Source organism: Drosophila guanche, unplaced genomic scaffold (genome assembly GCF_900245975.1).
Source record: "Drosophila guanche unplaced genomic scaffold, DGUA_6, whole genome shotgun sequence".
NCBI lineage: Eukaryota > Metazoa > Arthropoda > Insecta > Diptera > Drosophilidae > Drosophila > Drosophila guanche.
In genome coordinates this window covers 1462703-1523650 of record NW_022995744.1, presented here as the reverse complement: position 1 = coordinate 1523650, position 60948 = coordinate 1462703, and the positions used below count along the sequence as shown (strand labels likewise).

At 40.9% G+C, this 60948-nt stretch overlaps 6 protein-coding genes across 14 annotated transcripts; 5 read left to right on the top strand and 1 right to left on the bottom strand.

Annotated features, from left to right (window-relative positions):
- Positions 1–1097: 1097 nt before the first annotated feature.
- On the top strand, positions 1098–44780 carry LOC117579036 (rab11 family-interacting protein 4B). 9 transcript variants are annotated; one of them, XM_034264722.1, is made up of 12 exons: positions 1099–1658; positions 13929–14077; positions 14144–14450; positions 14674–14742; positions 15553–15597; positions 25498–25536; positions 26889–27003; positions 43070–43204; positions 43277–43733; positions 43793–43941; positions 44246–44284; positions 44544–44780. In XM_034264722.1, the coding sequence occupies exons 2-12, from the start codon at positions 13945–13947 to the stop codon at positions 44670–44672; spliced, it is 1617 nt and encodes a 538-aa protein (XP_034120613.1). In that variant the 5' UTR covers positions 1099–1658; positions 13929–13944; the 3' UTR covers positions 44673–44780. The 9 variants fall into 9 exon arrangements, with proteins under 9 accessions (XP_034120615.1, XP_034120613.1, XP_034120616.1 ...); XM_034264724.1 differs by lacking the exon at positions 44246–44284 and having other exon boundaries at positions 1098–1658; XM_034264725.1 differs by lacking the exon at positions 15553–15597 and having other exon boundaries at positions 1100–1658.
- On the top strand, positions 18693–19514 carry LOC117579038. The gene is made up of 2 exons (XM_034264732.1): positions 18693–19032; positions 19090–19514. The coding sequence occupies exons 1-2, from the start codon at positions 18792–18794 to the stop codon at positions 19443–19445; spliced, it is 597 nt and encodes a 198-aa protein (XP_034120623.1). The 5' UTR covers positions 18693–18791; the 3' UTR covers positions 19446–19514.
- LOC117579039 (peptidyl-prolyl cis-trans isomerase) lies at positions 31922–32856 on the top strand. Its single transcript, XM_034264733.1, has 2 exons — positions 31922–32056; positions 32118–32856. The coding sequence occupies exon 2, from the start codon at positions 32157–32159 to the stop codon at positions 32649–32651; it is 495 nt and encodes a 164-aa protein (XP_034120624.1). The 5' UTR covers positions 31922–32056; positions 32118–32156; the 3' UTR covers positions 32652–32856.
- A 1768-nt stretch (positions 44781–46548) lies between the features above and the next one.
- LOC117579845 lies at positions 46549–47746 on the top strand. The gene is made up of 2 exons (XM_034265943.1): positions 46549–46643; positions 46706–47746. Exons 1-2 carry the CDS (start codon positions 46610–46612, stop codon positions 47656–47658), a joined length of 987 nt encoding a protein of 328 aa, XP_034121834.1. The 5' UTR covers positions 46549–46609; the 3' UTR covers positions 47659–47746.
- Positions 47747–48276: 530 nt separating this feature from the next.
- Positions 48277–48858, bottom strand: LOC117579469. The gene is made up of 2 exons (XM_034265358.1): positions 48714–48858; positions 48277–48653 (listed from the first exon to the last, which is right to left on the bottom strand). Exons 1-2 carry the CDS (start codon positions 48739–48741, stop codon positions 48343–48345), a joined length of 339 nt encoding a protein of 112 aa, XP_034121249.1. The 5' UTR covers positions 48742–48858; the 3' UTR covers positions 48277–48342.
- Positions 48859–49815: 957 nt separating this feature from the next.
- LOC117579225 (serine/threonine-protein kinase pakD) lies at positions 49816–51203 on the top strand. Its single transcript, XM_034264999.1, has 3 exons — positions 49816–49915; positions 49976–50968; positions 51040–51203. The coding sequence occupies exons 1-3, from the start codon at positions 49876–49878 to the stop codon at positions 51105–51107; spliced, it is 1101 nt and encodes a 366-aa protein (XP_034120890.1). The 5' UTR covers positions 49816–49875; the 3' UTR covers positions 51108–51203.
- The last annotated feature ends 9745 nt before the right edge of the window (positions 51204–60948 follow it).

Here is a 60948-nt window from a genome sequence, read left to right as displayed (position 1 = left end):
TTACACACATTTAAATTAGAGGTGGACAACTATCGATAAAGGGCACCATCGAAAGTGGGCGATAGTCAATTTTAAATCATCGATAATGATCGATAGTATCGTCGATAGTCGCATAGAAATATTGTTTTTTAAAGGCGGGTATTGCGGAAAATTTTCTGGCCAAACTTCATATATAAAGAACTGAACAAAAAACACGAGTTTTCAGCAACGTTTACAAAATCCACACAATCTCTTATCGATATATCGGTTCGAAATACTCATATTGAGCCGCAAAAATGAGGAGAAAGAGGAGAGAGAGGAGAGAGTCTCTTGCTCTCTTTGCTGACCTAATCCTCTCTTTGGCATGTGATTCGCAAGGTATGGCAATAAGGTAACAAAGGACGAAAAAAGGGGTGGTTTTTGCATACCTGGAAGAAATTGTTTGTGGCCTATTTACCTGTTGTCGACACCTTATGTTTTGATACAAATTTCGCACAATGAAAGCTCTTTTGCTTCGTTAAGGCAATTTGAAAGCTTTTTTCCTTTGCAAAAGGGAACTTGAACAGCTAATGAGACAACTAATACAAACTAAATATCAAACAAATAAAATATATTAATACACCTTATTTTTTGGTATAAGTAAGGGAGTTTTGAAAGCTCTCTTCCTCTGCGAAGGGAGTATGAAAAACTAATGAGAATCACTAAACATAAAATAAAATTAAAAAAACTATAGACAATATAAGGGTTTTTAGTAATTATTTATATATTTAATTATATAAGTTAATTTTTATTTAATTATTTAATTAATTCCACAATATTTGCACATTAATTTGTTTAATTTAAGACAAAATTAAGGAAAGAAAACAATTTGAAAATTGATCAAGGGTATTTCTGTTTGTAAGGTTGCACGTTCACAATAAGGCAATATTCCCCATTCACGATATGACAACAAAACCAAGCCAGTATGTTACTACCGCCACAAATTTCGTCGTGTTATCGTATGAAATCCATCAAAATATTTTTTGGTACAAAATTCAGTTAAAAATAAATCAATTTAAAGACAACGGTCGCAGCAAATAAAATAAATAATATAATTTGATAATTTGAAATAATTACATTTTGATACGTCGAGCAGTGTCATTCGTCGTCACAAGGAAAATTAGAAGAAAAAAAGTCTACAACTGCAGTCGGACTTTAGACAAAAAACTTTTGTCGTTCGGAGCGAGCCAGATTAGCGGAAAAATCGCGGCACAGCCAACAGTAGTGGTTGCCAGCGTTACGCACGCGTACAATACCTTTACAAGACCGAAAAACACACCTATGCAAAGCGAAGAGTGAAGAAGTGCCTGTGCGTTGAGTGAAAGTGCAAGAAAAGAGCCTCAGCTAACGTTTTTAAGCCCATTTCGTATTGTTTGCGCAACACCTACAACAGCAAGAACAACAACAACAGCGTCTACCTGTAGCAGCCGTATCATCCACAACCCTACACCAAAAATCCATCTGTTGAGCGTTGGTACGGCTCTCGCGTGTGTGAGTGTGGTGTCTCTGTGTATGTGTGTGTGTCTACATTAGTGCAAAAATTGGTTTAATTGTTGTTAAATAAATGAATGCGATATTAACGGGTCTGCTGCTGACACAGCCACTGCTGCTCTAATTGGGATACCTACATATTTAAACAGGTGCGTTAGCTTAAGCTAAGCTCTCTAATCTTTTCAGTGTTTGCAAAATTCGATTGTATTTAAAAACTGTAGAGCTCTCAATGCATGCCAAGTAGCAAATGAGAATAACAGAGGAATGAAATAATTTAAAAAAATAGCAGCATAGTGAAGATAGGTCATGTTCCCTTTTTGATCAGGAATATATTTACATATCCAAATACCATCTTAATCACCCTCTCCCGCCACCTTGGCACGTTTTGGGCACGCAACGTGAACGCTTATTGATTCTCAAAGTGAGTGCCGCCGTATTCCCCATCATTTATTTGAACATTGTTTTTTTGGTGCTACTAAATAAATGACTAGCGCTCTGTTCGCGTTTTATGTGTGGTGTGGTGGGACAATTGTAACATTTTCCCGAATGCGAAAAATCGCAATAGTTTTTTGTTTTCCTCTCTCTATTTGTTTGACTCTGTTTTGTCGCACTCTTCTTATAGTTGTTGATTTGAGCCATGTTCGTGCCAGCTGGTGCCGCCGTTGACTTTTTCCAGCTGTGGAGTTTTTTCCTCTTTCTTTATCTATTTCCCCGCACACCTCATTCCATTTTTAGTTTGTGGCTTTAAGTTGAGCAAGTGTTGCGTCCAGAAAGAGAGCGGAACAAGTGTTTCCGGATTTCCTTGAGAAAGCAGCTGTCACAGGACAAAATCTTGGGCACAAGTGCATCTTCCACTCAACGAAGCATCATCCTCTCATCCTTTTCCGCCTGTAATCGGAAACCCACTTTGGAGTAGATGGAAATATGTAGTAGCAGCTGCTTCCTCCTACCCATTCTGTACCCTTACCCAATCCCCTGCATTGCATCACGCTGCACATGGTGCTTCCCTATGTAATTTGATATATTTCGTGTCCATTTCCATTTCCCCCGTATAATCCATCTTGGCCTCTGTTTAACATTGTGTAGAGCTCCCTCTAAAAGCTATGTGCTGTGTTCAGCTATCTCCCTCACGCTCTAACGGTTCGCGTTTCACGTTTGCACTTTGCATATTTTGGCCAAAAACAACAAAACGGCTCTAGAAATTAATTTTGCCTCGTTTTTTCGTCGCTTGGAATGGGTCGCCTTGGCACAGTTATGCGGCTTTGCTCATGCTTTTTCATCATATTTCTTTCTTTTTGTCTTGACTAATTGCTTTCTGACAAGACTTGGACTATAGCTATGTACATTTGGTTAGATCTTTTAACTCTTGGCGAGACACCCAAGGATCAAGTTAAAGAGCCCCTTGATCACTCGCAACACCTTCGGAAAATACTAAGTCTATGTTCCGAGAGTGTTTTTTCGTAAATCGGCAATTAATAAATTACACAGACTGAGAAGGCAAAACAAAATTCATGATGTGCGAGTCTCCCACATATGTAAGGGTTGTTAACTGTAATTTCTGGACTGAACCTTGTACCTATTGCGCTTTTCCATGCAAAAAGCAGTCCACCAAGCAGGCTTAATGTAAAACTACAACGCATGCCAGCTTTTGACTCGTATTGATTTGCAGTGATACACGTTGTGTGCCAGAAATCCCCTTTCCAATAAAATTACCAAATACACTCGTGCATACTAAATTAAATTAAAACGAGAAGGGACGTGTGAGACGCTTCTTTTCTCTTTTCTCTTCTCACAACTTTTATACCCGGCACTCAGTACTACATCTGCACCTTAGCGGTGTTTTGTCAAATTTTACATTTTTTCTTCATCTGTCATCTACATCTACAACACTTTTCACACCAACACGCTCCTTAAGCTCGCCTCCCTTACCTGGACCAACACTCTGCAGACTCGCGGCAGAGGCAGTGGCCGCACACAGCAAAAGCAGAGTCTGATTGAGAGAATGTGAAAAAAACAAATAAAAGCTGCGGGGTGGGTGGGTTTAGCCACTGCATATTAATTTCTTCATTCTGGCTATAATAATGGTCCAATCAGATCCCAATTCGGTGATCTGATAGATATGGTCATTCCTTATGGAATGGCGTTTTCTTTTATCTTCAAAATTATAGGTTTGGGAGGTTTTCGCCATTTTGCGAGAGCGGGGCTCATTTTAAATACACTTGTAACAGTGTGAGCATACAGAAGTCTGGATGCAAAATTTGGTGGCTCTAGCTTTTATGGTCTCTGAGATCCAGGCGTTCAAAAAGACGGACAGACGGACGGACAGACAGACATGGCTCAATCGACTCGGCTATTGATGCTGATCAAGAATATATATACTTTATGGGGTCGGAAACGTTTCCTTCTGTGCGTTACATACATTCACTTTGTGCACAAATACAATATACCATATTTACTCGTCGAGTACCGGGTATAAAAACAATTTAACATTAAAATCTGGTTACAAAAGCGCATTAAATACAAAAATAATGGCAATAAAACTGAAATTAATGATTTGAACTTCAAATCAATGCGATTCAAGGTAAACAAGTCGAAAAAAAGATTTGTATTTTTTATGCTTTTGTTTATACACGACGAGAACGAACTCGTGCCAAAGCCAAAGAGAATCAACGAGGAAAGAAGCAGACAGATAGCCAGAATAGCCAGAAATGCCAGAGTCAAGGAATGGTAATCGTGTCAGCAGATTTGTATTTAGAAGAAGAAGCTTCTAAGAGCTGTGCCAACTGGCGGGGGCGCCGACTAAAAGAGAGATGCAGCCATAGAAAGTGCAAGAGCAATGGTTGAAGCTGATTGAAGAGAAGAGAAAGATGACGTCTTCTATCCAATACACAGTAATTGGTTTGGACAACCTGAAAGCTCGTTGATTGACTAACTGACTGACTGACTTAGAGACTGACATGGAAATAAAAATGAATTCAAATGCGATTTCATCAATGTGGGTCAGCAGCAGCTCAGGTTCCCCTCTGGATCCACATGAGGCAGTTCAATGCACCGAGAGGAAGCCCTCAAACACCAACTAGAGAATACCCTATCAAAAATAAATTAGACAGCGATAGTCAGCATTTTGGATCGATATAAATAAGTTGTGTCAGAATTTTATATTTGGTGGAGTTGAAATAACTTCATTTGTTATCTGAAAAGCATCTTCGATTCAGGAGGATCGACTTGTGCCCTTGCATACAGGGTATTATTTTGTGTATTCATTCGTTTATTCCTTCAATCTAGTCTTTTCTTGCTTTATAATTTTGTACAATTTTGAGTGCGGGCCATATTTGGGAGTGAGCGCCCAACGCGCGCGGTACTGCCGCAAGGCATTGCGGCATTCTATACAGGGTATAGAAAGGTGTGTGCGTGTGTTTGGTTCTATCTCGTGTAGTTAGGGGGGAAATGCTCTTGGGGAATTAATCTATTGCCGTGTTCTGTTTGGTTGGGCTCTACCTTAGTGAAAAGACCGCATACGAAAGATGGCCTAAGTAAATAATTGCGGTAAATGTAGCACGAAAAGAACTCACAAAAGTGATGAAAAGGGAGTGGTAGGAGGGACTGCCACAACTTTAAACAGGTGTCGTCGCTTTTTGTGACAGTCGCCCGCCGTCTGGAGAAAAGTGTGTTCATGTGTTGCTTGGGCATGCATGTGTTTTCATCTCTTGTTGCTACCCTGCAATACGGGTCATCGATGTGTAAGTGGCAGCACATCTAAACCGGTTAATTTTGTTGCAAAAATGCTTTCTGAAGATCAATCGTGCTTCAAATTTGCTTCAAAAACGAAGACAAAACGAGGAGGGACGTGTGAGACGCTCAGTAGTACATCTATCTGTACCAAATATTTTTTTTCAAATCTTACATTTTACATTTTTTCCAATAAGAGAATGTGCAAACAATTTTTGAAATTGGCAGGCAAAGTTTGTTGGCTCTAGGTTTTATAGTCTCTGAGAACTAGCCGACAAACAAGACGGACGGACAGACGGACGGACAGACGGATGGACAGACGGACATACATATGATCAAGAATACATATACATACTTTATGGGGTCGGAATATTTTACCCAAAATAGCAGCGACTCATTCTTCAGTGCACAATTGTAATTACGCCGCCGGCGCCGACGCCAAACCCGAATTGTGTTACGCACCGTGAGGAAACTGAAAAAAAGTAAGAAAAACGAGTAGGAACCACTTTTATACCAGGTATTCATTCAATATATATTTACATTCATATGTATGTATGTACATTTTGGAACAAACTTGATTCAGTGTGAAATCACATGAGTCTTCACACATAATTTGGTGACTCTAGCTCTTAAAATCTCTGAGAACGAGGCGTCAAACAAGACCGACAGACGGACAGAAATACAGACCGATATAGACTCGGCTATTGATGCTAATCAAGAATATATATTCTTTGATATGCACATCCTCTTTCGCACACAAAATCGAGATGGATCTTATACCCATAACTAACTAAAATCATCAATGATTCCAATATCTTGAATTAAATCACTTCCTCTTACCCCACAGACTATGTCTTGCCAGGTCCGTGCGTCTTTCCTCCTTGACCTGCCTTGCAGTTGATGGCGGATGGCCCAGACATGTCTGTCTGTCTAGTATTCTACCAATTGGTGTTCCTCTCTGCATTTCCCCACTCTCGACAGTTTCTGGAGGAGCAACAGCACGCCCGCCTCATTATTCATTGACGCATTCCCAAAAACCTGACATGGAACTTTCTGATCACAGCCAGTTGTCCGTCCTTGGAGAATGTTAAGCCTGCAGGGTAGAGCACAAATTAGCGGGAACTGAAACTGAAAATGAAACATTTCCCAGATCAGAAAATACGGAGAAGGCGAAGGGGCTTCTCCCTCCTTGGGAGGTGCAGACAGTTCCGGGAGTAAAAATATAAATATAAAACAAAAATATATGTCAACAGAGGCGTAAACGAGATTTGTATTTTTGTTTCGAGTAACTAATTGAATTTAAAGTACTAGTATTCACATGCCGTTCCCCCTCTCCACCCTATTTTTGCGATTTAAGTCTTGTAACAGAATATTCTCTTTCTCTTCTTGTTGTATCTTTTCTCCAGTCTTTTATTTGTATAATTAATCAATATTGTCCAACATATTTAGTATTTTTTCTGATTGTTTGTCTTTTTAGTGGGTGTATTGTTTGCTTTTAGAGGGCGTTTACCGTGGGGATCCAAGGGGCAGGCTATCATACATTTTTGGCTGTAATAATGTATATTTACATTTTATTAATGGTTGATTGTGATGGTGATGGGAAACGGAGTTTTACGGGTCAACACATGCAATTTGCAAATCACATACATATGTATGTATGTACAATGTGCATTCCAAACAGCTTGTGCTTGCTCTTCACCCGTCGAATTTTGCAGTTTCAGCTTCGACCATACAGAGCTGGTAAACGCTTAACAATCCAATGAATACTGACAATGAATCTGGCGTTTTTATACCCGGTACTCGAAGAGTAAATAGGGTATATTGTATTTGTGTGAATATCGGTTGTATGTAACACTTAGAAGGAAGCGTTTCCGACCCCATAAAGTATATATATTCTTGATCAGCATCAATAGACGAGTCGATTGAGCCATGTCTGTCTGTCCGTCTGTCCGTCTTGTTTGTCGTATGCTCACACTGAAACCAGTGTATTTCAAAAATGAGCCACGCCCCCTTCCGCCTCCGCAAAAGAGCGAAAACCTCCCAAATCTACAATTTTGAAGATAAAAAAAAAATAACGAGAAGGGACGTTTGAGACGCTTTTTACGCGTAACAACTTTTATACCCGGCACTCAGGACTATATCTAGATGTAGAAGACATCGCCAACCACTAGATATCGTTCACATTACAGAACACGTAGTAAAAAGCCTACTTAATAAAATACATCAAAAAATTGGATGAGTTAATCGTATTTTCCAATTTATGAGATATTTAAAACAGCAATAAAATTGGTACTTTTTCCCTGCACATTCTGTGCAATAATGACCGCTAGATTTCACAGCAGATTTTTCGAAAGTGGCGCCATCTATGAAAATTTATGGTACGCAACTTTGATGGTCACCCTTTTTCTAATACAGAGCGCCAAAAACCACGTCCTGGTTTTAACTTTTAAAAATTAGCTTTTGGCCACTGTTTCCGCAACTCGCAACTCCTCGCAACCAGTTCAGAATCAAAATCTCGAAATAAAAAGCCAAGTGCAATTTAATCTCTTCTTCTTTTCAATTTCGATATTCACCTATTAAATGCATGTTCTTCCTCTTTCTCTATCGTATTCACATATTACATGTATGTTCTATAGCAACAAACTTCTGTGAGTATGTCGTAAATGCAACAATTCAATATCTTATTGCTACAAATTTATTTTACTTATACAAAATACTAATTGCCCCCGGCCATAAGCCCTTTGCGCTAATTTGGCGTAAACAGCCACTGGTCATTGGGACAATAGTGCATCTGCACCTCAGCGGTGTTTTGTCAAATTTTAAATTTTTTCTTCATCTACATCTACAACACTTGGCAATATCTATCAGATCACCAAATCCGATTGGATCATTATTATAGCCAGAATGAAGAAATTAATTTTCAGTGGCTAAACCCACCCTCTCCCACGCCGCTTTTGGTGTTCTTTTCACATTCTCTCGTTCACACTCTGCGTCTGCTTCTGCCGACTTTTAACCCACCCCGTCCCACAGCTTATATATTTTTTTTTGTGTGCGGGACCTGCCTCTGCCGCGAGTCTGTAGTGTGTGGGTCTAGGGAAGGGCGGCGAGCTAAAGGAGCGTGTTGGTGTGAGTAGTGTTGTTGATGTAGATGACAGATGAAAAAAAAATGTTAAATTTGACAAATAACCGCTAAGGTGCAGATGTAGTACTGAGTGCCGGGTATAAAAGTTGAGACGCATAAGAAGCCTCTCACACGTCCCTTCTCGTTATTATTGAAATCAATTGATTCTTTGTCGGGTTTCTCCGTTGAAACGCCTTATTTGAGAGCGGTTTGCCTTATCGGCTAGGTTGTTGTCCACTCTACCAAAGCAGCCTGGCCTCCCGTTTTTTCTTTGACACCGCAGAAACTCATTATCTTCTTGTATTTTTATTATTTGCATTGCTTCCGAATGCGCAATGTCAAACAAATTGTCAAAATGTTGAACAAAATGTTCTCTACGGCATGTTCTATGCTTTCAGATAACTTTTTTTTTTGTCTCTCTCTTTTTATTTACAATCCGTCTGTTTAAACAATAAGTAAATTGTATAATTATAATAAGTAATAAGTATAAGTATAATTAATATGAAATTAACAGAAATAGCAGTTTTCCAATGAGCCCAATTATATATAACATCTTTTCAGTTTGTTGGATTTATCTATCGGGGAGATCGAGAATGTGGTATATTTTCAGTCTTCTTACTGATAAGCTATTGTCTAATAGACTTAAGGCTAAATTATTTTCATGGTTGTGGAGTCTGTCGATGTTGTTCTTACTAGTATTATTTATTTCTTCTTTAATGGTTGGAATATTAGGATCTTTGTCTATATTTTTGCATTAGATACGTAAAAAGGAGTATTGATAATGTGTCACAAAGTTTTTGATTGGCAACTCTGAACTGGCAAAGTACTCTGAACTCTCAATGTTTGAGTTGCAAGAAGTCCCCCAGAGCTGTATAGCGTATTTAAATGTAAGCATAGTAGTTTCTTTACACAGTTGGGCAAGGATTTTGATCCAATCTGATCCCAATGTGGTGATCTGAAAGATATGGTCGTTTCCTACTGAAGAGCATTTTTACTTTTCTCCTATCTTTACAATTGTGGATGCTGCAGATTTTCGACCTTTGTGGGGCGGAAGAGGGTGGGGCGAAATTTTGAAATACACTTGAAACAGTGTGAGCATACAGCCAGCTGGATGAACCATTTTGTGGCTTTAGCTCTTTTAGTTTTTGAGATCAAAGCTCTCAATAAGACTGCTATATTGACTCGCTATTGATGCTGATCAAGAATATACATATGCATATACCTTTTGCGGTCGGTTTCATTCTCTGCGTTACATACATCAACTTGTTCCCACAAATACAATATACCCTTTTTACTCTTCGAGTACAGGGGTTAAAAACCAAGTTTTAATGTGGTGCACAATCAATCACTATTCTGAATATATGAATAGTTACTCGAAAGCACGTTCAACAAAGTAAGAATTTCTTAGCGTTAAACACGTTTTCCAGCTTAAAATTTGCTCGCTTGGATCTTCCTCACAAAAGACTCAAGCGAAACTAATGAGAAATGCGGGAAACAGCTGTGCATTTCTGTGGTTTACTATCGATGCGATCGCCCAAGCAGGTAGCTTGCGAAGAAATTTTCGAGATGCTGGCTGTCCGGTGCATTTGTTTGCCACTTGAGAAAAGGATCTTTCGAAATCTCTGGCTGTCTCTCATTTGAATTAAGGGTTTTCATTGGAATTTCGGCACTGTTCTGTTGAAATGTACAATCCCGTTCTACCATTTACTGCCACATGGCCCCGGTCATTTATTGAGCATGTTTTTTTATACCCGGTACTCGAAGAGTAAATAGGGTATATTGTATTTGTGGGGAATAACGGTTGTATGTAACGCACAGAAGGAAACGTTTCCGACCCCATAAAGTATATATATTCTTGATCAGCATCAATAGACGAGTCGATAGAGCCATGTCTGTCTGTCCGTCTGTCCGTCCGTCCGTCTGTCCGTCTGCCCGTCTTGTTTGTCGGCTAGTTCTCAGAGACTATAAGAGCTAGAGCCACCAAATTTGCATCCAGACTGCTATATGCTCACACTGAAACCAGTGTATTTAAAAAATGAGCCACGCTCCCTTCCGCCCCCGCAAAAGGGCGAAAACCTCACAAATCTACAGTTTTGAAGATAAAGGAAACGCCATTCCGTAGGGAATGGCCATATCTATCAGATCATTAAATTGGGATCGGATCGGATCATTATTATAGCCAGAATGAAGAAATTAATTTTCAGTGGCTAAACCCACCCTGTCCCCCAGCTTTTGTTGTTCTTTTCACATTCTCTCATTCACACATTCACAGTTTTGACAAAACACCGCTAAGGTGCAGATGTAGTCCTGAGTGCCGGGTATAAAAATTGTGACGCGTAAGAAGCGTCTCACACGTCCCTTCTCGTTTTTTTTTGTGGTACTTGCTGTTACCCATCCCCAAGCATTATTACCACATCACAATATCTAAATTATTGGATAGACAGATAGATGGATTGATGGGTTACATGTGTGTGACAAAACAACCGAAAATACAATTGAAGGGGCATGTAACCCCACTTATTGTATTGCTCAGCTGTGGGAGGCTCTCATCGGATCAATTTTTCAATTGTTTTCTCGCTCACAAGTTCAAGTTTATTAGTCACACAAGCCAGGGGTCAAGTCTCGGATAACATCTAATAAAAGTAAAACTGAAACTCTGTTGCACGCCGCGGCGTCTGTTCGGTGCCTGTGCCTGTGCCCTCACTCAATCCCCCATCCGCTTCGGAACAACATGTTCTATAATTAAACAATTCCATATTCAGATGTACGAAAAATGAATGTAGGTACCCATTCGTTTGTCCAAGGCAGATTTTGCATCTTTAGCATATGGCTAATGCATTATTCAATGGCTTATGAACTGCAGTGCACTAAACCATAGGATGGATGTACTCACGTAAATACATTTCGACACACATTCGCCATTTATATTAGCTTATAATTCTAGCTTTTCAATACCCGGTACTCGAAGAGCAATTATTATATTGTATATTATATTTGTGTTCGAAATATGTAACACACAGAAGGAAGCGTTTCCGACCCTCTAAAGTATATACCACCAGAAAGAGCGAAAATCTCCCACAGCCACAATTTTAAAGATAAGAGAAAAGTAGAAGAACAGCTTCGTAGAGAATGTCCATATCTATCAGATTACCGAATAAGGATCAGATTGGATTATTATAATATCCAGAATAATGAGATTCGTTCTCAGTGACAAGCCTCCACCCCTTCTAAAAGCTTTTTTTATTTCTTGCACATTCCAACACTGCTTCGAGCAGTGTGTGTCTCTAGGGGGCAAGCTAAAACAGCGTGTTGATGGGACAAGTGATGTATAAGTATGTAGAAGTAAAAAATGGTAAATGAAGAATACATACATTTCAATGTATAACACTAAGGTAAAAAAGAACAAATATACATATGTACATACATAAATACTAACTGAGTACCGGGTACAAAAGTTGTGGCCAGTAAAAAGCGTCTCACAACGTTCCTCCTTGTTTTTCTTTAATTTCCCACAATTCTTTATTCATTTATTAGCACATACATACATACATATGTACATATTTCATATTTTACTGTATGCGCTTGCGTATCAGGTAACGATAATTGCAATTAGAAGAAGCTGCAAACAAAGGAAAACGATTCATGGGAAATAAAATATACGGATTACGTATGAACATATGTACGTATGTACACAAATCTTATAATCATGGACCGAATCTGTAGAGAGAGTTGAGAGAGATGGAGTTTTTCAGCAACGGAGCACAAAGCGGATTGTCTTTTTTTATTTAGCTGTTGCAGCTACTTCGCCTTTTGGATGCTGCTCCAACTGCACTTCGTGGCTGCTTCTTTGTTGTTGGCACTTATCCATGCTTAGTTGTGAATAGACATACGTATGTACATACGTATGTACTTATACATGTACATACAAATGAATAGCCTATCAGAGGGTGAACATATTTCCTATAACTATTAAAAATAAGCAGAAATGTATGCTCACATTCTAATTTTAATTTAATGAAAGGTATCAACGTGGTCATTTGGACAGTTTTTTTTGTTTTGATTAGAGCAATTTGCAATTCGATCTAATTTGAGTGTGCAACGATTTGTCTGGGTCTAAGGGTATCTAGATCTTCGATTTCCATAGTCTTATGCAAAACATTAAACCTAACAAAAATATGATTGCATAAGTGAGAAAAGTCTGTACATCTCTTCTTTGTTTTCTTTTTTAGTAACTTTCATCGATTTTTTCAGTGCAATTTGTCGGAGTTTTTGTTGGTTGTTGGGTTCGCCCAGAGTTTATTGCTCTCCTGCTTTGGATTGACTCATCCGCTTTTCACCTTCGCTGATTTGCTGTGATACAGAGTACTCGAGTATCATTATTTTTTCTTTGCTTTCTTTTGAACCCCACCCTCCTCGCATGTAATCATATATTTCTGCCCATTATGGCATATTATTCCAGCTGGAAACGCTTTGAATTGAATTAAGCAGACAATCGACATTTAATCACAACTTTATATTTAGTTTATTATGAAATTGGAAGCTCGGCGGAAAACGAGGTTCCTCCAATGCAATGTCAAAGCATTTCATTTGGAGTACTTGAAGAGAAACTATAGATGACATATTGAAGGTTCATTTAATCCACAAGACAGACACGTAAGGTAAATGGCATAGATGTGGGTATATTCATTTGGTAAAGTTTTAAAGAGTCATTCAAATGTATTAGTAGCTTAATCCCGTACTACATGTGTATGTGTTCTTACCTTCTGTAATCTAGTTATTTAGATAAGTTGTTTATCTAATCCATTCTAACCATACCAAATGCTTAAGTATTCCGATAAGTGTTACACATTCCCGTAATCCCTGCAAAGTACGTTGACCTACTTACTCTTTAACAACTAACGGCCCTGACATATCAATCAAGCACTCAACAACATTACATTCGTCCAATTGTACCAAGAATATTTATAGATTTCTATACTCCCCGCTTTTGCACCCATCCTTCTGTGACAATTCAAAAAAGAAACGAAAGCGTGAAGCACGTAAAAGAAAACAGAAAATGATGTGTAGGCAGAGCTTCAACAATTAAAGAAGAAATATAGGTAATTACTCAGACTTAAATCGGGAACCTCTCCTTCCATCCACAAAGTGCTCTGAGGCCCAGCCAGTCATGGCCTGAAGTAAGAGGTAATTGCTGTTCAGGAACGGAAGTGTCCACAAAAGACCTCGACCCAATTTGGTTTCTGATAGACAGTAACTAATGTTGATAAAAAACCTTTTTCCCTTGGTCGAAGTTTGATTAAAGTCTACGGAAGTAGAAAGTGCACCTGTTGCACGTTGAGCCCTCGAGAGTTACCATAGAATTGGTTGAATCGATAATGTGCTTAGGACTAATTACATTCAAGTTTTCATGAAACTGAAGGAAACATAGTTTAACAAGCATTGAGTAGGCCCTGCGACCATATCAAATGCAGTGGATAACCGGTTTGCGACCTATTGACCTGCACGTTATACAAAAATTTCTCTAGATCCAATTTCATTACAAATGTTTTATTTTTGATATTTTTTTCAGATCTTCCCAACTTAAGATGGCGCCCATGCCGCGCATTCAGTTGCCCAACAGCAACGCGTCCATCAAAGCTGACACAAACAGTTTTCTCTATGCGGAAACTATGTCCGGCAACAGCAGCCCCACCCCCAGCAGTCCGCCCTCCAGCACAGGTACAGTACTCACCTAGATGTACATGACCTTTGATTGCCAATAATAAAATGTTTGTGTGACCTTAGCGGGCGTTGCCAAGTCTCAGTGTTCGTCTTTATCCGATGGCGAGTCCTTCGAGGGCTATGGCGAGAACGAGTTTCCCGCCCAACTGAGAGAAGGGCGGAGCGGCTCCAGTCCCAACAACAACAGCATCAGCAACAACAATAACAGCAACATCATCGGAAACAAAGGCAACAACAATCTCAGCGTGGGAAGCTCCAATTCCCACCACAATCACAGTGGAAACTCGAATGATGGGAACAACAATCTGAACGCTAGCGTTGGTATCGAGCTCGATCTGGTACCGCATGTGGGATCATCCACGCCGCAAGAGTGAGTCGCATCAGTTCATATGTATAGAATGTGCAGGGCGTTATGGCATAAGTCAGTGACAGATGTACGATATAAAGAAGAGTGGTCACTCCTTATATAAAATTCAATCGCATGTCACACAATTATACCTGATACGCACTGTATATACGGCTATGTGTATTTTCAAATACTTATGTACATATATTGTATGGAGTGTTTCGACTAATTGTAATATTATTTACAGCGAAGATGAACTGAACATAATGCCCCGAGATAATTGGACCAGACGCAGTCTAAGACGAACACCGACAAGGTAAACCAACACTCCCATTGTATCAGCAACTAGGTTCGCTCTCAAAATGGAAATCGAGTCATATGCGAATCTTTACAATTACAGGAAATTTATAAGGCTGCTCATATAATAAGTCTACTGAATACATTATGGCTATAAGCTACCCCAACCAGTCACCAGTCCAGTCCAGAGACTTCATCAATTCAAAACTCTAAATTTGTCCGTAGCAAAAACAAAAGCCACACAATTTGAATAGTTAACCTTTTCTGTATGCGCTCCAGAGTCGAATGTGTGCGTTGAGTTGAGTGTGTGTTGTACGAGTTTATGTGATTAAAATGCATACACAAAACCAGTTTTTTCTATGCTCGTCTTGGGTATATGATATGGCCACCATAAGCCGTGATTCATGCGTGCCTCTGTCTTCAAGTCGAAAATTCAATTACAGTCGGTGCTCGTGGTGCATGATCTTTGTGCACATGCGCATGTTCGATTACATTTCAGACTTTTTGTAAACTGTTTTGTTTCGGCTTCGAACATAACATATTAACAGTCTCAAATAAATTATATTTATAAATATAAAATTTGCGGGATTAATGCTAATGTACATAAGTAGCTAACATTCATACGTAAACAAACATTTGGATACCTAAGATAACAGAGCTGTGTTCATTGAATTCCAGCATTTCGATTAACCGAAATCTGTAAGCCCAGTCGAGATGCAAGGTATATGGAATACGAAAGGTGCACGTTTTAAATTCAACTAGGATACATGTGAAATTGCAGTGATTTGATACAATTTAAAACGACAATTTATAAATATTTTTCTTGCAGCAATCCCGATACTTTATCTCAGCGTCGTTGGGGCTCTATGAGACAGTAAGCCAAAAATCATTAAATCTTTTGGTTTCATGTAGAATCCCCTCACACAAAAAACCCATATAACTCTCATTTTTGACCCATTTGGTTTTGGCTTAATCCTTTCTATGCATACCACTCGTATATAAACCATTTTAATATTTTTAGCATTAACGAATTCAAAAATTGTATCATATCAGGGTTTTCATCAATAATTTTATTTTTATCTTTTTGATTAAAAATTGCTTTTCCCAATTGAAATTATTTTCGTTACCTCATTGCCGGTTTTTCTCCATCCCATCTGCATTTGTTATCAGGGTTTCCCATATTTTGCGTCCACTTCAATTGTTATACAACCGAAAGATTGAGATTGTACAATTGAGTCTCATTTTCAAAAGATTTCTTTCTGCCAAACCCCAAAATACAAACAAAATACAAAGAAGGGACGTGTGGGACGCTTCTTACACGTCACAACTTTTTTACCCGGCACTCAGTACTACATTCATCTGCACCTTAGCGTTTATCTGTCAAATTTTACATTTGTTCTTCATCTGTCATCTGCATCAACAACAATACTCACTCCAACACGCTCCTTTAGCTCGCCACCCTCCCCTAGAGCCAGACACTGCAGAGTGAGGATAGAGACGCGGCAGAGGCAGAGACGTGTCAGAGGCAGCGACGCGGCACTGCGCGAAGCAGAGTGTGAATGAGAGAATGTGCAAAAAACAAATATAAACTTCGGGACGGGGTGTGTTTAGCCACTGCAAATTAATTTCTTCATTGTGGCCATAATAATGATCCAATCAGATCCCAATTCGGTGATCTGATAGATATAGTCCTTTCTTTTCGTTTAATACTTGCACCCAGCTCTACTACTTTATTTAACAGCAGATTTCATGTTTGTTCTACTAAAGAAACGAGATACAAGAAGATGGAATGCAAATGTTCCAGGATTCCTTTCCAAAAAGGTATCACTTGTTTAATTCGAAAATCTGAAAGGGTCTCAAAAATAGTTGTCAGAGTGATGAGGTGCGGCACTACTATTTCATTGAACACAACTGTACATGTGTATTTAATAATACGTTTTTTCGAGTTTTACATTTTACATTTGTTCTACATCTGTCATTTACATCTACCCACATCTCCCGCCAACACGCTGTTTGTGCGAGTGAGAAAGAATGACAAAAATAGGCAAGCACAAGCAAAGCTGCTGGACGGGGTGGGGGTAGCCACTGGAAATTAATTTCTTCTCTCTGGCTATATAACTATGATCCAATCGAATCCCAATTCGGTGATCTGCTAGGTATGGTCATTCCCTACGGAATTGCATCTTATGCATGGACACAGCAGATTTTCGCCCTTTGTGGTGACGGAAGGGGTCGGGGCTAATTTTGGAAATACATTTGTAACAGTGTGAGCATACAGCAGCCTGGAGGAAAGATTTGTTGCTGATCAGGAATATATATACTTTATGGGGTCAGAAACGTATCCTTCTGTGCGTTACATACACCCACTTTCGAGCACAAATACAACATACCCTATTTATGTATAAAATACCAAACAATTGCGGGGCGGCCCTGTTGGGCATCATAAAAGTTTTTATGTAACATTGGCACATTTCTCTGGGCTTTAATTGCGACTGAGCCCATAATAAATATATCAGATTAATGGAGAGAGATTTTGCTGGAACGGAGGGAAATTAATGAGAACTTTGAGATGAGATCTGATTGTTATTTATACAACTTCCTCGATAGTTCTGCTTGGAGTTCCCAAGAACACGAGACCTTGTTTCCTGTTTGCACTCTCCCCTCCCATAGTAGTTTGGCTGCTTTTGTGAGCGCTCTTCTCTCGTTTGCGGAAAGATTGAAGGTACACAATTGTCCATACATACATATGATGCGGGTCTGGCCCTCACCAATCTCCTTTTCCCCTTGGTTCGGCTTGACTTGGCTTACAAGTTTCGCTGCCTCTCTGGGGTAGTCATGCCATTGGAATTTACTCAGAGAGCTCTTGCCTGGCCCGACTCTGGCTGTGGCTCTGACTCTGGCTCTGAGAAAGTGAGGAGATTGAGGCACTGGAAACAAGTTTGACTTGAGGCAAGGCATTTATTAACTCTTCAGAATTTAGGCCGACACTTTTGTCAAGTCGCGAAAAAAAATTGACCAAAAATAAAATTCACTCAAAGATACACGCTAGAGTTGTCCACTGGTTTGTCCACTGCCGGGTTTTCAATCTTGAATCCGTTTGGAACGGTCTGAGACTGTGCTCGAAGAGTAAGTAGGGTATATTATATTTGTGGGGAAAAATGGAACACACAGAACACAAACACACGTTTGCGACCCCACAAAGTAAGTATATTCTTGATCAGCATCAATAGCCGTGTCTGTCTGTCCGTCCGTCTATACGTCCTTATGAGCGCCTAATACTCAGAGACCGTAAGAGATAGGGCAACCAAGTTTTGCATCAAGATAAGAGAACAAAGAGAAGAAGAAATTAATTTGCAGTGGCCACCCCCACCCCATCCAGCATTTTTATTTTATTTTTACACATTCTCTCATTCTACAATTTGTTTCGAGCAGTGTGTGGCTTTAGGGAGGGGGGCGAGCTAAAGGAGCGTGTTAGCATAAGAAGTGCTGTAGATGTAGATGTAGTTAACATATGTAGAAAAAATTTAAAATTCGAATCTGACGGAGTACCGGGTATAGAAGTTGTGACACGTAAGAACCGTCTCCCACGTTCCTATTCGTTTTGGTTTGCACTTCACATTCAACAAAATACATATGTATATGGCCACGGATGACTTTGAGAATTGAAGAAAATTCAAATTGAAAATATCTAGATTGAAAGATCTTGCAAGAAATTATGGCAGATGTGTGTGATGCTTATTCGACTAGAAATTTCTCAATGATGGTTTATTTTATAACAATAATGTTATCAAACAAATTTTTAACTATTAAATTGTTGGGTTTCTTTTAAAAGATTAAAGATAAGCTATAGCAATGAGTGAAGTGGCCAGAAAATCGATCTATTTTCTACCCCAATTTGCAACAATAAGAACGAGGATAAAATTCCACCAAGTATCCCTTTCAGTTCATTACAGAGCAAAACACTCATCTTATTTTTGGTTAGACTTCTCGTACAAGTAAACAGCTCTGCTTTATAATTCTTCTACATTTTCAAATAACTGTCTAAACGCTCCTAAATTTTTTGCAAAAATGTGGGAATATCGCCAGGTCATGGACTCCCAGACGCGGCTGAAAATTAATCCTTTCTGCAACGATTGGAAATCGGCTTGCTGGTTCATGCTGAAGGGTTTTGAGCTCTATAACTCTTTGATGCTGAAATTTCTCTCCGTTGTATTGGTGGCGATGGCTATCGTCATATTAGTGGTGCTGAAGCAATGGCTCAATCATGTGAATAGAGAGCAGCAAACCGGCCCAGAGCCTTCTGCGTCAGGTAGAGAAGATCTACTAGAGGAAAATCGAGAAATGAAATTGATATCACCTTTCATAGACGACGAGGAGACTCAAATCCAGGTGCTAAAGGAACCAGTCTTGGCCCACCAAATATCAAAATATGAAATTCGTCAAGTCTTCCAAGAGTCATATCCCGCACATCATGTGGAAACTCAAGCTAATCCGTTTCCTTCTATTTATCGAGATTTGTCAAACGTTTTGCCAGAGGTCCCGATTGCCAGTGTGGCTGGATACTTAATGGAAAACTGTACAAATTCGAACAGTTCTCGCCAAGTATCAACGACTCCTAAGACGCAGCCAAAGATAGAAAATAAACCCCAATTGCTTGCAGCGAAGACAACAAAGGTTAATTCTGGTCCTAAACTCAAGCCGAAGCCAATGTGGAGACTCTAACTCTACCATTTGATCACAGCTCATTCAAATTTAAAGTTATTATTCGATAAACATTTGGCCGTAGTATCTTTTAATTGCAATATGATATTTATTTACTTAAACTTTCAAAAAGAATAAAAGGTACTTCCGATCCAAGGCTAACGCTTTTCAAACCTTAATGTAAGCTTGGAAAGGCGTTTAAACGCTTTGAAAGCTTGTCCAAGTGTTTTTTCTATTGACTTGGCTTGCATTTCTTGCGTTTGTGTCCCATGCGGGGAGACAATGGCAATATTTTTTTAATCGTAGGATGCATCGTCAAAGATTACCAAATGTCTACGAAAATCTTACCGCTTGATTTTCTCTTAAAGTTAAAAATTTGGAAGAAAACTATTATTTTGTTTGAAAAATGTTATAGAAAAACGTTAAAAGAGTTACCAGATCCGATGGTTAACTATAGCACCTTGCCTGCTGTTAACGGTATGTGGCAGTCAACAGACTTTCCGTAATAGTCTGGCAATGCTGCTCCACCAGCAACCCTTTCGCCGCAGAGCAATCGTTGGCGCTGTTGGCCTGGCTCTCATCTCTCTATTTCTCTCTCTCGCTCCACACACTTGTTCGCTGCCGTTGCGTTGCCTCTTTCTGTTATGTTATGTTTATTTTGCTTTGGCCTGTTGTTGCCGCTTCGAGCCATGTTGGGGAATGCGGTTAGTTCGAGTTGGAACTTGGCTGGAAACGCGTGCGTCGGCGTCTCTTTCCCGATTTAATTATTTATTATGTCCCGCACAGAGAGTCTGTGACGAACAGTGTTCCGGTGGTGTCTACGTATAAGAAACAAATAGACAAAAAGTATGTGAAAGTGTGGGTTTTGGGACCAGACATCGCGGCGAATGCGAAGTATTTTCGCAAACTTAATTGTGATTTTTGTTTTGTTTTTCGGGTTTGTCCATAAATTTCGCTTTCCATGAAATAGAAAACGTTTTTAATTTGAGCAACGCGGTTTTATGTGATTTTTTTACACAGTTTTCTGGGCTGTTGTAGCTTACACTTTGGTAATTTATGGCGTCACGCCTTAATGACTAACGCTAAACACACAACAACAAGGCAAATAATAGTGTTAAGAAGTAAAACTGCTACAGTGCACATTCCCAGGCAAAGCTATCAGACATTATCTCGCTTGTTCTTCCCCATCCAACGCTTAGCCATCGCCTCTCCTCCTTTATCTTCGACATGTCGGCCTCGTTCCTTACACGTGACTGTTGCTCGTTCTCAGGAGGCCCACGCCCTTTTGTGCTGCACTTTTCGCAACTCCATTCTTAAAATTCAAAAGATCTCCCTTTATGCTATAAATGAACAAGGAGGGGCGAGTGAGGCGCTTCGTACGCGTCACAACATTTATCAAGAAGAGTTATACTTTATGGGGTCGGAAATGTTGCCTTCTGTGCGTTACATATGTACATATGTACATACACTTTCTAGCACAAATACCCTCTTAAAAATCGCATAGTTCTAATTGAGTTTCAATTTTAATTTTTGTCTGCCTCAAGCGAGCTAAAGGGCGTGTTGGCCGTAGAATTGATGTAGATGATGTAGATGTGTAGAAAAAATGTAAAATGATTTTTATTTTTAATTCATCGCTACATCGAAGTTGGTTGGTCGCAGACGTGAGTCCGCCTTGACTTTATGTTGAATATTATTATTTTTTTTTTTTTATTGTGTTGAATATTTGAAAAAAAAATTTTACTGAAAACTTTGAACTTAAAAAAGAGTTGGCCGAACGAACACCAGAAATAGAAAGCGAAATGTAAAATTCGAAAAAAAACACTACGGTACAGAAACATTTATAATGACAGTGTAAAAGTTGTGACACATACGAAGCGTCCCACACGTCCACGTCCTCGGTGTATAATCTTACTTAGACACTCATTTATGTTTCAACACCCTTTTGAGACCACAAATCGAGCATTTTCCTTTGCAATTGGAGCTGAAAAGGCAATTATGTACTTCAATATAGATATTGGGCGCAATCAAATCGAACCCATTTCAACACCGTGAGAGACCCACACTCTCCGATTTGGACATTTTTTCTCGCCTTGTCGCGATCCATCAATCAAAATCGAATCATCTTTATAGCCTTAATTACCCGTGGAGCAGCCGTATAAATGTTGCCCGTCAGTTGTTGTACACTTTCATTGTTAGTTGGTCAGCGAAGCCGTCTTCCGACTGCAGTTTTCCTTTTGATTTCGCTTTCGGAGAGCTTTTAATGACGTTATCAGAGCGATGTTTGGCCACAAGAGACGCGTGTTCGTCAAATATTTACCACAAGACGGCAAATTGGTGTTCGACTTGAGGAGATTCGTAATGAAAAGTGAAGTGTGGCCCGGTACCCCGACAATCCAATCCAATCCGATTCGAAGCGAGGAGGAGTTTCCAATGCACAAGTGTGTATATTTTGTCGGTGATGATGGGTTCGACCCCGAGTCGGTTTCAACTCCTTTTTCGTGTCACAAATTGGATGAGAAGCTGAGAAAAAGTGAGGTATATACTGTAGCTCAAATCAACAACTGATGCAAAGCTTGCGGTGATTCATTGAAAATGATTGAAAGTGAATGAGACTGCAATGCAGACTAGAATAAAATATTAAACAAATTAAAACAAATCTAAATCATATTTCAAAGTCTTCAAATAAATCATCTAAAAGTCTAAAACTCACGTAATGAATGTTTTTTGAGGACTTCAATGGCCAACAGGGCCTAAAGAGTGCTGTACTTAAAGCTGATCCATAAGCCAATATACATACATATGTATGTGCATATGTACATACCTTACCGGTTAAAGGCATCAAAAGCGACTCAATGACGTCCACAGTGCGGATTATAACAGCAGAAACTGATAACCAAATCAGCTAACCGAAATATAAAAGTTTAGCGTAGTTCTAAAGAGATCTCACCTAAATGGATGATGAGTATTTTGACTACTTTCCTTATGACCGTCGTCGCAGTCATATAAGAAAAAAGTGCGTATTAAATTCTCACTAAATCATTTCACCATGTTATTGTTGTTGCACTTAGCTGTATTCATTGTGGTTATAAATATATATAGTATTATTAATAAAGCCGTCAACAGTCAAGACACGGCCAGGCACCGCAGTAGACGAACCATCTAAATGTATTTGTCTATCTATTTTTAATAGATCCATTAACTTAATTGTTGGTATCTAAGTATCGTATGAGCCCTAGATATTGCAGAGAATTATAATTAATTGAAATTTAAATATAAGAGATCTATACGTTTTTTTCACATCAAGATCATGTTTAACAAACTTTCTCTCTATCTTTTCATCTACCCTTTCTCCAATCCGTGCTTTTAGCTAAACTCTTCAGACATTATTCCCTAATTAGCTTATCAAACGAAAAACTAATATATAATTTCCAAGACACAAAGTATTCTTGTAATAAGACCTGTAATAACCTGTCCAGAGCCCCCAAAACTTAGTGCTGAAAAATGTAGGTTTTTTTATAGTTTCAATTAGTTGAACCAGGCAACTAATGATGGGTTTCGGGAGCGGAGAGGAGAAGCTAGGTGAGTGAGTGAGAGAGGTGTGTCTGTGCCTTTGGCAACTATTTTCGTTGCTACTGAAACAGAAACATTACCCGTAACCCTAACAGTAAGTCACGGTGCATTGAGGCGTTTCGCTGGGAATAGTCTTTTCTGCAATAGAAAACTTGATTTGGGCAGTCCAAAAAGTTTACAGCACTCAGATGGAGAGAGGAGCTGATAGTATCTGGGTCAGTCTCGACTGGCTGCGACAGGTGCTTGTCCAAATTATTTTAGTTAGCATTATGTGTGCCTTTGTTTCTGCATAATCCGATGGTGATTGATTGACTCTCTCGGGGATTGGCGTGGTCAATATGGGACTTAGACAATCGAAAGAAAGAGATACAGAGAGAAGGTGGAAAAGAAAACAAACAAGCAGAGGGGACAGAGAGAAGTATACAAACAATAAAGAAACAAACATACAGGCATATAAACTTGACTCGATTCATTGTCTGTAGGCTGCTTTAAACGGCAAAGTTCAAGAAACTTGGCACCTCTAGACGATTATTTAATGTTGCTTACTTTTTGTTTTGGAAGGCCCTGCGACTGGGCCTGGACATGAGGATCATTAAAGTTTTCTGGCTTTGCCTCTTTGACTTTTACTTCACTATGAGGTATAGAGCCTAACCTCGCAACAATTGCGGCAACCAGACTGCAATTTCTTTTCTAAACCCTTACTGGTTATGAGATGGTACCTTTTGTCTGGTTATCTAGGTAAAAGAGTGAGGGCCTCTCCATTCCCCCCATTCAATTAACAGATGGTTGCTAAAATGGGCAAGTGATGATGGGAGCTAAATAAAGTTGATCAGAGATCAGGGATGTCCGATTGTACTGTAGTATATCAACTGAAAAACAGGAGACGATTATTTTACCATAGCTTTTCCAAGTAATCAAAAAACTCTCCTCTAGAACTGCAGTTTTGTTGCTTTTTCATATTTTCCACCTTTAATTATAAGAATTTCATAAACATTTTATAAAAAATACAAAAAAATACTCCTACTACTATACAATTCATTCTAAACAACAATTGAAATTCCACTCCATGCATCCACCACTCCCTCCGATTCCCACCCGCTTCAGCTGACCCCTCTCTCTAAGGCTAACGAAGCGGAACGCAATGCGGAGGGACGGGCTGACTGCAGAGGGAGAGCAAATGAACGGTAATTGTGGCTGCAGAGTGCGAGAGAAGGATGAGTGTGGGACAGGGAAGCCGATTTTGTTGTTCAACAGGTGCTTGGGCAAATGCTTTGACAGTTTTTTCAACCTCTACCTCCACTTGTTTCTTTTCCTGTTTTATCACCCCCTATAGCTTGTATGGAGAATCAGAATCTCTCCAGACCGAGTTCCGAGTACATTATAGTTATGTTGTGACCTAAACTCTGCTATAAAGAAAAACAACCTCAGACCATAACTTCCGGCCCACGTTTGTAATTTAATATTGACATTGGGTGGATGAAAACATTCCCTCGAATCTGATTCTCCCTCTCCCCATAGTCGTCGATATTCAAGGTTGCCCGAATGTTGGAACTGATTTAGTCAATCAGCCTCCACTGCACTCTTCTCCATTCCACTCCCTCCACCATGTGCTGCCGACGACCTTAATCATATTTAAACAACTTTTTTGGCTGTTATAATGATTACAAAAAAACGATCGTTTTTTTGTTTTGTTCATAATTAACTGTCTTTATACCCGGTACTCGACGAGTAAATAGGGTATATTGTATTTGTGCGGAAAAGTGGATGTATGTAACGCAGAGAAGGAAACGTTTCAGACCCCTCAAAGTATATATATTCTAGATCAGCATCAATAGCCGAGTCGATAGAGCCATGTCTGTCTGCCTGGATCTCAGAGACTATAAAAGCTAGAGTCATACAATTTTGCATCCAGATGGCTGTATGCTCACACTGTTACAGGTGTATTTTAAAATTTCGCCCCGAACCCCTTCCGCCCACGCAAATCGCAAAAATATTTGCAATGAGATCATCTTTAACTGGAAATCGCGAAACAGAACTAAAAATCTTACAAATGAACGGCAAAGTTTTACGGGAGTGTTACGATTTGGGGGACACTGCTTTTATGTACCCTTACAACGTTTTGCTTTTCTCGACCAATATCCCGTCGATTTGTTCCCCTTCATTCGGCTTTGACGATTTGAAATCGCAAAATGTCTCCCACCTTTGACCTATATTTCCAATTTACACGTTCTGTGCAACAAAGATCATTATGGCTCCGAATTTATACTATTACTCAAAATGAAGCTGTCTGTTTTAATTTTCGAAATTTATAGTAATCTTTTAATGAATTCATATAAATCCAAAGAATTTTATCAAAATCTGAACGCGTACAACCCATCTCATGTATATAATTATTTAGTAATTTTGTATCCATCTTAGCGGGTTGGGTGGCGGCATTCTTATTGACTTGTATGCGCTATTCTATACATAAAATATTAATATTTTTCTTGTTATTATTTTACAGTTCTGGCCGTAGACAGATTAGCACCAATGCCTTAGCCAGGTAAGTCTCATTACTGGATGTTTACTGTACTCGTATAATGTAAAATTATAACTAATCTGACTAAGATCTGACTAAGAATCTAAGATCAGTTTAGTTAGAAAGACCTCCGTAAAAACAGTAGTAAGAAGCAGCTACAGCTTCGAGTATTTTGTGTTTCTGGTTTGGATCTCTACTAAACAAAATGTAAAATTACATGTACTAGTAGATGTCTCACTTCCATTTCATTGCAGTAGCGCCACCTAGTGTTTAAAATAAGTCTTTATTCCCTCGGCAGGTGTCGCTACGGAGCCATGTAGTTTGGCTTAAATTTTCATTACAATTATGATTTTTGGTGGCCTATTCGCTTCACTTCGCTACCCGTTCTCTGCACTCTGCAGTCCGTAATCCCAGCCCCATATTGACTGCAGCCTGTAATTGCTTCTGAGCTAAGCTTACAGTTCACTGTCATCGACGGAGAGCGGCTACAAAGTGTTTCCCTGGGCAAATTTGAGGACCTTCACGGCCATTTTAGGAACTTTGGCGACGCTGAGTCTGAATATCGTAGAACTTTCTTGTATGTGAGTTCACACGTTGAATCATTTGGCTTGAATCGTGGATCATAGCTGAGGGCAGAACGAGAGAGACATAGCCGAAAAACTCTGAGAGAATGACTTTACGCAAATATCTAAATCGATTTGATATTCTGTGAATCCTTGAGATTGTATGCGTGAAATGATATTGTGAACATCACAGCTACATATGAATGTGCGATTCAGAGTCATCGTCTCAACGCAACTTTAGCGAATAGGGGCAGGGCCAAATCAAAGAGGCGCCTTCTAACACACATCTGGTTTCGCCGATGGACTGCCGAGCAGCCGATCCTAGACCTAGCTTCATTATTTATAAAAAAAAATTTTTATTGGAACCTCTCCTATCTGCACCAGTTCGATCAGTCTGCTTAGAAAGTGCGCGGGGGTATAAGAAGATAGACTTAAAAAATGTATTAACTAAAATTGGTTAGAATGATAAGAGAATCCCCTCACAAGTCGTCGAACATATAATCAGTATCGGTATTGATTTAGTCAGGTGATGCTGGTTTAGGGGGGTATACGCTGGTGATGTTATATTCTTCTCGAAAATTTAGTTTCTATCTTTTAGGGATTGCAATTTCCAACAATACCTTTAAACACATGTCTTACAGTTTTAGATCCACAAAGTACAGTTTTTCAATGTGAGTGAGACTAATGCTTGCCAAGATAGGTGACTACAATGTACAAATTATTAATAGAAAATACCCTGTTCTTAAATAGCAGTTTGATTTTTGTATTTTATTTATTAGCATCTAACTTCTTCTTTTCCTCTCGTTTTTTTAGTCAGCTCTATAGATCATCGAGCTTTAACTCCTCGGGCCGTAGCTCCAACTGTGATACAGCCGAAGACATGTACAGCGATATAAGCTTGGAGAATCGGCATGACTACGATTATAGGGTAAGCATAAGAACTATTCTTCATAACGGAAAGGAAGGAGTTATAAAAATTTCGAAATCAAATGCGCTAATTTGGAAAATTATAATTCCTATTGGATCCTATTTATTCGAACCATTAACGTTTTATACCCGGTGATCGAAGAGTAAATAGGGTATATTGTATTTGTGAACTAAAGTGGATGGATGTAACGCACAGACGGAAACGTTTCCGACCCCATAAAGTATATATACTCTTAAACAGCCGTCCGTCCGTGTTGTTGAGCGTCTGGATCTCTGAGACTATAAAAGCTTGAGGCACAGAATTTTGCCTCCATTCTGCTGTGATATCACACTAACTTAAGCGTGCCAGAAGAGCGTGTTGGCTTGAAAGGTAATGTAGATGACATATGTAGAAAAAATGTAAAACATGATAAAGCCACTGAGTTACAGATGCACCGGGTATAATAGTTGTGACGCGTAAGAAGCGTCTCACACGTCCCTCCTTGTTACACTTGTTTTCTTGCACAATTTGCCATGAAAAAGTGTGCATTGAATAGCGAAATATAAGTAAATCACAGAGGCAATGATTTGACAATGTTAATGTCTGTCGACATTTCATCAAAGAAATGATCAATGAACAGGCAAAAGATGCACTTGATCGGACTGTAGTTCGCCAAGCCGATGTTATTTCCCAAGTCTCGCGAATGTGGCAATCAGTTTCATTGATACGAAATTTCAAAAATGTTTTCCTTTGAAAAAAAGTTCCCTGCGAAACTGACTTTGTGACTTTTCACTATGAGATAAAACGTGTTTTCTCTCCCTACATCGCCTTCCCCCATCACCATGTCGTTGGCCTCTTAGAGATTGGAGTTCGTGGCTACCTGCAGGTGAAACTTTAGTTTTGGTCTTGTGTGGGTTGCTTTTGTCTGCCACGATCCAATCCGATCCGATTATTATATAAAAAAATTGAAATAGATGGCATTTCACTAAGCTCTCTATATCCACGGACCGACTGAGTACATTACCGCCTCAAGGTCATTGAAATGTACTCCATCGGCCATTCATATTATTGCCAATTTAATTTTCCACCCGGCGGGGTCAGTGGTGCCTTTGAAGAGCTTTTTGATAAAGTGCCAAAGAGGTCGGACAACTGGAGGGAGGTTGCAGACATTTTCATTTTTATTAATGAACCATGGGAAAAGGGTGTAGGGAGATCTCGGACAATATTAATGTCGGAGAACAGGTTTCTAGAATCTACTCTTTCTGTTTTTCTTTGGATTTTATACGATAAAAAAGAGTTAAGAAATTCTGCAATTTTCGGTACAATTAATAACCTCAGCTTTTCCTTAAATGTTAACCATTAACCAATAAACCTGAACATTTATTTATTGCATAAATCAAACTGAAATATAGACAACAACTTTCTATTTGTGGACCTCTTTAGTGAATGACTTCAGCAGAGGAACTCTCATTACTCCTGAAGGAAAATACACGAGAAAATTGCTAAGGTGTAGAATGTGAGTGTGACAAATTCGTAATTACAAAAAATAAACATATACAGGGAGAATCAACAAAACACACTTGAAAGAGGGAAAAGAGAAAGCCAAAATAAGAGCGGAAAAAATAAAGCTTTGGAGATTTTTTCAAAAATGCTCACGTACATATCAATTTGTGAAAGGCTGAAAGGCCGCAACTTTTCTTGTATGCAACATGCCAACGGGAAACGGAAGTCGATTAGTAGGAGTGAAGAAGAGAACAGGCAGATGGAGGGTAGAGGGTAGAGTAAGGTTCAGAAGATCTTTACAAGTCATGGAAAACCCTTGCATTTCGTTTGATTGTTGTGTGAAACTTGGGGTGAATACGAAATGAGTTGACAGACAAAGAATCGGGAGACAAAACAGAGGACTCTTGCTGCGTGCTAAAAATGTCACTGCTGCCACAATTGTAAAGTTATTTCAAGCTTGCTTTAGACCTAAAAGTGGGATCCCGAACTAGTGAAACTGACTGATACAAGTTTTTTTTGGCATTCGTTTCTGAACATTTTTTACTGCATCTCACCTTGGCTTAGTGCCCGGGAAAGTGTTAAGCGTATCCAACAAAATTTTCCCTGAACCAAATACGATTTTCTTTTAAATTGTCTTCCACTGCTTTTGGCCCAATTCCAGCCGTCACCCTTTTTTTAATGCTCTGTTGGAGGCTTAATTAAGCTGAGGTCAGTTTTGGTTGAAATATTTGAGGCGGAAGAAAAAGAATTTCCATCTGATTGGCTTATATAAGGCTTGAGGACAGTGATTTTCCGTATTCACATTGCTGACGGAAGATGATCGCAATCTTCTTTCTCTCTAGCAGTGTGTGGTTTTGCCTCGTCGCACTTATGCAATTATAACTGTAGGCACACAAAAACAATGCCACAATTGCAATTTGTTCAATTGTCAGAGACTCGCAGAGATACCCCTACAGATGGAACGGGAAAGATCTATTTGGGTTAATAAAAGCACAAGTGGAGTGCCTCCGATGACGACATCACTTGAAGAGTTGCCCAAGCAAACTGTTTAAGATTTGGTAATCGTTCAAATTGAATATCTCCCCATCTCTGAGGCAATCTGAGGCGGCTCTTTGCTCTGTGGTGAAGCCGTTGACTGGAAGCAGCCACATAAGCATCGCATAAACAAAAAGCCCAGGACCAGCCAGGTGTCTGCTTGTCGACTTCATAAATATAATAAAGAAATACTCAATGAAATGCGAACATAAAGACGGGCAGGAACTGCAGTTCTGCTGTTTAAATCATTTTCTAGAACCAGTTTTCCATCAATAAAAAAACGGTATTTGGGGTAATACCCGTAATACTCGTAACCTCCTCCTCCATAACCAATGCGAAGCACAGCAAAATAAAAATATCCGAAAGAAGATGGTCCCCACAAGAACTAATACCGTGCCACCCGACGTACCAATTTTCATCGATCCATCAGCTAAAAGCGGCAAAGAAAAACGGTTCCGTACCCACACCCTCCCTATAAAGAGGCAACTACTAATGGGTTCCCCACCTGCGATGGCCGTCTTATCGATTAAACAATTCTGGTGGCACCTTCTGCTACCACTTATTGAGCGACACCCACCTTAGAACCACATACCCCGAACCCCGAAGCTCAGACCCGACACAACATAAAAAGCATAAGGCAAAACCGAAAGAGATACTAGGAGAATTTCGTGGCGTAAACACCATAAACGAAAATCGATTTTAACCCAAATGTTACGTTGACCCAGAAATAGCAAAAAATACACAACTTAAAGACAAGAGACCCGAAGAGACTTGGAATGAGACAGGGATCTTGGAGACAGACCCTCACACACACAACGAAATTAAGCATAAACGTTGCAATTATTATAATTAATGCAAAAATGCCTTAAAGTAGACCGAAAGAGAATTAAAAGCTCGGAGATTTTTACGAAAACGTTTAGCCCAATTATGAAAAATTGCTAGAAAGGTTTCTTCTCTGGGTTGCATTTAATATCACTTCATTTCCTAGCCCTAATCTTGCTGTTTTCCCATCAAATCCTTTTAAATTTTGTATTTTAGTAAGAACACAACAGGCATTCCCTGAGGCATTAGCTTATCTTACCAATTCTAGTGGGTGAGTGTAAAAAACAACTCCGAAAATTGTTTCTAGGCCTCGCTCTATGCCTCTTCATTGTGTGCTCTATCTAAACTGAGAAATCTCCCAAAGAATTGGCCATAATGTGGATTTATGTATGTACATATGCTCCCACACGCACACACCTCGCTTTAAAGAGAGGCGCCTGGCCTGGGAGTGAGGGTGCGGCTCTTGCTCTGGGAGCAGTTGCCAAGCACAAATCCTACGCCTTCTGTTAGTAACCCATTACGTCATGTATAGAGTGTTGTATTTGTTTTTGTTTTAGTAGCTTTTTTTCATTTTGTATGCAGACGGTTGTACAAGGCAAACCGGGCGTTACATTAATGGGTAACTAGTCTCGTCGAATCCAATTGGGATCGGGCTGAGTCGACGCTGAGGCTGCACTTGCCACAGCCCGGCGACAACTTTGGGTTGACTCTTTCGCTATTTGGCCGAACAACAATTTATGATAAATAATGAGACAGTTACTGCTGCCAGCCTGCTGGAGATTTAACAATTACGGCCTACGTGCGGATCACTTGTTTTTATGACACAGCAACTTGAACTCTTGGTGGTTTTTGAGGAAGAAGAAGGGAAGTAGTTTAAAGAGCTTGCTGATTTCCAATATTTTAGCGTTTTCCTAAGATATATTTCACTCGAAATAAATATTGTATAAAAATAAAGCATTATCAAACATCCGACGAGTCAAAGTTTATCTTTACAATCTCCTTTGTTGCCAGCCAATCTTATCGTTTACCAACCTTCCTTGGCGGCCCCATATTTAAGTATCGCCCCGAAAACTAACAAAACACTGAAAATACGAGTATTGTGTACACAGACACAGCCTAACAAAAGCAAATATGTGTCTACATGTTAGGCTAGGCTATATGTTGGTAGGGGTGTTATATTGAAAACAAACAAATATCTGCATTGAAATTGGTTTTGCGGCTTCTTGAAAACTTTGATAGTTCTGAAAGCTACGAGCAACTCTTTTATTTGCCATGGTACACATGCAAATAGTCGACAACATTTTGCTTAGTTATAAGAACACATAATTAACGGGTGTATGGAAAGACATGGTTGTTAAAAAAGTGAGAATGAAATGCAAATATGGCTAAGTTTTGTTCATTCACCGGCTCGGATGGGGACTTGAGTTAATTATATGAAAGAAGCTTTAAAGATATGAAAAACCATATCTACATATTATAACAGTCTACTGTTGGAAATTAACTTGATCTAGTTGGCTTTTCTTGAATTTATGTATTTTATTCCTAGAAATTAAAAATATTTTTGTATTTAGAAGGCTGTGATATCGAATTTGTGTAGTCTCAGTCCAGATACTTGACCTCTCCTAAATAAAAACGTATTCCAATTTCAACTTTTCGGGTGGAAGCATCTAAATCTTAAATTTTCCTGGAACAATAATTTAAATAAATTTTTTCGGTAAATATCCCCAACAAGTATTGAAGTAATTTTAGGTTTTGAAAAAAAAAAAAAATCCTAGATCCTGGCGTTTTTGCGTTCTTTCAAGAATTCGGCAAAAATGTCTCTGCCTCGAGTTTATTTCGATATTTGTGCCGGAAAGGAGAAATTGGGACGCATCGTCATGGAGCTGCGCTCGGATGTGGTCCCAAAGACGGCGGAGAATTTCCGTGCCCTATGTACCGGCGAGAAGGGTTATGGGTACAAGGGCTCCCCATTCCATCGCGTCATACCAAACTTCATGTGCCAGGGCGGAGACTTTACCAATCAGAATGGGACCGGTGGGCGTTCCATTTACGGTAACAAGTTCGCCGACGAGAACTTCGAGCTGAAGCACACTGGACCGGGCGTCCTCTCCATGGCCAATGCTGGAGCCAACACCAATGGATCACAGTTCTTCATTTGCACTGGCAAGACCAACTGGCTGGACAAGAAACATGTAGTCTTTGGAAAAGTCGTCGAGGGTATGGAGATTGTACATAAGGTCGAATCGTTCGGTTCCACCACTGGAAAGACCTCCCAGCCAATCCTCATTGAAGATTGTGGCGTCTTATAAGGAGGCAATCACTCGGAACACAATACAACCACCCCAATAACACTGAAAAAAAACAACACGCTCATTTACACCCGTCTTTACACACACACACAGACCTATGTTCTAACAAATGAACTAGTTCCGTTCCGTTCACACAATTGGCATTCATAAACAGTGTTGCGTTCAAACCAAACAAACCCTCAATTAAAGGAACTGAGGCATTGCATGTATTGTTTTGTATTTTAATAAATACGAGCTTACGTCTGAATCATATTGAGATTGCATTAGTGGGACTCTAATCTTCCCTGATCTACATATCCTTAATATTTCACCCATTTTAAAACTGGCTCCCTCCTTTTCTTATCTATGCATATCTATGTATGTATGTGATGTGCTTGCCTGATTGGCTTTTCTTTTATTTTCCACCCTATTACTTTTAATTGACTCACTCAATTCTGCTGAAGCGCTGCTTACAAGCGTCGCAGCTGATTCTTTTCACTCAATTCCGTGGCTTCGCTACTAAGTAGCATTAGTCGCATTTTTTGTTGCTGCTTTACTTTGCCTTTGCTTTTGCTATACCCTTAGCGGGGGTATATCGATTTTGAGCAGACGTGTGGAAAGCTCGGGTCTTTTCATTGGAAGCTATTGGCATAATATAGATTAAGAATTCAACCAAGTTATTTAAATTACAATTTGACATAAAGCCGACATCCGTACGATCGATCTTAAAGAGTAGCAAAAGCTTCGGACCCAAAAACTGGCCCTCCTCCCTATTAGTTTGCTTCTGCTTCTGTTTTTGGGCAAACAAAACAAGTCGCGGACCCAGCTGTGCGACGACGCCAGCAGAGACGCCAGCGTTCGGCGCTTGGCGCTCGCTGGGGCCGCTGGCGCTCTGGCTCTGCTCAGATTGCATTTAACTCTTGCCGCGTGCGCTACACGAACAACACAACGGAGACGGACGGAACGAAAAGTCGTCGCGCTGGGGTCGGCCCTCTGCCGCTCTCTCTGGGACTCTCTTTGGTGGCTTTCGCGTGCAATTGAAAATGCAACTGCATGGGTGTCCGTTGACGTTGACGTTGCCAGTGCCTTTGCCGTTGCCCCCTGCCGTTACACTCTCTGTGGTGGGTGTCTGAATAGTTTGCAACCAATTTTCGTGCCAAAAATAAAAGAAAAAGTGCCTAAAAAGTGTAAATTCCGTTTGCTCTATCAGCAAAATTATACTATTTTGTTTGCGTGTGTTGGTGAACTTTTTATCGATCCAATTCGCTTATCAGGTGTGTCAGGTGCCATGGCCTGGCCGGCCTCGGGCACGGGCACGGTACTGACGGATCATTAAACGATTAGTTAATATGAAAATAAAGTCCAGCATAATGGCGAAAATACACTGCTAATTAAAGCGTATGTTGTGGAAAAGCCTTACGTGTTTGTGCCCCGCTTTGCAGCCGGCTAATAAAAATGTATAGCCTCCCACCCATACACCCCGTCCGGACCTTTGCAATACCCATTCCCGCGTGAACATCCCCATCCAATCCCGAGGCAATTGGTTGATCGATCACAAATTGAAAAGTGCGGTTGAAAAATTCTGCGAAAGTGTTTTATGGAAAAATGGAATAAAGTGTGACATCAAATTGATAAATGATGAAATTTATGACAAAGAAAAAGAAAAGCATTTGCAAATGATACAAAATTTAAAAAAACGTACCTAAATAAGACAAGATAACAACACAACTTTTTTTTTGTTACGGGAAATAGCTACCATTTAGAAATTTTCATAAAACTATCTAAATAAAGTTAAAGGTTTCTCTACAATACCTTCCAAATCATTCGTTTTACTACATTAAATTCAGCAACTTCCACATGGAATCACGCACAGACTTGTTTAATTTCGTTCAAAAAATATCCACAAATACCTAAGAGCGTATATTCCCTTCATAATCTACCAGTTTCAATTATTTTCCATACCGTTAGCTTCGGGAAAATGGAAAAAACTCTTTCATTAGCAATGTAAAGTCAATTAGCAAGAATATAAAATAACAGCAAACTGCTCATAAGCCATAGGAAAAGAAGGGAGAAGAAAAGTGGAAAGATGAACCGGAACTAAAAACAAACCATGAAAAAAACCAATAAGAAGAAATGCCTAAAAACAAACAACAACAAAAACAGACAATGACAAGTAAGGGAGTGCAGAAGGAAGACAGAGTCAGAGCCCATCCTGCATGCGTCCCCTTGCCATTACTCGGGTTTGGTTCGTGTCCACGCTCATTCACTTGCGCTTTTCTTTGTGGATGCGTATCGATGGGGAAAGGCAGGAACTGCAGGCCGGCGGCTGCTATTAAATGTCTCATAATTATGCGATGATCTGAGTCAAGACACATACATATGTGGGAGAGAGATGAAGGAGAGAGAGAGAGAGCAGGAATGGGAGACACCCTCCCAACCTCGTACATATGGCGAAAAATTGTTCTTGAAATTGTGAATTGTTGATTCCACTCCCAGCCGTAAACAAGCGTTTCGTTTCGTGCGTGCTCTGACTTTTGTTTGTTGATTATTATTTTTCCTATTTATAAAGATTGCTCTCAGTCTCTCCCTCTCTGCGGATCTTCGCTCTTTCTCTCTGGGTACGCTTTGGGTGATTGTGCCCATGAATTTCTAGATCCATTCAGTTTGTGTTCGCGTTTCGCGGGTTTCAATCGACACTGGTTGCTGTCCTCTTTTGTTTTCTTTCTGTAAATAAGAAAAATATTGAGTTTTCCTGAAAAATATCTAGATGAAACTAGATCGGAAACTCGTTTGCTCAAAGATTGAACGTGCTCTTTGTGGAGTTTTCAATTTCCAACATTTTCTTGCTTTGTTGCATGAAAAATTCGCAGAAGAGTAATATTTGCATCTAATGAGCTGGTGGGGGGAGCACCATCCACAAGACTAGGCGATTGTATGCAAATATTTTGTGGAATTCAATTTTGTAGCCAACGATAATTTTCTTGTAGGAGTACGAGTAGGTGGCTCTTCTATTTCAGCCATTTGCAAGAAAGAAAATTGTTGAACCGATATTGAAATCTCAGTAGACAGAGCTGTCAAAAATGGAAAGTTTGCTTCATTAAATATTTATGTTTTAATTGCGGTGGTTAAGTTAACAAAATTTGTGTGCTATTTTCGAGGCACAAATGTATGTATGTATAACTAATTGCAACTCCATTAATACTATTGGGAAAGTGCTCTTGTTCCGTGACAATAACTCGCGAGAAGCTCATTCGAGAAGGCCCAACAGTTCCTATTTGATTCATCTCAATAAACTAGACGAGAAAATTATCAGTCATGAACTCCTACAGCTTGTTTGACCTTTCTTTATTTGTATGTTCACATTTATGTACATATATACTATGTATGTATTTGGCTTAGGCAAGGGCGCCTCACCTATAATAGTCGTCGAACATTGCGATAAGTCTGGCAATGAATCGCTCCCATTCCCCATTTTTTTTTTTTACTGAAATAAAGCACAAAACGGAAAAAATAGAAATACGAATAGAAAACTTAGGCAGGCAGGCATTGCATTTTGTGGTAATTAGAGACTTGCTGGATGGTCAGAATCCAAACAAAAGAAATTCCAGAAAAACCGGGAATGGATGCCGTTGTGGAGTGAGGATATGCAAAGGGGAATTTTTTGTTGTTCAAGAATTTTGCCTTGAAGTCGGAACAAAAATTGTATTTAATGCTCTGCTGACTAAGCAAACAAGGGATAGAAGAATGCAAGAGATGGAGATAGAGAGACAGAGACAGACACTAACTGTGATTGCCAGAGTAGTCTGTGTGTCTTGTGGATTTAATTTTTATGCAAAGCCCAGGTGAGATATCTGGGTGGGAAGACACTGTTAGAATCATAGGTAGAGTCAGGGGCAGAGGTGGATAAGAGTGAGACAGCAAACAGCTGTTGTCTGTCTGTCCGCCTGCCTGGACCCCGTCAAGCCGAGAATTGAGGTTATCTCTTGCCTCAATTTCACCTTTAAGTTCTTGGCCTTTTTTGTGTCTTTTCGTGGGCGATCGTCTAAAAGGTGCATTTAAAATTTAAAATAAGAAAAGATTTACATGGATATTGGGTTCATTTTGGCTTAGCTGGAATACATAGGAATACGTTACAGATCTGGAACCGAAGTTCCTAATTCCCCCGCTTCTGTTTACAATGACTCTGGCTATTTACATGTGTGTATGCTAAACAAGTCAATCTTTACTACACCACATGAATGCTTTATCTCTGGCAAACAAATCCAGTGGTTGTAGAGGGTACATCTGTTCTTGCCCAGAAATAGATCGATTTTACAAGCGAGCCCCACCAAAAATGCCTCCAGATCAGAACTTAAGCGGTGAACGCTGAAAGATGCCTCATAAAATCTGTCTGCAATTGTGTAAAGATCCTGAAATATTTTCGTAGAAAAAGGAAAATATGATTAAGGCGCTTGTTTCACTCACTTTCAGTTTTCATCGTTTTCGAACGAAAAAAAAAACAAGTTGGTAGACAGGGTCTTAATATTGGAGTTTATTCACCAGACGACCGTCTGGTTGGTGAAAGTTGTTGTTAGTGTTGCAATGGTTTATTGACAAAATTGGACAAAGACCAATGGATTTTGTGGTCGGAGTGCTTCAACTTTTGTTGCTTTCTTAAATATTTCTGTGGTTTAAGTTTTTAGGCACATTCTTCATACATTTGATCTTCCATGTCTTGGATCTACTGGGATATTCACATCTCCACAAACAACAAATAGATTCAAATTTATTATGACAGGCCACTTAAACCCATTTGCCATGAGCCTCTGAGCAAGCAATTGTGCAAAATTTGTGTAGCATCTTTGAAATATTCATCTCTGGTTATTTTGTTCTCAAATGAGTGTAATTTTTGCCTTTTTCTGCTATGCTTGTGAATCATGCAATTTATTATAAACAATCTGGCAGGAGAGGGAAAATTCCGTAAAATTCATGACACATTTTCATGTAAGTTCTCTAGCGGCGAGCCGAATTGAATTGGCTGCAAGAGAACACGCTCTTTGGCTACGTTATGCAATTCTACAACTTACAGAAGAATTGAAGATGGCGAAGAAGAAGAGCTGCATGCTCCAGCAGATTTGCTTCTTCTTAGCTGCATTTTGCAGTTGCAGTTTTTGTTTTTGCGATTATCTACACGAAGTTCATCAATTCCACTAGGAAATTAAACTCAGGCAGAAACCCAGAAGAACAGAGAAACTAAACCCAGTCGTGTGGAAAGAACCAAACCTGGAAAGGGGTTGAGAGAGTGAAGAGACGGGTTTTGGGGTGGGGTGGTCTGTAGGGTGAAGTCCAAGAAGTTCATTATTGTTCTTGAACTGTCTTCCTCGGTTGCTTCTTTGTCTGTGCAGTCCCTCTTTTTCTCATTGCCCGTTTCCTGCATGAAATACAAAATATACAGCCCGGCCCTGCCTTTATTTACTCTTCCTCATCTTTTCCCATTGTTTCTAGTCGATTTCTTGCTCTGCTTAGTGGCCAAATCCCAATCAAAATCGCCAACAATTACCTTTCAATTTGTTAAGAACTGTGCTAAAGGCCATCCGAGATACGAAAGCAGAAATCATTTGCTAAGCTTCTATTTATTTTTTCTGTTTAATTCATTTCTGGAAACTTCTTTTGTTTTCTTTCGACTGAACTTGGTTCAAGACCACTTTTTGGGAGACGTCTTTGGGCACAAAGCTAACTGTTTTTAATTGTGAGAAAACAACTTGAGGGAGATTACTGGAGGGGAAATGGTAGACAAAGGAACAAGAAATAAGTCTTTCAAATTTAATGAAAAATAAACTACAATAAATTATGGAAAATGTGAATGAAATATAATGATTACGGGCATAAAAGATAGGACTTAAAACTATTATTTAATACGAGTCTAAAGCGAATAAAATATATGTGTTTTTCCCGTATAGTAAGCCTTTAAATGCTTTGCAAAGTGCCTCAGAAAAATAATTGAAATATAGAAAGAAACACATCTGAAAATATCTGAAAAGTGCTCCTACAAAATTAGGACACAAAATACAGTCTTCCCAATTTAAATGTAAAATAAGAGCAAAGGAATACTCATTAAAGTGACAAAACAAATAAGTGGCACTCCCGGGTAAATCTATAAAGCCAAACTTAAGAAAATATAAACACCAAAAAAATCATGAATAGTCAACCTGCCAGCCAGCCCGATAGCATCGATTTAGCCTATGATATGTGGGCGGGCCAATTCGAGTTTATCGGACCCACAACGAACCACCCACAGGCGAAAAAGAACAACAACAACCTGAACAACAAGTGCCGGATCGGAGGAGCAGCACAGCAAAGCAGGAAACTTTCGACGGAGAGTTTGGAGGATTTGAATTTGAACTTTAACACGAGCTCCACGCAGAATCCCCTTAGCAACGCCTACAGCTTGGGCGGTGGCGTGGTAGTGGGTGCGGGGGAGTACGAGTACTGCGGATTCGGCAAGCATCCACCCATCCTGATCGATCAGGAGACCTTTCTGAGCCTCAATCCGGCCGACTTTGAGGATATAGTGCCATCGAACTCGGAGCCCAACTCGTTGGTCTTCATCGATAACAAATTGGAGACTAACAACAACAGCATCGAATCGAACAACAACCACATCAATAGCAATATCAATAACAATAACAAAGTTTACAATTTGGAGACATTGACAAGTAAATTCAACAACAAAACCAACAACACGAACACCAACGGATTCAAGTTGGAGAATTTAAAGAATTTCAAAAACAAACTGCTGTGTGATTTCGAGGATAACAGCGCAGGCGGATCTGGAAACAAAATGAACGGTGCGCTCAGTGCCGAGATCTGCGACAATCTCAACGAGCAAGTAAGCAGCCCCATTATAAGTGTACTCATAATTTACCCTTGCTACTGGATTCAGCACTGCTGCGGTTAATTCCATCAAAAGTTCAGGGTTCACTGTTCACCGTGGGGGGTTTTGACAGTTGCTTGTGCCACCCACCCACTTAGGGCTCGCATGTCATGACGTATATACTAGATACTAGATATAGCATGTCAATAGTGCCCATTCGCTATAAATTCGCTATACACTAGAATGCAATCAGCTTCAGTCTAACTTTGTATGGCATTGGCTCAACTGCTTTTCATTTTCGAGGTGGAATTTTGCTCTTATTTGACATTTGACTCGGTTGCTGCTGAAACTTTGAAGAGGAAAAATATTATGCTGGAATCAAGTGATGTGAGTGCTATACCATTTATTGCAGGATTTTAAAGGAGTTTCCCTGGTACTTTCCATTAGTTAGCCAACCTCCAAGCTGCCTCATTCCACTCAACACACCTTTTTTAATAAAAATTCTCAGCAATCAGTGTGTGGTTTCCTTGACATATTTACCTTCTTCAAAGTCACAACATGGACAGAAATAACATTTCAAAGTCGAAGAAACTGTTCTGGGTGCCTGGCGTATATAATTTGGCAAACATCTGCTAACATAAACATAAATAAATTATATTTTTCGTCAAATGAGATCATCATCAGTCAGTAAGAGAAGAACAGAAAAACAGACCACAAATTTAGAGAAATTAGCTGAAACAACGAAAATTAATTTTAAAAAACTATAACGAAATTGAGGATTGTAGGGGAAATTGTGTCAACGAATTTAAGAGAGAACTAAGCCCAAATGAGTAGAGCCCTTGAGGTGCGATCCACGATCCCCGGTCTCCATATTTTCGACAATGAGAAAGCCGCTTTTGGAACGTTAATTACAAAGACGATTGCTCTAGTTACGGACTTCCATTAGAGACAAATAAAAGCAAGAGTCTCCGGCTCGCTTTTCCCCCTCTCAACCATATAGCCACAGAAATATGGAAAATATTCCACGTATTTATATACACCTGTATGTAGGTATGTAATTGGCCAAGCATCCCACTGTGAATGAGAGCCCAGAGCCGGGGAATATCTTTCCACACTTGCTGGAGAACAGTACTTCTGTGATAGCCACCAGCGTATGCCTCACTTGTTTACTATTCCACTGTATCCAAACATAAGTATGGGGTATTGGGGAGGCAAAACTCATTTGATAAATGTAACAAGTTCGGGGCATTGTTTTGCTGGGAGGAGGAAGTCCAGTGTGTGCTGCAATCGAACATGGCTTTTGGGGTCAAAGCTAATGCTGATTATAATGCTCGAATGCTTAAAGATGTTCCAATTGTTTTTTTTATTTTCTTATATATGATCCGTTAACGAGTGGACGGAAGCCCAAGTAACGGAAGCCGTTGGTGCTCGTTGGGTTAAGTAATTTGAATATAAAGATGTGATCTATCACTAGATCAGCACATCAGCAGGAAATTTTTCGCTGGAATAAGCTGGAGTTCAGGGTGTTCTTTTATAATTTCGTTCTTTCATTTTCAATTCATTTCCAACTTATTCTTCGGCCTCACAGCTGTTGCGCATTTCCACTTGCCGTTGAAAACTTCCCATCATTCACTGACACCTGTCAGGCTTTCTACTTGTCAAAGCGAAAACTGGAAAAATCAAAGTGCAAGTAGCGGCACTCTGACCCTAGAACACCTTTCCACTTCCACGTTTTGCCGTTTACCCATTTTCCCCCTCTGAGGCCGATTCCATCTCCTTGGGAGCTGTCATGTCATCGTCACTTGTTACTCAATTTATCTTACAGTTTTATTGTTTTCTCTTTATGTCCCAACATCATTTTTATTTTTATAGCTACTTTACTTCATACCCTGTACTTGTAATTGGTTACTTGGTATCTTCTTCTCAGAAGACGTATGTCACAGGCGATTACAAACAGAGTAACCAATGCATGTACCGCCTATTGATGGATAAAATATTTGGTCTTCTTGCCACAGGGAATCCCATCGTCGTTCTGCCTTGCGTGTTTCTCTTCCCTTTGTTAACGCTCTGAAGAACGGTTTCTGAATGAGACTTCTGTTTTTCCCTCCGCCGCGGTTTCCTTCTCTTTTTTTTCGGAAGAATTTTGTAGACATTTAAATTAAATTCTAGTTTCTTGCCGTTTCTATATAGTACTGCGAGTATTTTGTATTTCTTTTTTGTTTTGTTTTGGCATGGTTCATTGTACACATAGTACACAGAGGCCCAAATCGAGAACCCTGCCATATCGCACTGTGAAAGCTGACTCAGCGACTCACTCTCTCGCCTCGCATTCTCTATTTCTCTCTGGATCAGAATCATTTTGTTGGTTTTTTGGGAGGGCCTCTTTTCAGTTGCCGTCCCGCCGCGTTTGACGTCGATTGTGCTCGTGTGTTCGCTCATAGAGTTTAGTGTGCCCTCCGCCTCCCCTGCTCACTTTATGCTATGTACATACATGGTCACTGTGTATTCTGTAAATCCAGCAAAAATTGTAGACTGGACTGCGAGCTGTGGCCCGCAAATTGCATTTAATTAAGCCTAATTGAACCTTAGGCCAGACGGTTTGGCAGCCACTGCAATGCGACCCCGACTGACAGACACAAAATGTCGTTCTCTAATTGAACTTCACAATTGACATTTTTCAGAGCATTAGAAAATCAGGGGACGTGTTTCTATGGGTGTTTCTGTCGGCTGCCCTAATATTTATAGTTTGACAGAGCTGCTGCAGTCAGGCACCCTGTTTTACTAAGCCCTTATCAAACATTCACTACATCCTGTGCGAGTGTGGCCTGAATTCATTTTATACATTTCTTATCCCAGCCCAGCAACATTTCACAGTGTGGGTAAATCATGAGTAGTCCCACAAAATGCAAATTCAAACTGATTTTTACACATGTCCGCGACTCTAGCTTGTATGGCAAGAGCCAAACGCAAAACGCCAACGAGAGGAAAATGTTTGGTTGCTTTTTTGCCGCCTTCTGCTCAAGTGTATGCCTATGAGGCGTATGCGCAATATTTATGAGATAAATGTGAGATCCATATGGGCAAGGCATGCGAGTAGCACTAGCCAACAAAAGTGTGTAGGCAAGTACCTAATGTAGTTTCGTTCTGCCTGGAACCATTGAGAAGTGCATTTCATAATCAGTAGCGTCGGTTCCGCTGTTCACTAGTGTAATTAACATTGTCGTTGTCGCTGGCTTGGTATTTTGTAAGAAAATAAACGAGCGGGCGGCCACATTCGCAGTCTGCCTTGGCCATCAACCGAGCAAAGACGGCGCGAGAAAATATTTAAAATCTTTCCATAAAGTAGAGTGGAGTGAGGAGTGAACACTCTTGAGCAATAATGTAAAGACGAAACACACAAAAATTTACGAGTAGACTTACATAGGCAAATGTATCTGAAATATCCCATGGCTGATGTGCAGTTGGTGAACGATTTGCTTCTTGATTTGCGGCACATGCGAAACGATTGTGTTAGTGGGGACACGAACCACAGAAAGTACTTTGCACTCATAACTCATCTCTCTTTTTTCTCTCTATCTACCACCAGCTGGAGCTGCTGCAGCGCAAGGTCGATGATCTGTCGGATACACAAAATATAGCCGAGGATCGAACAACGCGCACCAAGACCGAATATGCAGTGCTCCAGGCTCGATATCACATGCTGGAAGAGCAGTTCAGGGAGGTGAGTAAAACATATTGCATGCTTTTGAAAGCACTGTGCTCAAGTACTTTTTGCCATTCGGCATTTGTTCAGTCGGAACTGCGCTCCGAGGAACGTCTGGCCGAGGAGCAGAAACGTCACCGCGAGATCCTGGCCCGCGTGGAACGCGAAGCCTCACTGCAGAATGAGAACTGCCAGATGAGGATCAGAGCCACCGAGATCGAGGCCAATGCCCTGCGCGACGAGGCGCAACGGCTGCGTGTGCAGTGCGATAAGCAGGCCAACGATTTGCATCGCACTGAGGAGCAGCTGGAGCTGGCACGCGATCAGATCGCCGCCCTGCAGCAGGAGTACGAGGAGCAGCAACAGACTCTGCGCAAGCAGGAGATAGAGAAGAAGTCTACGGAGGAGCTGATGCTGGAGCTGAGCCGAGAGCTGCAGCGTGCGCGGGAGGAAAATGGGGCGAGGGCCATGCCCACCACATCGCCGGAGAGCATAAGACTGGAGGAGCTACACCAAGAGCTCGAGGAGATGCGCCAGAAGAATAGATGTGAGTGTTCAAAATGGTATTGTACCGCAGAAATCAACTAACAACCTTTCTCTCCGTAGCACTCGAAGAGCAGAACGAGGAGCTGCAGGCCACCATGCTCACCAACCAGGCAACCATGCTGAACAATGGTGTGGAGCAGGGCCGCCATCTACTCAACGGCACCCTGGGCAGTCTGGCCCAGGAGCTGGAGGAGATGTCACAAGCGCAGGTGTGTACCAATAACCCTTCATGAGGTTCCCTCACGCTTCAGCTTTTAGTCTCTGCTGGGTTGTCCACACCCAATCCTCGATCCACAGTCCGCAATCCAATCCACTCCATACCCACCTCCACACACCCACACACTCACACACACACTCACACAATCAGCGGCCAAGCCTCAGCACACGAACAGTCACCGCTAAAAGATTACGAACGGCCGATTGCGTCTCCTAGTGCTCGTATCGCATTGCGTCCCCTGATATCTAATTGCATACTCGTACTCTGTATTTATATTGAAATTTATTGTATTACAGGATTCTGTGGATTCAGCCACATTAGCATCCTTAAGTCAGGTAATGCTTGAATCACGCCACAATTAAACCCAATCAAACACGGTTTCGGAGCCACTGTGCACGCCTTGCAGTTGTTGAATTTGTACCATTCTTTTGACTTAATCTAAATCTTAATCTAATCATTGGTCTATAATCATTTCTCAAGAACATTTTGGTGTGGTCTTTAACTTCATGTTTTACATTTCTAAGCTCAACTCTATTTTTATGTTCCCAACACTTTTATTTAACGCCGGAACTAATCGAACATTTTATTTTACAGCTGCAACAGGCCTTCCAGGAAAAGGAAGACGAGAATGTCCGGCTCAAGCACTATATTGATACCATCCTACTCAACATTGTGGAGAACTACCCCCAGCTGCTGGAAGTCAAGCCCATGGAGCGCAAGTGAAGCTGAACGAGAAACAAAAACAGAAGCATCACCAGAACCAGAAGACACTGGCGGCAGTGTCGCAACTACCTAACACCAACTAAAATGAACAACTAAACTAAACAAAACTCTATTTTACCTTTACATTTTAAGCTCTAATCTATTTAGTTATTTATACCTAACTTAACACACTTATTTATTTTATAACATTTTATTGTACAGGTTTAAACAAAAGCAACACAGAGTAGGAAAATAAGAAGGAAAGGAACATAATTAGAGGAGTGTAGTAGGAACGAAAATTGTATGTCTGAAAGCGAAAATCCTTAAATTGTTTATACATATGAATGGAAATTTAGTGTGTTGTTTCAAATAATTCAGAAGTTCTGTGCAAGTTTCATTGTTCGTTTGTATTTTGATTTTGTATATTATGTGTTGTTCAGGCCTAAAGATATTAACTATAAATACTGTTAGCTCCTAAGACTTCAAATTCGTTTTTCTTTTAAATGGAACTGAAGCCAATCACCTGGTGATCCAATGACATGTTAGGACACTAGCTTAAAATGTTTCTTTGAGAGCCGTGTGTAGCGCGAGATGAGACACTATATCGTATTGTTACCGTTGGAAACTAGATTATTTCCAATTATCGTCATGAAGCGGTAGCACATTACCTATTTTCATTACGCATATTATTCTTTTTATACCCAGTACTCAAAGAGTATATTAATGAGTACAATGAATTTTTGACGAAAAGTGGATTATGTAAAGCAGAGAAGGAAACGTTTCCGATCCCATAAAGTATATATGTATATTTTTGATCAGCATCAATAGCCTAGTCGATATAGAAATGAATGTCTGTCTGTCCGTCCGTCCTTCGAGGGAGACTTTATTTTTTCACATTCTCTCATTCCACACTCTGGTTCGGCCAGTGTGCGGCTCTAGGGAAGGGGGACGAAATAAAAGGGCGTGTTGGCCTGAGAAGTGATGTTGATGACAGATGTAAAAAAAATGAAAATTTTAATTTGAAAAAAAAACCCCTAAGGTACAGATGTACAACTGAGTACCGGGTATAAAAGTTGTGACGCGTAAGAAGAGTCTCACACGCCCCTTCTCTTTTTTCTCTAATTTTCTATTATTAGTGTTTATCATTCCCATCAAGCTGGCTATCCCTTAAGTAGTTGCAGAAATCTATCAAAAAATTTGCGTTTATGGTATGGACAATCCCAGGATATGAGACGGAGTTTTAGTTTGAGAAGAAGGAAATATCATTAGAAAGATATAAATCACAGCTCTGAACCACATGTCAATGTATAGCACAGTTACAACTTATAGATCCCCATACCGGGGGCTCTCCATACATACTACTCGTAAATAAATACCGTACGTACCACTTACTCTGCATATTGTTTATGACCCCAATGAAGTGGACGCAAAGTGCAAAAATGTAGGGATCAATTGTGAGCATATAAGCTTTCAATAAATACGATCCCTAATATAGTGAACTCAAGCGGTCAACCCTATAGGAACTAATAAATCAATACAACTGAAGCAATTCTGGTGTAATACGTAAATCAAAATTAAATTGCCTTAAGTGAATTTGTGTCGAGTGTTTAAAGCCTTAGATAGCTCTTAAAAAAACAAACAGTAAATTGATTAATGATACTAAACTGAATACCAAGGGTTTTTTAAAATGTAATTTACCAGATGCAAGTCGAAGAACTTAATCGAAATAAAGATTAATATTTTATAAAAAGACAACAAACATTACGCGTTGCCCTGAAAGCAAGTCGATGCTAATTTGGAAAAGCCGTTCAAATGCAATAACCATAAATGCTAAATTTATTAAGGAAACCTGAACTGGGGAACAGGTTCTGAAGGAGTGATTGCGTATCAGCTGGGGGCTATATAAGCTGCGACACGATTCCCCTAAAGGACAGAGAAGGTACTGAAGGTGACGGGTAATGATGTTCAAGCTGATTTTCTCTTCGGCCGCAGGTTGGATATGGAGTATAAGCATACGATTTGGTCCTTCATTTTCTAATCTTTTTTCTTTTTAGTGCTGCTGTGCGCCATCCACGCCACAGCGCAGGTTGTGCCAAATGCAGAGATCGGTCGGGTTACCATCCAAGTGCCGTTGCTATCTAATGGAAAGCCCGTCATTCTGGGTAAACTCGAGAGTGTTGAGGTGGCCCGCGTAGAGGAGATCAAACCGGGAAAGATCCAGGTGGTAAATGAGGTAGTGGTGCCTCCTACCCTTAGCAAAGTTCGGAGTACGAGATCAATTGTAGATCGATCTTATACGGGAATACGAAACGAAGGAATACCGAGCACTGGAATTCCTAATAAGGGAATACCTAATCCTGGCATTCCCAATGATGGAATACCGAATCCTGGAATTCCAAATGATGGAATTCCGAATCCTGGAATTCCTAATGAAGGAATACCGAACCCAGGCATTCCTAATAAAGGAATACCTAATCCTGGCATTCCCAATGAAGGAATACCGAATCGTGGCATTCCTAATGATGGAATTCCGAATCCTGGCATTCCTAATGAAGGAATACCGAATCCTGGCATTCCTAATGAAGGAATACCGAACCCTGGCATACCCAACCATGGCATATTGATTCCCGATGCCTCTGTGATCCAACCGGTGGCTATAATGCCAACCCACCGCACCACCACCAGCCCAACCATGACGACAGTAATGTCAAAGCGTGTGCCGTCCAAGAATTGCCATCACCTTCTGATGGCTGGGGTGTCCACCGTCTCACCCTTGAAAATGGTTGCCACTCCGCCGGCAGAGAACTGCGACGAGCTCTGCACCAAGCACGAATACACGCCCATCTGCGCCCACAACGGAGAATGTGTCCACGAGTTTGCCAATCAGTGTGTAATGGACACGTTCAATTGCAAGCATCGGGATCAGTCCTTCCGCGCCGTCAGTGAAGATGTTTGCAGGATGGAATTGTGTGCCAGACGATGCAAGGAGCAGGACTTAGAGCTGTAAAGAAAACTCTTACTTATTTTATACACCTTTAATTCAGACGTTTATCCGTAAAACATAAAATACAAAAATTGTAAAATTTAAATTCAAATCTATTGTCTTCACATTTCGTCCAACAATTAAGTTCACTATCTTTATAACGTTTAGGAATTCATTGCGATATCAATAAAACAAAAAAACCTTTTTAATTTATTGTTGTAATTGATAAAAGTTCACTGTAATTGTTAATTATGGAGGCTTATATGATATTGCAACCGATTGCAAATTACGTACTTTTTGTGGTATAAGTAAATTAGATCATCACCGCATATTATAGCAGATACTCTGCGTTTTAAATAGCTTATCAACACATTTGATTTCCTAATTGCGAAAGTTTCTACGTTGTGGCTTAATTGATCAAATAAGCTGTCTCCAGTAAAGCGATTTGACTTGAATGGAATAAAGCGAGGCATACAATTTAGCAGTTTCTTATGGACAATATTTAAAGAGAGATTATAACAATGGACAGATAAACAACTATATAAAATGTAACTTATTTAACTGTCCATTTGTTGCAGCTTTTTCTCTCTGTGAGTACCTTATTTATCAAACCATTGTAACTATAAAAACCCTACAGATTGCTTCGTTTCGTATATAGTTTCATTTCTTTATTGATTTAATACTACAACCTCATAACCAAAGCCGTCTTTACAGCCCAAACTCTCTGAGATCCGACTCCAAGCATATGGGCTCCCAGTCTTTGGTGCAGCGGTGATCTTCCACAAGGCTGAAGTGCTTCTGCGGATTGCGGCAGTTGTAGGCGGCCATGCTGCAGCGGCTCTCAAACTTTAGCAAGCACTGTCCGTTAGAGGCGCAGACGGAGGGGTCCCTTTCCGTGCAGTGGTAGTGGCACTTGTCGTCATCCACTTGGTCCTTGTACACCCTTTGTCCATGCTGGTCAATGCTGAGATTAGTGCTACTAGGCAATACCTTTGCCACGGCACATCCGGCAATGAAAACTGTACGGAAAACGCAATTTTGGGGTGACAGACACTAGGAGCGAAGATATCGAAACTTACGCAGCAATAGCAGCGACAGGCGATTCATCTTTGAGCTTTGCAACGGTTGTTGGCTTTGACTGTTGTTTACTGTCTACTGTTTTCTTTGTGGATCACCTTGCTGTGTGTGCAGCAACTGTAAAACGGTGGAACTGCATCCTCCGCCTTGCTTTTTATATCAAAATCCAATTTCAGCTGACAAAAGCTGTTGGTTTCTGGTGTCTGTCCGTCCCTGGACCTGTATATGCCCCGTGTCTTTCCTGCCTCCCTGCATAATCCTTTATTTTAACACCTGCCAGAGATATAAAATTGCATCATCATCAGCATCAACGGCTTTGCCTGTCATTTTTATTCTTTTCTGGCTTGTAATTAAATCTTCTCCCGTCCTGCTAAAATAAGACCCTGAAACGCCAAATTTGCATATTTTTTGTCATCGTTTCAATTTGATTTGGTGCCTTATTGGGGGTGTATTTTTTCCTTAAATATTTGTTTCGGTTGAAAATCCCGTTGGGTTTCCATGGCGACGCAGGGTTGTGAGCATTTAGCTGTGCCCTTGGATGATGCCTTCGGTTTGGAGTCGGTTGCGAGGGGAACCAATTAGTTGTCAATGAGATAACTTTTATGTATATTTGGATTATTAATAAAATGTACTTTAAATTGACGTAAAATATTTGGAGAGCTGCCTGACGTTGTGGTATGCAGACATTTTCATTTAATTTCACCTTTATCCCACTTATCCCCGCTATATCTATTATTATTTGCAGAACCGAGTCACCATTTGGAGTCATACTTTATAATGCAAACCCTGAATAGTTTCCTAAAATATCTCACTCATTAATCCATATAAAAATTTACTGCCAAACATCTTAAGTATTCTATAAGGAAGCGATCAAAGCAATATCAGCGACATATATGTATGTACCACCTGGGAGGTAAAACACTCTCCAGACAAGTTTCAGCGCCGTGTTACGTTCAAACGAGAGCAATCGAAAACCTGTTCACCGCCAGAATTGTAATGAAATCCATAAATGATATGATCATATGTTAATACGAAATCGTGACAAGGCAGGTGATGTTAAGGGATCGGAAAAAACTTTATAAAGTGAGTACTTTCGGGATTTCAGGCACAGAACGTCTTTGAAGGCCAGTGCAAAGGATTGCAGAGGCCAGTTTGAACCAGAAAATGCATTTTGCAAACAAAATGAGAACGTTGTTGGTGATTGGTAAGTCGTATCCATTGCTTCTCTAAGCGAGTGTCCCAGTACAGTACTTGACTTTTGCAGCTCTCCTGTCCCTGTCTCTGGCGCAGGCCACAGAGGTGCGGCAGGCCACCGAGGCAACCACAACGACAGGGAAACCTCAGCAGGTGGAGCTGCCGGAGCACATACAAACACTGATAACCAATCACATCCATCACGTGCTCCAGAACGTCAAGAACAAGCCTGATAAGCCCCACACATTGACTGGCACTGTGGAGGCGGCGAGCAAAGGGAGCGTGTCGCAAGTCGTTGAGCCCTTTTCAGGTCTCCTTCCACCACTTGCACACTCTAGTGATGTCCACATCCCTGCCCCTGACCAGCCAACGGCTTCACCTGCGCTGCAACCTACTCTACAATCGCTGCAAGCTAATGATCCACAGGTGAGGGTGATAAATCACGAGGCCACCGGCTCTCTCCTCCATCAGGGCCGACCGGTGGCACAGAACAAGGTGGTGATGCCCCCCGTTCCGTATGTGGTGCTCTCTCTGCCCGGCCAGCAGCCCGTCGATGTTGCAGACAAGGTGAACAAGCTGCAGCAGCATGTCAGCCAGGTGATGAAACAGGCCCAGCTCCACATTCCTTTGGCCATTCAAGAGGCGATCAAGATCAAGAAGGAGCAGCAGAATCAGCAGAATCAGCAGAACCAGCACAAGCAGCAGGCACAGAACACGGATGCGGTGAAGGATCAGAATGAGGAAGAACAGAAGTCGCAACAGCAGGATAAGGGAAAATATCAGGATAATGAAAACAAAACGACGCCCCAGCAGGACTCCTCGTCAACACCACTGCCAACAAAAAGCAAAACAGGTCGCTCCCTGGACAAGTGGCATCACCACGCCAACCAGGTGCACATCCCCCAGTTGATTGCCGAAAATAAAGAGGAGATTGAGCTGGGCAAGTGCAGCTTCCAGTGTCCGCGTCAGGCCCTATCCATCTGCGCCAGCAACGGCAAGTGCGTCGTCAACTTTCCCGGCCAATGCGAGCTGAGTCAATGGAATTGCTTCAATACCAAAAATGGTAAGCTCTCTGCAGTGAGCCAGAGTAGAATTCTTTGCCTTGTCTGAGCTGCTGTTTTTGTTTTTCCTTAGTTTTCCATCAAGTACACGACTCCGAGTGCCAGAATACCATAAAGTGCTATAAGCGAGATATGATGTAGAAAAGTCGCAGCTCAAGGGAATATATCTACAATTATGCAGACAAATATCTCACAGTTAAATAAAGAATTTGTTTTAGCCATGCATTTACACACCAATTTAGACAGTCAACCCAAAACTATATTTTGGAATATTCATTCGGAAATGTGAAACAATCTCAAAGATTTTCTTTGTGTCTAGTCGTTAAATATTATGTCATACGCCATGCTAGTATAGTCCCCCTTCCATTCCCATTCTCATTCCTACGCCAATCCCTGTTATTTGTGAGGATGTTTTCTTGATATTCTATCTTCACTTTCGCCACACTTTTGCAGTCCCATCTGCTCCTAGCACCTAACAACAACCAAACAGAACGACAACGACAACGACGACGACAATCATCCAATTTGTCAAAATGGCTTATTAACGGATTTCGGTTAGAGCCCCGCAAAAGAACGCCAAGAGATGGCGCATATAAATGTCATTATCATTGATTTGCCAATACAAATGCCACAAAACAGATATGGCCATGGGATGGAGATTGGACCATGAGCTGAAGTTGATTCTGTAGCTGGAGCTGGAGCAGACAGCTGTGCCACTTCGGTTAACAAAGTTGGCTAACATTTTTGTGGCGGCTTATCAGAAAATGTTGCCGTACGCAGAGTGAGAGACACGAAAAGACGTCGAGTTGGATTTCCAAATGGAGCGGGGACCCCGTTCGGCTGTCAGCTCTGGCAGCGATAAACGCTTGAAATGTTCGCTGGAATTGCAGTGGGATTTTTGGTCAATTAAAAAGCACTCTATGGTTTCTGCCAAGAGAGTTCAAGGTGAGTTTCAACATTGAAAGAAAGATTTCTATCTTCTTCTCGGGCATCGATTCCTCCTCCTCTTGTTTTTTCCTTTTCTCTTACCCGAATCCATGTATTTACATGGGCATAGATCTTGGGCCTCTCCTGCCCCATCCAGGACTGTTAACTATTCTCGCAAGCATGCGGAATCTACGACATCTATTCGCCTTTTGGGGCCCATAAATTTTGCACTTTTCCATTTGCAATTCCCCGCCTGGGGATCCTCCTCACACATCCCGCCCTGTCTCGCGTACTTCTCAGTGTTCTACAAATGTTTGACTTAGTTTCGCTCCATTTGGGTTCGTTGCTGCTTCTTCTACTGCTGCACTGTTGGGCCGCCTGCTGCGTGTCTGCCACGCATGCGCCATCGCCATCCCATACATCGTCTCCTCTCTCCTCTCTCCTTATCCCGAATCTCCGCGGTTCCTTCTGAGCCACAAAAAAATCGCCGTTAACTCTGCTGCCGTTTGCTTATCTCTGCCAAAGGCTTGGGTTGGCTTGGACTGGTCACATTTACTTCTGCACAGCACTGAGAGAAATGATGCGAAAGTGGTCTCGGCTGCTATTGCTCTCCACTCTAAGGATGGTTTTTAGTGTTAAACTTTAAACGGAATACCTTTAATTTAATAAATAAAATCAATCTGTCCTGTTTTATTTTTGGAGAGCAGCTTTTGTTTTGTAAATTGCTTTCCATTTGGCCACCTTGATTCTCTCAGTGTCTGTAGGCTGGCTCTGGTTAATGCGAAATGCGTGAGCTGTAGGCCGTGCCGCATTTTGATGGCTCGGATGGCTTCGGCTGCCGCTGCTTCGGCCTGGACGTGGGCTTCTTGGGCTGCCAGCAGAGCAAAGTAACCAGGCAGAGCCACCAGGCAGAGCAGCGGAAATGCAATTAACACTTTGGGCCGTAATTGCGTGCCAAATGCATTTCGCTTGCTCTGTGGCAAGTCCACGGCATTTGCAATGGTCCAGGCTGCAGCAGGGGCTACACAGCAGAGTAGTGAGAGAGAAGGAGAGGGTAGAACAGGAATCTGGGGGCTTGCCTGGTCCTAGTCTTGTTTTGATTTGCTTGGCTCATTTGCAAGCAATGTGGTCATAAATCAATTTGGGAATGCTCGTTGACTACTGTCCATTCGTTAGACTCCTGTATGCCTTGTGGAGGCGGAAGCTTTGGATGATGCAAGTATTTCAGAGGGTCACATCCATGCAAAGATGTCAACGTTTCTTAGGAAATCGACTGATCATGTCAGACCTATTGACTTGGAGGAACACACTCAATAGATATATTTTCAAAAATGTCCCATGAATAAGTTGACCTATTTTTGAATTATCCAGATTAAGAATGGCTCTAAAACTGTGCTCTTCAAATTAATGTAAGGATTAATAAGAGCAGTGTCGATTATGTCATTTTCGTTCCTTTACTTATTTATCTCTGGCCAGATAGTCGAGATTTCCACACAGTTGGATACCAATTTGGTAACCAGATCCGGGGAGGACATTTCCCGCTTATCGGTCAAACCTTAGGCAATAAACGCTGTATTTAACTTTTAATTTAAGTGAAATTAATTGAGTAATTTGCACTACAAGAGAAAAAACAATAATCAATTCTACAAACAAGAGGGTAATCGGGAAACGGTCGGGGAAGTGTGGGTGGGTTGGGGGAAGTCTAGGGAACTGTGGCAGATGCAGATTATAAAATGGCTCGCAGGCAGACAAACTGAAACGAGGCCAGAAAACAGAAAACAGAAAAAATGTAATATAAAGCATATTAACTTTGATGGCAAATGACCGCGGGGTCAGGCTGGGGTAGGGCATTAAGGGGGGACCAGAGTCCAACACATGTTTTGATGATGATGCGCGCTTTTGAAGTTGCTGGGAGTTAGGCCCCAACGTGGGTTCTACACCGCCTGACAACCGTTTAAAAAGGTTTTATTTACACCGAAGACAGCTCCAGAAGAACACTGCGTTGCGGGTACATGTATACAACTGTGGATGTATGTATGTATGTATGAGAGGGTCTTGGCCTGGTCCAACATGCAGCGCAATTAAGTTGCCAACAACTTTGAAATTATGCAATTATGGGTATGAGAGATTGCCTGGAAATTACATGAGGAACTTGACGAACAGCAGCGCAGAACAGCAGAATGGAAGCTCAAAGCATTTGAAGTGGAGCTTAACGGAGAGAAGAGAAGAGTAGAGAGGTGCTGCGCTTGTAGTCAGCCTACTTGATTATTTATTAAAACGAAAGTTAAACAGCGAAAGGAAGCAATTTTCCATATAAAAGAAGCCAGAAACCGAGCTTTGGTTCTGGGCTTCTGGGCTGCTGAAGCTGAAGCTGGAGCTGAAGTAGCCACGATTCGCCGTGGTCGTGTGTCTATGCAAGTTGGTTCGCCTCTGCTACCAGCTTCCAGCTACCATCTTCCAGCTCTCAGCTCCCCCCTTGGCCTGCTCAGCCTGTCCCGCGTAATTGCCATGTTTAAAGTGTGATTAATTTGTAATCATCAAAAAGGCAAAAAGAGGCATGTAGGGGAAGCTGGAGCAGCATCTGAGCAGGGAAGCTGGGGCAAATGTTTGCATTTTAAGTTTCCTGGCAAAAAGCAGAAACTTGGCCATGAATTGCTCCAGGGTACTCAAAGGGAAGGTGGATTGGGGGCAGCTGTATGTTCCCTAAGTAATTGAGTTTGCTCGGTGATGCGTTGAAACTTGGGGGACTGAGAGAAGAGAGAGAGAGAGAGAGAGAAAGAGAATTCATAGAGACCTGGGCAATGGAATGGCAGAGGTGCAGATAATGCGCCGGAGAGCAGTGTTCTGCATAATGATTTGGTTTATCCACACAGGTTGCAGATTCGTTGCAGATACCAATTCTGGATAGAAGAATTAGTTCAGAAGATAGTAATTACAACTAAAAAGTATGCAACATTTTGTCAAAGATAATATTTTAGTAAGGGTTACATAAGAAACAAAAATTGAAAGAAATCATTAAAGTGTAGAAAACTTCCAATGGAAATGGATTATGTTCCACCGCAAGTTGGAAAGCCATTAAAGAAGTTATATTTCAGAAAGCATGCTGAAATCAGTTTCCAAATGAAATGGAGAAAGTTTCCACAACGTAGTACGGGATGGAGATTGGTCCATTGAGAGGCAACGAGTTAATTTGCATAAAGGATTTCCTTAAGTGTTTGGTTCTTTTCAGCCCCAAGAAGCCCGAGCCCCGTTCGTCTATGAAAATTATCCATGAAGGAGAGACAAACAACTATTTCGTTATTTAACTCCGCGTCCAATTCTTTCATTTTCAAACAGTTAGCAGTTTCTGTGGCCAGCTGTTAGCGTTTGGTCAGAGTGAAAAAAATGACAGGGGCCGAGCTGTCTTATCAATCGTTTATCTGCTAACAATCGTGATTGGGAGTTTTGCCGTTGCCAATTTCATTAGCTGACAACTTTATTAGCACCTCGGAGAAAGAGAGGAAAAGAGGGGAACAGCTCGAGAGAACTATAAACACGATTCTCGGCATTGGACTGTGGATAATTACAGACTCTGGCTGTGCCAATGCATCCAGCAGATACGCGTACAATCCATAAAAGCCATCGAAGCCAATCACAGTCGTCGGAGCATTGCCATTAATTAAGCCAAAGTATAAATCTGGCATTCGGCTACAGCTCAGTCGAAAACGAAAGAAAGCAGGAAGCCCATCACCCGTAACCCATCAGCCAAAAGGCTGCAACCTGGCACTTCGACTCGGACCGCCTGCCGCGCATGAGCAAAGCGGCGTGGAGTGGAGTGGTTGGGCCTGTGGATCCCCCAGTCTCAGTCAGAGATGCAGTACCGAGCGTCTAGTTCGACATTCCAAATAATTACAAGCTATAAAAATTTATGAGCGCCAAGGATTTTTTTGCCACCACAAAAAGCGAGTGCGTGTGTGCGCCTCGGGTGGCAGAGCCAAGTGAGCAGCATACAAAAAAAAAAAAAACGTGTATCTATAAGATACAATGCGCTCACCCATAAAACATTCGCCGCAATTGCAGTAGACGTTCCATGCCACTCGGGGCTACCGGTTCCTCAACCAGCCAACCCGCTTCCCGATTCCCGGTTTGGCTTGCCTTTTGTTCTGCTTTGTTCCTTTTTTTTATGCTTTGATTGAAAATTAAGTTGTGCCCCGACTTTTCCAGCCTATTGGGTGGCTAGCTTTATTTTTCCACTCGCTCCACTCGAACACTCAATCACTTGCTCACGATATGTGTTAAAATTCAATTAGAAAAGCTGGGAAAGGAAAGAGATTTTCAGGGTTCTTTTTTCATATATTTCATATTCCTTCATATTTTGAGCGTACTAGGTTGCCCAGTTATTAGCTTTCAGTTCCGTTCATTCCGCTCCTATTAAACTTGCAATTATTTAATCAATTTCATTAAATACTTGCCCAATCATTTATAATCAATTGAACTTTGTTTCTCCGAAATAAAGATGATGATTTCTCCATGATTTCGATGGCCATATCCTTGTCAATAGTTTGAGTTCTTAAAGCCATTGTCTATCCTTATGCCGCATCCGCTTGACCCTCGTTCGTACATTATTGATTCCGTCGCAGGTCCTGTCTCTTCGCAGCCTCCCTTGAGGCCATCGGTCAGACAGGCACACTGACATTCGATTTGAATTGTTGTCATACGAAGTCAACGCAGTTACTTCCCCGCCGCTCCAGCACTGTACCCCGAACGCAGTACCGCGCCGAGTGATGGCTACATCATGCTCTTACACTTGATTTACGTCTAAATGTAATCGAATAATATATCAGGCAAGAGGGTAACCGGAGTCCCCACCGGATAGGCAGGTAGCCCCAACTTTGTATGTACACCAGCCACACCAAAACCAATCCAGTCTGCGGCTGGCCCGCTGCCGGCTCTATCTACGTTTACACCTATTGCTCCATCCCACATGCCAGCGTATCCCCCCACTCCGCGTAGTCCCTACTCAAGCGAACTTAACGGCACGACAAGCTTGGTCAAAAGCTCAGGCATAAAATCAATTACATTGACAAATGAGCAGCTGACAAGCGGAGATGGAAGAAAGGAGGGGTTTCAGCAAGGAGGGAGCATGTGTCAAGGCGTCCCAAAAGCGCAGTTGCCCCTCAGGCCATGGATGCTACCCGGGACCCGGTAGACGCAACGTGCACCGTGCTTCAATTATTCCGAAATTGAAGCTAAAACGATTTTGTCGATTAAGGTATGCATTCTGAAATCTTTTCCTTGATTCAGCAATAGTTTGAAACTTTACCTCATGGAAGTTTTGGTTGTAGAAAGTTTTGGTAAATGAATTTCCAGAATGATTTCTCAATTACTATTAACTAATATTTAGATACGAATTATTTTCTTAAAAAAATCCCAGTCCCAGTACCGGAATTGCTGTTGAGTTGTTTACTCTGTATAATGATCACTTACAGCTATGGCTTTCTCTTAAACCGTTTACAGCCACTTGACCCACAGTAGGGTAGCGGTTGCCTGGAAATCTCCCTGCTTAACATGTAATCTGTCGTTTTGGGGCACGCGGCCACATTCACATTCGCCATCCTCGGTTTTGCAGAGAGCCTCCATCATCCAGCAGTCTCCTGCCACTCATCCTCCAGCCCCCGCACCAGTCCCATCTACTACCACCCATCCACCTATCCACATCGTCGTCGCATGAATTATGTGACTTATTAAAACGTCATTCGAGCTGACAAGTTGCCTTTGCCACTGTCGTTTGTCCACTTGGCTTCAGCTTACCTGTGTCTCCCCAGGTCCTGTCTATATCTGATTTCAGAGCCGAGCAGGAAACTTCTAATTGTTATATACTGTCCATCCGTCTTGCCTCCATTGGTGGCGTGTGCGTTCGTTCTGTGTATATTTCTGTGTGTGGTGGGCCTTTGTTTGTTCTGTGGCACTGTGGCACTACGGCACCTCCGCCTCCATCTCTAGATAATCAATGTGCTGTCAGCTGTCTGCTGCCTGCCTGACTTTGTCAATTTGCATCTATAATTTTTCAATTGATTGACTTTCGGGACTTCCCTCTGTTTTCGCAATGGGCAACCCTGTGATGACAGCCACACACAGAATTGACAGAGGCGGAAGGTTGCTTCGCCTTCGGAAGTGTTGGACTGCTCTCTTTTATTACATCTAACAGGTTCGCTTAGTGGAAGCCCTGGGAAAATGAGTTAAATCGGAGAAGCTTCATTTGCATGCAAAATTGTTTTATTGTTGATATTTCAAAGAAAAGAAAATGTGATTTTTCTGGGATTAAATCCATTTTAATTTAGTTTCAGTCTGTTTCGATTCGTTCCATTTAGATTTTCGATTCGAATTCATCACGATTTTATTTTCATTTATTATTATACCCGGTACTCGTTTAGTAAATGGGGTATATTGTATTTGTGCGAATAACGGTTGTATGTACGCGCAGAAGTATAAGTATATATATTTTGGAGTCTATGTCTGTCCGTCTGTCCGTCCGTCTGGTTGAGCGCCTGGATTTCAGAGACTATAAAAGCTAGAGCCACCAAATTTTACATTCAGACTTCTGTATGCTGACACTGTTTCAAGTGTATTTCAAAATAGTATTAGCCCCGCCCCCTTCCGCCACCGCAAAAGGGAGGAAACCTCAAACCGCCATTCCGTAGGGAAGGACCATATCGATCAGATCACCAAATTAGAATCCGATTGGACCATTATTATACCCTGTCCCGCAGCTTTTGTTGTTTTTTTTACATTCTCTCATTCACACTCTGCTTCTGCAGTTTGCGGCCTCTGCCTCTGCCATGACTCTGCAGTGTTTGGCTCTAGGGGAGGGTGGCGAGCTAAAAGAGTTTGTTGGCGTGAGAAGTGTTGTAGATGTAGATGACAGATGAAGAAAAAATGTAAAATTTGACAAAAAACTGCAAATATACCGATGTAGTACTGAGTGCCGGGTATTAAAGGTTGTGACGCGTAAGAAGCGTCTCATTTTACTTCATTTCATGTTCATTCCTTCCCTTTTCCATTTCCCTTGCGCTATATTAGCTATGTATATATGTATGTTACTATTTATACTATATATTAAGTATACTACTTGGATGTGCACAGGATTTCAAATCCATTGTGATAATTATTCTATAATACACATTTCTCACAAATCTCACTCCAAATCCTTTTCACTGGATTCTCCGTTCTCCGTCCACTCCATGTCAAGGCCGACATGCCTACACATGTTTCATTTAAATTGCACATCTCTTTTGAGGCGACAAATGTGACACATCATAAAACGAAATACCCTGTTCTTACTTTGTATTATATTGTACTGTTATTCCCACACCTTCTTACCCACGCACTGCCACTCACAGTTTTATTATACCCGGTAATTGGAGAGTAAATATGTTATACCGTATTTGTGGTCGGAGCAATGTGCGTAACGCACAGAATGACGTTTCCGACCCCATAAAATATATAGCGTAGTCGATATAGCCCTCTCTGTAAAAGCCTGTAAAAAGCTGTAAAAGACTGTAAAAGCAAGAGCCACCGATTTTTGCATCCAGATGTTACAAGTGTTATTTCCAATTTTGTCCCGCCCCCTTCCGACCATACAAAAGGGAGTATCCACTGTGCTGTATCCACATTTTTGAAGATAAGACAATTCTCTTGGGAATGACAATATCTGTTAGATCACCAAGTTGGGATTAGATTGGATCATAATTATAGCCAGCATGAAGATATTCATTTCCAGTGGCTAGATACCCCCCCGTGCAAAAGCTCTGCTAAAGCTTTCCTATGTTTGTCATTCTTTCTCACTCGCACACTCTGCCTCATGCAGTGCGCGTCACTGGGGGAGGGTTGGCGGTCGCAGTGATGTAGATGAAAGATGTAGAAAAAATGTGAAATGTAAATTTCGAAAAAAAACACTAAGGTAAAGTATACTGACTGAGTACCGGGTACATAAGTTGTGACGCGTACAAAGCGGGTCACAAACGTTCCTACTCGTTTTCATTCATTCTGTCCTGTCATAATGTTCTCCTCGTCGTTGGTGGTGCTGGAGGATGCTCCTGAATGCATTAATTAAATTTAATTAAAATGTGTCAACTGAGCTTGTCATAACAAATTCGTCTCACATTTGAGTTACCCCTCACTCTGCGCCCACAACCACTCCCACTTCCGCTGTTGGCCAAAAAGAGACAACAACAAGCAAATGGCTCATTAAAAACTTGTATGCTGATGAGATGGCTGAAACGAAGGCTGTAAAAGAAAGTGTTGGCCAAAGAAGTGCGGCCAAGGCAAGTGCTCTCACCTATGTATGTATGTATGTATATACATACGTGTGTGTGCCTTTAGTTAATTAGAAGCGTAATAATGCATACCCACACAGCCGTATTCCCCCTCTCTATGTTTCCCTTTTCCACAGGTAATTCACGCATACTTTTGCATCCACATGAACCCACTAACACGCTTTTACGAGTACTCTTACCATATTCTGCCCCATCTCGCACATTTCCCCATCAAGTGACTCAACGCCAGGTCACCGCTTCCTCGCATTATTGTCGCTCACTTGCTGCGACTTCTTCTTAATTTTTTCTAACTGCCTATCCTGTGTCAATCCTGTTGCACACACTAACCGGGCTAAACTATAAGCAGTGTTGAGCAGTCACTGCAGTTTTTGGTGAATTTTGAAGAGATCATGAGAGCTGATTACCAGAAGTTACCGTATAAGTATACAAAGGATATCTAAAGAGTGATTGGCTTACCATGATCATCAGATCATCACTTTCTACTCTTTAGGTTTAGAACTGAAGAAGATTGATAGTCTTAAGCTGGTGATTTAAGAGATTTCACAGACAATAATCATTTTAATAATGTCAAAACAAAACTACATTGAATCGAAAGTCACATTTTAAGATAAATATTTTGAATCAGGTCTTAACGTGCAATTCAATTCGAGTCAAGTCAAACTGTATCTCAAGCTTAACACAAATCGGAGCTTTGGCTGGGCTAATTAAGATGTGATTTACCGCATACCCATCATTTCTCC

Bases quoted from the DNA above. Each gene is read 5' to 3' on its own strand.
- LOC117579039 (XM_034264733.1), top strand. From the start codon at position 32,157: ATGTCTCTGCCTCGAGTTTATTTCGATATTTGTGCCGGAAAGGAGAAA.
- LOC117579845 (XM_034265943.1), top strand. From the start codon at position 46,610: ATGATGTTCAAGCTGATTTTCTCTTCGGCCGCAG. The intron at 46,644-46,705 runs GTTGGATATGGA...TTTTCTTTTTAG, and splicing joins GATTTTCTCTTCGGCCGCAG to TGCTGCTGTGCGCCATCCAC.
- LOC117579469 (XM_034265358.1), bottom strand. From the start codon at position 48,741: ATGAATCGCCTGTCGCTGCTATTGCTGC. The intron at 48,654-48,713 runs GTAAGTTTCGAT...TTTTCCGTACAG, and splicing joins CCTGTCGCTGCTATTGCTGC to TTTTCATTGCCGGATGTGCC.
- LOC117579038 (XM_034264732.1), top strand. From the start codon at position 18,792: ATGTGGGAATATCGCCAGGTCATGGACTCCCAGACGCGGCTGAAAATT. The intron at 19,033-19,089 runs GTAGAGAAGATC...CACCTTTCATAG, and splicing joins CCCAGAGCCTTCTGCGTCAG to ACGACGAGGAGACTCAAATC.
- LOC117579036 (XM_034264722.1), top strand. From the start codon at position 13,945: ATGGCGCCCATGCCGCGCATTCAGTTGCCCAACAGCAACGCGTCCATC. The intron at 14,451-14,673 runs GTGAGTCGCATC...TATTATTTACAG, and splicing joins GGATCATCCACGCCGCAAGA to CGAAGATGAACTGAACATAA. The intron at 14,743-15,552 runs GTAAACCAACAC...TTTTTCTTGCAG, and splicing joins CTAAGACGAACACCGACAAG to CAATCCCGATACTTTATCTC.
- LOC117579225 (XM_034264999.1), top strand. From the start codon at position 49,876: ATGCATTTTGCAAACAAAATGAGAACGTTGTTGGTGATTG. The intron at 49,916-49,975 runs GTAAGTCGTATC...TGACTTTTGCAG, and splicing joins GAGAACGTTGTTGGTGATTG to CTCTCCTGTCCCTGTCTCTG. The intron at 50,969-51,039 runs GTAAGCTCTCTG...GTTTTTCCTTAG, and splicing joins TTGCTTCAATACCAAAAATG to TTTTCCATCAAGTACACGAC.